The sequence below is a fragment of the Coffea arabica genome, chromosome 4c (genome assembly GCF_036785885.1).
Source record: "Coffea arabica cultivar ET-39 chromosome 4c, Coffea Arabica ET-39 HiFi, whole genome shotgun sequence".
NCBI lineage: Eukaryota > Viridiplantae > Streptophyta > Magnoliopsida > Gentianales > Rubiaceae > Coffea > Coffea arabica.
The window spans coordinates 49,157,894-49,229,982 of record NC_092316.1 but is presented as its reverse complement, the minus strand read 5'-3'; the positions used below and the strand labels follow the sequence as shown (position 1 = coordinate 49,229,982).

At 31.9% G+C, this 72,089-nt stretch overlaps 1 protein-coding gene and 1 long non-coding RNA gene across 3 annotated transcripts; one reads left to right on the top strand and one right to left on the bottom strand.

Annotated features, from left to right (window-relative positions):
• Positions 1-38,205: 38,205 nt before the first annotated feature.
• Positions 38,206-43,520, bottom strand: LOC113740281 (hexosyltransferase GAUT11). 2 transcript variants are annotated; one of them, XM_072046273.1, is made up of 5 exons: positions 43,229-43,519; positions 42,996-43,134; positions 40,951-42,707; positions 39,607-39,689; positions 38,206-38,471 (listed from the first exon to the last, which is right to left on the bottom strand). In XM_072046273.1, the coding sequence occupies exon 3, from the start codon at positions 42,585-42,587 to the stop codon at positions 40,974-40,976; it is 1,614 nt and encodes a 537-aa protein (XP_071902374.1). In that variant the 5' UTR covers positions 42,588-42,707; positions 42,996-43,134; positions 43,229-43,519; the 3' UTR covers positions 38,206-38,471; positions 39,607-39,689; positions 40,951-40,973. The 2 variants fall into 2 exon arrangements, with proteins under 2 accessions (XP_071902374.1, XP_027123645.1); XM_027267844.2 differs by lacking the exons at positions 38,206-38,471; positions 39,607-39,689 and having other exon boundaries at positions 40,972-42,707; positions 43,229-43,520.
• A 15,047-nt stretch (positions 43,521-58,567) lies between these two features.
• Positions 58,568-64,601, top strand: LOC113739468 (uncharacterized). Its single transcript, XR_011813215.1, has 3 exons — positions 58,568-58,792; positions 59,711-59,810; positions 59,916-64,601. It is a non-coding gene; the product is annotated as an uncharacterized lncRNA (long non-coding RNA).
• The last annotated feature ends 7,488 nt before the right edge of the window (positions 64,602-72,089 follow it).

The window sequence follows — 72,089 nt, the reverse complement described above, 5'->3', positions numbered from 1 at the left end:
ATCACATTAGGACAAGTGCGATAAAGTACACCTTTGCCTGTCCAAAAAGTCAAGTATTTCTTTCAAATATCAAATTTAATCATGCACTTAGAAATACTCACCAAAGATTTAATGCTTGTCAAAAATCACGTTCAGGTGTAACTCCTTAATTGGAGTCCAAATTTGTGATACAATATCATTTAAAAACTTGAAATCAACTAGGGTTCGAAACTTAAGAGTTTCGCTTTAAACAGATCAAGTAAATGAAACTCGTTTAGATAGGATTCATGTTACGTATCAAACTCTAGAAAATTCATGCTCGCTCTTAAAAACTTTAAAACTTTGAAGCGATTAAACTTTGAAATCTTCATTTGAGTCGAAGTGATGAGAAAAACGTATTTCTATTAGTCGTTATTTTCATTTTTTCAAGGGTACAAGTTTTGGTCGAATTCTAACTTATATACCTTTATGAAAGAAGACTTAATACCCTAGATGATTCAAGTTAGAATACCCTAGTCAAATTCCCTGGTCGAATACCCTAGTCGAATTCAAGTTAGATTCGTCCTCAAATCCTTACTCAAGTCGCGAGTACATCTACCTAACCCTTGAGTGAAAATTTGGGTAGCACGTCTTTTATATTTACCTATTTTTTAGTCATTGATGGCTTCATTATTTTTCTCAATTCTACCCTGAAACACACACAAGAAATTTTACCAACATAGCCCTTCAATTAGGCTCAAAAATCATCCAGTTACAATACAAGTTTAATAAAACAACCAAAAATCAGTTTTGAAGACAAAAGGCTAAACAACATATTTGACATCTTATAACTTTTTGGTCATAACCGGAGCTACATTTATTGGATTGGGATGAACTTTATACCGTTTCGAAGATAAACCAAAGGGTTACAACTTTCATGAAGACAACTCAACCCAATTCACAATTGATCTAGGTCGAATTTACAAATTACAGAACCAGAATTTCATTGTCAGTATGGTTGTTAGCACTGGATTCAAATGGCAATAACTCAGCCTACACAATTCCAATTGAAGCGTTTTCAGATGCGTTGGAAAGCTGGAACATAGAGATAAAAGTTTAATGTTTTGCCAAAGGCTGATTTGATACGGATCAAGGTGAAAAAATGAAACCAAAAATGTGAAATCTCAAAACTGTCCGCGAAATAAGGCATTTGGCAGTCAGGGTATTTTGGTCATTTCACATGATACAGTACTCCGATTGAGCTGAAATTTTATATGCAGCTATATAACATCATTTACTACAACTTTCATGTTTTGATCTAATCCTAATTCGGCCTCTAACATGAACGAATGAAGCTTGTCAGAAGCAGGGCAGTTCAATCTTTAAAGTTGGAAATTTGATGAATTCAAGGCTTACATTCTCATTCATGCCTTACACCACTATCCCAACTCCTTATCCAAGATTATAGACATCATATGTTATCCTAAACAACAAGAAATACAACTGAACAACTCAAATCTTAACTCAAAAATCTACCATATCCATCAAAACTACTTAAATAACTATCATTAGCCAAGAATATGAGTTGCTATACAAATTTAAACAAGATTAAGGGAGAGAAAATCGAAAAACAGACTTAATACCTTGCCAAAGATGCTTGCAAGAGAAACCTCAACCTTTCCTTCCAAACTTTTAGCACACCAAGCTTCCCAAGTTCCCAAATAAGAGATTAATCGGTTTAGATTTTCAATTTTCACTCAACTAAGCCAGAAATCAAGATTGAATGAAGTGGTTTTTCTCTCTTGTTTTCCTTCCTCAAGTCTCGGCCACAATGAAGCAAATGAGACAGAAATGGAGCTCCAAGAAAGGATAAGAAGCCAAGACTCGCTTTGGGTCAAAGAGGTTTAGATGACTTCCAAGTGTCATCACAAGATTTCATCTTGAATTTTCTTCTTTTTCCTTTCTTTTTAGTCAAGAATTTCGGATCTCTCTCTAGGGTAATTAGGGCTGATATTTGTGCACTAATGACAATGAGATTAAGTTAATAAAGTGGTGGTCAAGTGGTGTGTTCAATCTGTAGTGAACGGTACACGTCGGTTCATACCTTTTTTCCTTAACTCGCACATACTAGAGTTTTCACTTATAATTCACTAACTTATTATTATTACTTCTAATCACACACTTTTTCTTATCTAAAACTCACTCTTAATCACCAAATTTAGTACACATTCCGTACCGATTACTCACACTACGAAAAGACGTAAAAATCCTAATACACCTTAACGATGAACCTAAAGGAAAAACCCTTAATTATATAATTGATTGCAGCTATTGAGGGAGTGAATGAGTAGTAAAGCTAGAGTAAAGTAATAAATTCCAAATTAAAAGGAATTTTTAAGAAAAATATAAGGGATTTTGCAAGTCCTCACAAGTACAAACACACATCCTTGTTTCACAGCTGAACCAATGGGTGGAACAATTGCATGCTTGACTGATATAAGTGATGAGGTTCTGCTTGATCTCATTAATCAAATACCATGTGAACCAGCAAGTAGCCAGGCATCTAATCAACCACCAAGATCCGAGACTAGCCCCTATCCAGTTAACACTCTTTTTCTTTGTACTAATTCAGTTTGTAGATTTATTGGGTTATTAACTAATGTTAGTTACTTTTTCCTTTCTTCTTGATCATGGTTAGGGTAAGAAAGTGAAGTACAGATGTGGGGTATGTTGAAAATTTGGGCACACTCGAAGTAATTGTGACTCTACACTGGCTGCTCTTTATAGAAGGGCCTCTTATGAACCACGTGATTTGGCTATATGTTCTATTTGTTGTCTAACCATTAAACTTCACATTTTTTATTGTATCTGGTGGTCTTTTTCTCATTGTTGATTTTTTTTTTATGTTCAGAGACATCAGAATGCAAAAGCTGCAACTACAACAATGACCACTACTACTACAAAGAAGGCTTGAATGATTCTGCTACAAAGAAAGCTACTGCTGCATAATCAGAGCTTCCATGTCCTTTTGTGTCATTCATTTTTTGGTTTTTGAGAACAATTAGTGTCTTTTGACTAGGATTGATCTCAACAAACTTTGTTCAACTTTTGACTAGTATTTTATGAAAGACATGGACAAATGGGAAGTAATTGTGTAATTATGTGACCTATTTTACTGGTTCACTTTTTGTTATAGCAATGGAATTGATCCAAAAAGTCATTTCTATCCTCATCTAAATATCTATTACTTCTTTTTTAATGTCATATTTAGATTTCCAATGAATTCATGATCAATTTGGACAACACATGCAACATTGCAAACTCTGAAGTAATTTGCAGATTGTTAAACAAAGCATTTCATTCCAATGCTACTTTAACAACACATTCATAACTATACAACTAACAATTATCTAAATCCCTTGCATTATCTTCATACATTATCTAATAGCTACTACACCAGAGGCCCCTAATTCACAACCCAGACAAACATATGCAACCAGTGTCAAATTACTCTTTCCAAAACCATTGATAGTTATGGTAACAATGGCCATAAATAGCATCAGATTCATTCTATGCTCTTTGTGCTTTCTTTCCTCCACACCAGTCTCCAAATCTTTCATCTTCTTTGTTAACCTCCGTGTGTGCCTCACCAGTTTATCACATGTCTCACAGCCGCTTGTTTCATGCCACTTGAAGTACCCACACTCGCCTCTACTATTATTATGCTGGTCATGGAGAACACTTATTGTCTCTTAGGAGCTCAGATTCTCCAAAAAAAAGAAAAGAAAATATTATGAAGCAAAGATTTACTTCATAATAGGCACATCCATAAAATTTCTTTCCTAGGTTCTCAGTTATCCATGAAGTCTTCACTATGGCTGGTATACCACAGCCACATATTGGTGGTTCTTCCATGGCAATTTCAAAGAAATTTAGGGATTCAATGAATAGTTGAAGGAGATTAAAGGAGAAAGCACCTGGTCCTCTACATTTTGGTCAAGATCTGAGTAACTTGCCTATTTTGTTCTTCAAAAGTTGGTCACATGATGTTCCAACGATTGGGTCCGGCAAGAATTTGAACGAAAAAGTTAGTAGGGACTAAAATTGATCGTTTTTTATTTGTAATGGACTGAAAATGCTCGTTTTCGTTCCCAAGAACTAATTTTTCACATCGATAATATGTGAGGGACAATTTGTGCAATTTTCTCAAATTGAATCATTAGGTTCAATTACCATGAACCTATAAGTTTTGCTATTATGTGTATATCCTAAAAATATGCACTCAACACCTTTTTCTCTTAATTTTCTTTTCTTAGATTCTGAGAGTTTCATAATAGCTCTACAACTCTAAACTCTCAAGTAGTTGAGATTAGGCTTCTTTTATTCTAAAGTTTATACGGGGTGACAGAATTCCTTTTATTTGAAACTCTATTTAGAATATGACAAGTTGTTAATAAAGTTTCATCCCAAAAACCTTTACTAAGACCAGAAATTGACAAAAGTGCATTAATCATTTCTGTTAATACACGATTTTTTTTTCTACTACACTATTTTGTTGTGGTGTATAAGGAGTAGTAATTTCATGTTTAATCCCTATTGATTCAAAATAGTTGATATAATAGTATTTTTCACCTCTATCGAACCTTAAACACTTCACAAATGTTTCAAGATGAAGTTCAACTTTACTTTTATATGTTCTAAATTTATGCATGACTTCATCTTTTGAATGTAACAAATAAATATAGCAAATATCTTAAGAAATCATCTATAAATGTGACAAAATACTTATTTCCTCCTAAAGTAGGTGTGCCATATAAGTCACATACATCACTATAAATCAAGTCCAACACTTTGGAAGTTCTTTCAATCTTCAGAAATAGACTTCTTGTGACCTTTGTTAACATACATGTGTTACATTTCTCTTCATTTTTGTCACAACATGACAAAAGATCAAATTTCATCATTTCATGCATTCTTTTACAATTAACATGACTAAGTCTATTATGACATAAACTAAAGAAAGACTCAACCAAATACACAAAAATAACATTATTCTTATTATTAGTGATAGCAAGTACATTCAACTTGAACATATCATTACAAAGATAACCCTTACCTACAAACATACCACTCTTAGATAAAACAAACTTGTCAGCATAAAAAACAAGTCTAAAGCCAAATTTGTTAAATAAACCACACACTAAGTTCTTTCTAATTTTCGGTACATAGAGTACATTAGTTAAATCTACAACATTCCCAGCAGTGAACTTTAATTTTATTTCACCAACTCCTTAAATTGGAATGGTGGTAAAATTTTTCATATATACCATGGTGCTTTCATTTGCCTATTTCATAGATTTGAAGAACTTCTTATTATTGTAAATGTGTAGTAAAGCACCAGAATCAACTCACCAAACAAAATTATCGTCTAACAAGTTGACTTTAGAATCATAGCAACCAGATTTTTGCTTTCATTGTTGGAGGAATCTTGTTTCTCCTTCTTGTTTTGAAGGATTTTACATTCGAACTTGTAGTGTCCTTCTTTTTACAATAGAAGCATTTGTCTTTCTTCCTTTTCTTGTTGTTTTTGGGTTGACTCTTTGATTGTTATTCTCTCTTACTACCTTGAAACTTGCTTAATTGTCCCTCTTGAATCACATGTACTTTTGTAGTAGAATCTTTATACTTTTCAAGGATCTGATAATCCTTCTTTTCCTCCATGCGAATTTTCCTTCTAGACGAAAGGACTTAGCAAGAGTCTTAAGAGAGATTTTCTCTTTCTTATGCTTGAAGTCTCTCTTAAAATCTTTTCAAGAAAGTAGTAATTTATTTATAATAGAACACATAATATTGGCTTTATACATGTGTAAGTTGTGTTGAATATAATGGTTAAGAAATATTTCAAGTTGAGCAAATTATTCCATAACAAGTTTATTATCTACCATCTTATAGTTATTAAAAGATGAAACAAGGAACTTCTTATTTCTTGCGTTCTCATGCATGTATTTTGCCTGTAAAATTCCTTTATGATAGCAATGGTGTGATAAACATCAAATAATCCAACACTCACAACATTGAGAATATGTCCACGATAAATCTCATCATCGTTCTCCCACATTCGAATGTCATCAAGAGTCTCTTCCTCAGGATTGACAATGAGTGACTTTGGAGTGATTAATACATAAACCACTTGCAAGGATGTGAGAAAGAAACAAACTTCTTTTTGCCACCTTATGAAGTTTCCTCCATCAAATCATCAAATTTCACAATATTGATTGCTAATTTCTTCAAGAGAAAAATGCAATTTTGGTACCTAAACTTTGACACGCGAGCGGTTTTAGTCCTCAAATTTTGGACGAAAACAAATTTGGTACCCGAACTTTCAAATTTTGAGCACATTAAGTACCATTGATGATTTTTTCCCAAATTGTTATCGGAAAAAGCCATGTGACAGTCACGTGTCCGGCCGAAATGGAATTAAAAAAGGCCAAAAATACAGTTTTGGTACCTAAACTTTAACGCACGAGCGGTTTTAATCTCCAAATTTTTGACGAAAACAAATTTGGTACCCGAACTTTCAAATTTTGAACACATTACGTACCCTTGACGATTTTTTCCCAAATTATTATCGAAAAAAGCCATATGACAGTCACGTGTCCAGCCACAATTGTATAAAAAAAAAGGCTCAAAAAATGTCAAATGTCATTCTAATACTAAGTATTAAATTTAAGGACTAATAGCATAATAAAGAAAAAATTCAAGGACTAAATAACATCACATGAGTCAACAAAACCCAAGAACCGATACAAATGAGCTCCAATTCCAGACAAATTTTGTGACTTGATTCTTAGATTAATGTACTGGAATTGGAGCTCATTTGTATCGGTTCTTGGGTTTTATTGACTCATGTGATGTTATTTAGTCCTTGAATTTTTTCTTTATTACGCTATTAGTCCTTAAATTTAATGCTTAGTATTATAATGGCATTTGACATTTTTGGCCTTTTTTTTATACAATTATGGTCGGCCACATGACTGTCATATGTTTTTTTCGGTAACAATTTGGAAAAAAATCATCAAGGATACTTAATGTGCTCAAAATTTGAAAGTTCGAGTACCAAATTTGTTTTTGTCCAAAATTTGGGGACTAAAACCGCTCATGCGTCAAAGTTTAGGTACCAAAATTGCATTTTGACCTTTTTTTATTCCATTTTGGCCGGACACGTGTCAGTCACATAGCTGTTTCCGGTAACAATTTGGGAAAAAGTCGTCAAGGGTACTTAATGTGCTCAAAATTTGAAAGTTCGGGTACCAAATTTATTTTCATCCAAAATTTGTGGACTAAAACCGCTCGTGCGTCAAAATTTAGGTACCAAAACTGTATTTTTCTCTTTCTTCAATGAACTTACCATTGTTATGCAGAAAGAATAAAGCCTAAAGATTATTGGGGATAATACAAGGAAAAAATGGCTAAAAGTAATAAAACAAGCGATGCAAAAACACTTCAATTGTGACTCTATCATTTTCCTTTAGATTTTACTTGTCTAGAATTTTGTGTGTATAGATCTTGGACAAATATCCTTTATAATAATTTGAAAGGTGTTTGCCTTAACTCTTGCACAAAATTAGATAAACCTACTTGAACTAAAGAGCCTTTTTGCAGAGAATTGTATTAGTAGGAAAATAATTTTCTGCAGCAAACCACCCCTACTAAACTTTTATAGAGTTGAAATTGAGAATGAAAAAGAGTTACAACTTTTGACCACTAATTTGTGTATTTGTATTGGTCAAAAGGTTTCTCAACATCAATACAAATATTTAGATAGTTTTTGAATGTTTAAACACCATTTAGACAGTAATTAACTGTTAAAAATATGAAAAGGTGTCAAAACAACTTCTGAACATTGCAGGAACTAGACATTGATGGATCTTATGCTGGGTTTTAAGACGGGCCCCCGTCTTGCAACTAATCAAATTTTAAAAATATTTAACAAAACACGCAAATGTTCAACATCATGATCGCCATAATAATAAAAGCGTATAAGGCAGCTAATTAGCCGGTAGGAGGTATGGCTAAGATAGTCACAGAACATGCGACATGACCCATAACAGATTCAATGAAAATGCAACCAAGGATAAAAGGTGCCTGCTACATAAAAAATAGAAAGCATTACTGTGATATCAAACTAAAAATCACCCAAAAAAAACTATTATTCAAATATACATCAAAGTAATAGAGATTATTCCATCAAACAAGAACAAGATCTTAAGATGTGATGGTAAAGGTTCTAGAAGGGTTTGGAGAAGAAATTGGAGGAAAGTTCAGTGGAGGGGTTTCAACCACCACCTCAATTTCTCACTAGATCAGAGGTGATGGTAGTGGTGGTGATGATAAAAATGCAGGATGAATGGAACAAGGAGGAGAAAATGTGATATAAAAGAAGTAAGATGGTGACTGTAGCGGTAGTGAGGTGGTGGGGGAAGAGGAGGAGAGTGGTGGTGTGGCGGAGTTCATGGTGTGGGAGGATGAGGCGGCGGGAGGTGCTGATATTGAATTTATGGAGACGGAGGTTGTTGATGTTGGTAGTGTGCACAATTGGGTAGAAATACCAAAAAGTTTTCTATTTTTGGATCATATGCATGGGTTCTTTTAACGGAAGTCGCTCTGTAATTTTTTGTTCAAATAAAAGAAATGGAGAATGATGGAGGAGGTGAAAGAGATCAAAAGTTGGTTGTCTGAACTGAATGCAACAGAGTATTTGGTGGCGTTGATGGGCAAAAATTGCTATAGAGGCATCATTATGAGATTACCTTCTCTTTAAAAGAGGAAAAAGTCTAATGAATAGTTTATATTGTGTTATTGTATGGTCTATTTTATTGGTTTACTCGTAATTCTTATTGTTGGCATGAAAAATTACGTGCACAGCGGAAGCAATTTTGATACGTAAAAATATGTGAGAAGAGAAGTATAAGAATCGAAGACAACCTAAGAGCGGGGTGAATTAGATAATTTAAAAACTAATCAAATTATGAGCACTTTTTTGTTTGCTCAATATGAAATTACCCTCTTTTTAAGTGATCATATAATAAATCAATCAATGAAAGAACAATATCACTTGAGAGAAATAGAAAAGATATGTAATTTAAGAATCACAAGATAATAATTAATAAATAAAAAGAGAAGAGTTGCAAACCAATTGACTACCAAACTCGTCTTGAACTCGAAGTTCAATTCACAAAATAAATTTCTTCAAATTGACGAAATACAACCAATCTTGTGTACAAAGGAAGGCTCACTTCCTCCTTGCCCTAAGTCTCACTCGGTCAATTTAGGAAGTTTTACTATCCATCAAGACAACCCTCATAGAGCTACACTATTGAAGTATTCACTCACAAATGAAAAACTTACAATGAACTTCACACCACCAAGACTACAAATCTTCCTTGGAGAGTGTTTTCTCACTAAAACTACTCTATATCTTTTGTATCTTCAGTGTACAAAAGTTGTTTGAAGTTTCTAATCATGCACTATTTATATAAGACCGAGAAAGTGCTTCATTAATACTTTCAGGGAATAGAAAGTAGCTAAAGAGTCAACTAGCCGTTAGGAGTATCAGACGTCTGGTACATCCGATACTTGCGCCGACAGCAGGCAGTGAGCTTGAGAAAACTTCTTTAATTATTTCAGACGTCTGGTGTCTCTGATGCTTGCGTCTGAAAGCAGATGATAAACATGAGAAATCTTCTTCAATTCCTTTGGACGTCCGGTACCTCCAATGTTTTGCGTCTGAAGTGCCGCATTATTTATCAGACGTCCGGTGCTCTAATGTTTTGCGTCTGATCAAAGTCAGTGAGTTAGAGAGAATATCTTAATTCCTTCGGATGTCCGGTGGTGGAGTTCTTCATGCGTCCGAAGTTGCGCAATGATTATCGGATGTCCGGTCCTGTCTTCACAAGCGTCCAACAGCTTTCAACAATCTTTGTTTCTCTCAATTGCACTTGATTTTTGAATTTGATTTGCTTCATAGTTGAAAGTATATCTTGAAGAGATATTAGTATCATCCATTTATTTTGTAAACATCAAAAGCTAGGGATTAAAATCAACAAGAAGGAGACTTAACATATCATAAAGACTCAATAATTTATTTAATCCATAACCCAATATTAACAATATCAAGTCGTAGTTTTTTACTTTCGATAACTGATAAATCTCAACCTATTCTTATCACTCCACTCAATTCAACTCTTATTACTCTTCAGTTGTAGAATTAGAAAATAACAAGGTCTCCTGTCTATCACCATTATTTTCAGCCATTTTAGCAGGCACCTCTTTATTATACCAACATTCATTCTCATAATTACCAATTTTATCATAAGTTACGACTTGGTATTGATAGATCTAATTATTTCTAATTGGTCATTATCAGTTAAAGTTATATTAGTTAAAGTTACAACATTTTTAGAAGTGAACTTTAATTTTTCTTTGCCAACTCCTTGATCCGGAATAATGATAAAATTTTTCATGTACATCATGATGCATTTATTTGCTGGTTTCATAAATTTCAAGAACTCCTTATTGTTGTAAATATGTAGTGTAGCACCAGAATCAACCCACTAAACAAAATCATCTTCTAACAAGTTGACTTCAGAAGTCATAACAACTAGATTTTTGGTTGCATTCACACTTGTAGTGTCTTTCCTTTTGCAATAGAAGCATTTGCCTTTTTTTTTCCTTTTTTTGTTATTTTTGGGCTGATTCTTTGATTGTTGGCCTCTCTTGCTACCTTGGAACTTGCTTGATTGTCGCACTTCAATCACATGCACTTTTGTAGTAGAGTTTTTATACTTTTCAAGGATTTGATTATCCTTCATTTCTGGCATGTGAATTTTTCTTTCTAGACGAAAGGACTTAGCAAGAGTCTCAAGAGAGACTTTCTCTTTTTTATACTTGAAGTCTCTCTTAAAATCTTTCCAAGAATGTGGTAATTTATCTATAATGGAACACATAAAAATTGTTTCATCTATGTGTAAGTTGTGTTGATTATAATGGTTAAAAACCTTTCAAATTCAACAAATTGTTCCATAATAAGTTTATTATCTACCATCTTGTAGTTATCAAAAGATGAAACAAGGAATTTTTTACTTGTTGTATCTTCACGCATGTATTTACCTCTAACCGGTCCCAAAGTTTCTTTGCGGTAACAATAGTGTAATACACATCAAACAGTCCATCACTCATAGATGAAAATATGTCGGCGACAAATCTCATCATCGTTCTCCTACTTTCGAATGTCATCAAGAGACTTTTCCTCAATATTGACAATGAGTGGTTTTAAAATGATTAATATATAGACCACTTGTAGGGATGTGAGAAGGAAACGAACTCGTTTTTACCACCTTATGAAGTTTCCTTTATCAAATCGATCAAATTTCACAATGTTGGTTGCTAATTCTTTCAATGAACTTGCCATTATTATGCAGAAAGAATAAAGCCTAAACATTGTTGAGGATGATACAAGGGGAAAATGGCTAAAAGTAATAAAGAAAGTGATGCAAAAAGATTTCAAATCGTGACTCAAGATCACTTTCCTTTTGACTTTATTTGTCCAGAATTTTGTGTGCATAGATCTTGGACAAATATCCCTTAGAATAATTTGAAGAATATTTGCCTTAACTCTTACACAAAATTAGACAAACCTACTTGAATTATGATGTATTGTTACTGAGAATTCCAGTAGTAGGAAAATAATTTTCTGCAGCAAACCACCCCTGCTAGACTTTTATAGAGTTGAGATTAAGCATAATTAAGAGTTGCAACTTTTCATCACTGATTTGTGTATTTATGTTGGTCAAAAGGGTCATCAACATCAATGCAAATATTCAAATAGTTTTTGGATGTTTAAACACCATTTAGACGGTAATTAACTGTTAAAAATATGAAATGCCAAATAGACTTGAACAACTTCTGAACATTGCAGGAACCAGATAGTGATGGGTCTTATGTCGAGTCCTAAGATGAGCCCTATCTTGCAACTGATCAAAATTTAAAAATATCCAACAAAACACACCAATGTTCAAAATCATGATCATCATAATAATAAAAGTGTATAATGCAGCTAATTAGCCGGTGGGAAGTATGGCTAAGATAGTCACAAAACATGCGACATAAGTCATAACTGATATAATGAAAATGCAACCAAGAATACAAGGTACCCGCTGCACAAAAAATGGAAAGCATTAGTGAGATATCAAACTAAAAATAACAAAAAAAATTATTAAAATATACATCAGAGTAATAGAGATTATTCCACCAAACAAGAATAGGATCATAAGGTGTGGTGGCAAAGGTTCTAGGAGAGTTTGGAGGAAAGTTCGGTGGAAGGGTTTCCACTACCACCTCAATTTCTCACTGATCAGAGGTGGTGGTGGTGGTGGTGATGATGATGAAAAAGTAGAATGAATGGAATAGGGAGGAGAAAGGTGATCTAGAAGAAGTAACATAGTGATGTAGTGGTAGTAAGGTGGTGGTGAAGAAGAAGGAGGGTGGTGGTGGTGTGGCGGAATTCATGATGTGGAAGGAGGAGGCGACGGGAGGTCCTGAGACTGAATTCATGAAGACGGAGGTTGTTGATATTGGTAGCATGGACGGTTGGGTAGAAATACCCAAAAGTTTTTCATTTTTGGATCAGACGCATGGGTTCTTTTGACTGAAGTCACTCTATGTTTTTTTGTTCAAATAAAAGAAATAGAGAACGATGAAGAAGGTGGAGGGGATCAAAAGTTGGTTGTTCTGAATTGAAAATAACAGAGTCCTTTGTTGCAACAGAATATTAAGTGGCGTCGATGGGCAAAAATTGCTATGGAAGCATCATTATGAGATTCTCTACTCTTTAAAAGGGGAAAAAGCTTGATGAACAGTTTGTGTTGTATCGTTACCTGGTCTATTCTACTGGTTTACCCGTGTTTCTTATTGTTGGCACGAAAAATTACGCACATAGCGGAAACAATTTCAACACATATAAAAATATGTGGGAAGAGGAGGAAAATTAACATATAACAAAAACTCAATAATTTATTTAAAACCCAATAATAACAATACCAAATTGTAGCTTTTCACTTTTGACAACTCATAAATCTCAACTATGAGACTTTCTCTCAAATCTACTCTTATGACTTGACTCAACTTAACTCTTATGGCTCTTCAGTTGCAGAATTAGAAAATAACAAGGTCTCCTCTCTATCACCACTATTTTCAGCCACTTTAGATGCATCTCTTTATTAGACCAATATTCATTCTGATAATTTTATCATGCCTTTGAAAATTATTTATTTTATTCTGTTGTTGATAATTTTTTGATACATATTACAATTATTTCTAAATTGATAAGAATAATTACCTCTTCCACGACCACGAAAGTTACCTCTACATCCACATCCTCTACCTCTGAAATTCTAATCCTTTTGATTTGTATCCATACAATTCATCTCTTCTTTTCCTTTTGGGCGATCTACCTTAGCTTGTAACACATTCTTTACTATATCTTATGACTGCTAATTCAAGGACATCTCATATGTTAGCAATTTACCTTCCAATTCAGCAAGCGACAATTTATCAAGGTCCTTTGTAATTTCAAGGATCATTTCTTGGTATGAAATTTGCCAGTTAGAGATTGCAAGACTTTTTCAACCACTCTAACTTCTTCTAAATTCTCACCATTGGACTCCATATCATTGAAAATTTTTTTAATTGTGCCTATAAAATCTTTAACTGACTTTGTGGGTTTCATCTGGGTCAACTCAAATTGTCTCCTGAGTTCCTGCAATCTAATTTTTCTCGTGTTAGCAGCACCTCGATTTAAGTTCACCAAAATTGTCCAAGCTTCTTTTGCTGACTTTACATGTATGAATTTTTTGGCAACATGTAACTGGATTTGAGTATTGAGATAGTGCATTGCCTTGCAATTCAACTGTCTATTCCTCTCTAATTCTTTAACTGCATCGCTTGATAATTCCATACCTGCTGCCGGTTTCGTGTATCCTATTTCAACAATATTCCAAATTCCAATAGTTTTGAAAAAATGTTCCATCATCATCCTCCAAGTCTCAAAATCGTTTTTACCATCAAAGATAAAAACATAACAATTTTGCAAATAATTTGATCCATATTTCAATTTCTCAGGATCTCATGCAAAGCTCTGGAACCATTTTGTAGGAATATAACCCACAGGATAAATAAATCAAGGTAAACTTCAAAACCAAAGAAATAATTATGGTAGCGGAAACGATAAAGAAACAAAAGTAAAGGAAACGATATGAGGACAGAAGCCAACAAAGCTTCAGGAGGCAACAACTAATCTTTTACTTCTCAAATCTCGACACTCGACACTTCATCTCAATTCGAAGTAGACTAATACATATTTATAGAGACCACTAAGTTTCCAAATTATATAAGGACTTGAAGTCCGAACTGACTAATGAATCAAGACAACTTCGGAAGTGGACACCAACTATTCTAATTAGACTTGAACTCAGACTAATCAAACACGGACTCAGACTACACTAATTTCCAACCAACTAAACATAATTAAGAAACTAACAAATAACAATCTTGATTTAATTTCTACACTTATGAATACTATGGGTTCTTTCGTTGTCCTCCTGTTGGCTTGCTCTCTTCTCCGATTTGCACCCACACTTTCACCTGCCTTACTTTGCTCTCGTCCGCTTATGATATGCCATTCTTTTTTTTTTAGAAACTAAAATAAACTCACACATACTTAATTAGATTAAGCACGAGAGTTAACGCCGAAAGCAATCTAAGGAGGCCGAAAGCTTATGATATGCCATTCATTCCTACCATTTATTGTCATTATGTCCCTATCCCCGTTGGATTTGGATATAGTGGCCCACCTAATGATACTGAAATATGCATACCATTTAACAAAGAAAAGAGGACACACAGCGGAAGCATGCTCAAGAAGGCCTTTACCAATAATATATATATATAGACATACACACATACATACATGCGTAGGTTACAACGCAGTATACAGTAACAAAATTATGTTTAATGTCTGTTGCCTGATTTTTTACCAGTGTTCAACAACATTAATCCAACATCAAATACCCTCTTCATCAAATTAGACTCGCTATTTTTTGTTAATTTCCCTTTGTTGCTCTTTTTTTTTTTAAGTTAGATTTCCTTTGTTAACTCTTCTTAAACTATTTATCCCTATTCGTATACAAAACCAATATTACACTTAATCCCTCTTGGCTAGTTTATTTGAATAGTATTTTATTTGTCAAAATTTATTTTCTTGCACTATCAACACATTTTCCATCTATCTTTTTACTCACATATATTACATTAAAAAAGTGATATAGTATTAAATACCCTCTCCATCAAATTAAACTTACTATTTTTTGGTTAATTCCCCTTTCTTACTCTTCTTTCTTTAGTTGAATTTCCTTTGTTAACCCTTCTTAAACTCTTTACCCCAATTTTCCTAATCATTGTGACCACTACTTGTGCCAATTAAATTGCGCTATATCGATAAATTACACTAGCTTTATACCAGTTCTCCTTTGTTTCCTATTGCTCAACTATTTACCAAAATCTGTGCAAAAAAAGTTGCATCTAATGTCTATTGGCTGATTTTATTTTCCTAATTCTTGTCACCAATATAGCTTCAATTCAATTATATATATTCTACCAACGTCCTATAAGATTTGACTGCTATTAGGTACGCTCTGGAGAAATTTGTACTTGCCATTTGCTGGTTTGCTTGCTTTTATTAATTCTCCCGAGATCATCTATGGTTACATTTCCTTTGTTAACTCTTCTCAGATTACTCACCCCAATTGGATTCCACCAATTTGTTACAAGATTAGATGGCCATTAAATGTTCTGTGGACAGATTGTTTCTCACTCCCTTTTGCTACCATCCATTTGCTCCAATATCACTTTCGTAGGTAACTTTTTACCCCACTTTCTTTTTTCTTCATTACCACTCAACCTCCAAGCCGTCAAATACATTTTTTCCCGTTGACTTTGTATGGATTCGATCCCACACTTTTCCATTGTTTTTAGCGTTAATTTCAAGTGCACCTCCTAAGATTTAGTATAATTGCAGGAACATCCACTCAAGTTCCAAGAATTACACTTACATCCTCTATTTAACCTTTTATGTAACAAAATAGATCCAATAGTATAATGGCAGCAATTTTTCACGTGCTTTCTAATTTTAGGGTTAATTTCATGTACCTCCCCTTAGATTTAGTATAATTGCAGGAACATCCACTCAGGTTCCCATAATTACACTTACCTCCCCTATTTTAACCTTTTATGTAACAAAATAGACCTAATAGTATAATGGCAGCAATTTTTCCCTTTGATTGTCCTAAAATACCTCCCTGTGATATAATTTATATTTTTTTCAACATCAATTTCTTCGTCACCTTAAAAAAATCCAAGAAAACTATCCCTCACTAACGGTTTTATGTCTTCCAATCTTTAACAATCTTAAATTTACATTATCCCATATTTCTGTTATGCATGTTTGGATTGTCATTATTTTCTAAACAAATTTTATATTTTTTTTAATATATTTTTTAAAAGATTTTTTATCTCACATACATCAAATTATTACAGTATATTTATTTTCAAAACATCCAGAAAATAGCAATCCAAGTGAAAGATGTACGCTGTCCATTGTCGATTGTAAGATGTACTTTTTGAAAGATGGAGTAGAAGAAATCTCCGACTCTCCTAATACATTATTGATTTGGTTGTCGATCCACTATACACTAACAGTACCACAGAAAATGGGCTTTTCTCTTCTTGATACGTTCGAGATAGGACTAATAAAGGAACTGAAGGAGTTGGCGACAGGGGGAAGAATGAAGAAGTGGAAGATTCAAAAAAGCAGAGAATCAACAAGGACCTGTAGGGCTACAAAACCTTTTGTAGGCTGTGGTCTACAGACGTTAAAAGCATTCAGGGGAAGCCACTTCATTTTCTTTTTCTTTTTCTTTTTCTTTTTTCTCTCTTTTTCTTTTTTTTTTTTTTGATTTTGTTTCTTCATAGTAAACTCAAGAAATCCTAATTAACAGGCAAATACTCTAGCCATGCAGATGGTATTTGGAATTTTAGGACTCTCCTCAAATAGATTAGGTTTTCTTCTACTTTCAAATCATGTTTTATAATTCTTTTGGTCAAATTTAAAATAACGCATTTATTTTCCACTTCAAATTTTGCAATAATTGTCACGTGACACGTAACCATGAAACTATCATAATATATTTCTAAATGTTTGGTAAATATGATAGCCCAAATGGGCTAACATCCTATAAATGTTGCAAGTTTTATTCTATTCTTATCAATGTCGAACTAGCAATAAGGTGGTTGTGCATTTTGAAACTAATTATGTAACTAGCAAAGATAAATTCCGATATGTTGTGCATTATGAGGACAGTTATCCATGATAAACTCAAAAATTAAGGACATTTACAAACTTTGAGACCATATTAGATTCATTCGAGCGTGAAAGCATACCAATTTTTTATGTACTTTGTATTTTTTTTGGGTAAGTAATGTACTATATAATACATGTAAACAAGTAGTCTTTTTTTTTTTTTTCTCACAACTGTAACAATTGTAGTAATCTATAGTACTCCTAATCTAACTTACACTATGACTGAGAAGGCAAAGAGTCCAATTGAGCTCGAATGGAGACTTGGGGACGAACTTCTATATTAGATAACTGCATTATTGTACTTTCAAGATTTTCAAGAACGGAGGAAACAAATGCTTTCTTATAATGCATTAGGTTGGTTTTGAACTCTTGATTCTAAGAATAATTATTAATTTTTATATTTCTATCTAAGAATAATTATTACAATTTACTATATATATTGTAGCTTAATTTTAAATTTTAGTATAAACTTTTAAATTTTTATTCATAAATTCACAAGCTTTTCTATTATTAATATTATTAAAGTATCATGTTTTATGTTTTTTTAGTTTGTAATGATCTATATAATAATAAAAATAACATATTAATTAATTATGACATATCTATGACGTCTTAGGTGAATAACTGCTTGATTACAATTGGTCCAATTGTTGAATCATTGACCCTTGACCCTGGACCCCGTAAGATTTTCAATTCACTAAATGGTCTAGGTTTCAACACCTTAATCTTATCCTCTTAGATGATTAAAAAAAATTAAGAAAAGCGCCTTTAACAAATAGAGTGTGTCATTAATATTTTTCTTAGTTTTATTTAATCTCATTATTTGTCTCTTTACTATTGAAATATGATTTGCATACAACTAACATGCATTAGTGATTATTATTACTACTAAAAGTTCAAGTAAATTAAAAATAATATATGAATAATAATTGTGAAAGACAAAAATGGCTAGTCATATGAGAAAAAGAAAATAAGGAAAAAAGGAAGAAGGGACAAGGTCAAGAGGAAAGAAAAAAGGAGGAAAAATATTTAAAACAATTAATATAGAAAGAGCATTTTTCTCCTAAAATATTAGCTAGGGGATAAAATGCCTATGAAGAAAGTTTAGGGGGTAAAGTGACATTACTAACACTCGTGTACTTCAATAACATACGGCAAGTCCAAAATCAAATTCTGCAAAACAAATCCTCCATTTATTATGCAACGATAAATGTTATTATGCCATTGCTTGCCATGTAGATAATTCTGAATAATTTTGTTTTTTATTCAAAAGAATTGTCCTAGAATTCAGGCAAATATTAAAGTAATGATAATATAGTAAAGGGTCACACATATCCCTTTTTGGCTAAAGTTGGATGTTAAGAAGAATAATCGATGAAAATAAGAATAAATTGTTTAAATAATTAATAAGGAGTAGAAGTATTAGTGAATGAATTTCTAAGGAACAAAAGACAGTAAAACTCACTTTGGAGTATTGGAGTTCAGTATGAAGATTGATAGTTTTTTTCTAACTTTCTTTTTTGAGTATGAGTAGGAGATCTCAAATTCAGCACATCTCACTTATACTTTTTCACTCCATACTATCCAATCCATTCTTCCCCCTAGAAGATTGATAGTTGAAAACAAGAAACTCAAAATTTTATTGTTTGTTAAAATAACATTTTGCATTTTGAATGTTACAATGACATTTTTATGTGGACTGCATTTTTCATTTATTATACTTCGATGTTAATTGATATATTACTTTAGTTAGGAGACTAGAGATTAGTAATTTAATTGATATTTACTTTAGTTAGGAGATTAGGGATTGGTCATGAGAAAGTTACATACAGGAGTATAAAAGATTAATATTACCTAACTGCTAATTATCCTAGAATGCAAGATGTATAGGGTTTTATTAAACTCATACAAGTAGAAATATAATATAAATGAATGGGATTTTAAAAAAAAAAATTTTGAGCCATTGACTAGCAGCCACCAACAACTTGAACACCGTAAACTTCTCAAAATCAATCAGGGCAGGTGCAATTTGGATAAATTGCTACAGTGCTTTTGACAAAAATAGCCCTCACTGAGGGTACAAAATAATTTTTTTGTGAGAAGAGGGTGCAAAATAAATCTTTATCGTCCACTAGGCTGTAGACTTTGTAGTGCACACATTTGTAGACGACTAGTATTGGTATGGTCCGAAGTCAATTAAGACATTCTTTGGCACTTAGTCTCAGAGAAGCGACCGAGAAAGGGATTTTTGTCAAAATTTAAATATCAGCAGATAATGTTAATTAAGCTTTTAGATATAAATATGTCTTTAATACTTACAATATTGACACCATAGTTAGAAAGGATGTAATTTATTAAAACGCTATACTTAGAATAGAATTTTTCTTCATTAAATTAGCAATGTTCATTCATATTTGGTTTATTGTTTATTGAATTAAGTAATCTTTGTAAAATAAAAATTGTAATTGCAATCACAACTACTTCAAAGCAATCGCCTGCTTAGATAATTTATATGTATTCTAAAGTTAAATAGTTAAGGTAACTAAATTTGTAAAGTTATTAGTCACACAACTTAGGGGGCCAAAAAATTGCAATTGACTCTAGAATAGTTGACTCTATATATATTTTTTAATTTTCTTTTTGTATGCTGATGGTGATTTTATTCTTTTAATTCCAAATGTTTCACAGAATGATCCTACTTCTTGTACCTATTATATCTAGTAAAAATTCTTTGTCTTCTTTTTTAGTTATAACATTTATATACTTTGAAGAGCTGGAACAATTACAATCTTCTTCATTCTCTGAACTAGATATATCATCATAATAATCATCTTCAGAACTTTGATCTTTTTCATTTATTAATAAATTTATTAATTTATTTTTAATTTCTTCTTCACTAGCACAAATTTCTGTAATTTTTTCTTTTAATTTACATTTGTTTGCTTTATGACCTATTTTTCAACATTTATAACAAACTATTTTTCTTTTTACAAATTTTTTCTTTTTCTCTGGTTTATCTTCTTTAGGTCTTTTATATTTTGTTTTCTTAGTATATTTTTTAATTTTCTTTTTGTATGCTGATGGTGATTTTATTCTTTTAATTCCAAATGCTTCACAGAATGATCATACTTCTCTTGATTTAGAACCATATTTTATTTGTAATCTTAATTCTGAGCATAACATTAATCTTTCCTTTTTTACAAAGGCAAATAATTGTCCAAAAGTTATATTTTCGAATGAAATTACATCTGTTCCCATTTCTTTTTGTAAATTATCCATTATTCTTTGTGAAAATAAACTTGGTAATCCTGTTATGAATCTTTCTTTCCAAAATGAAGCATTGCAATCTGGTCTTCTTAATACATTTGTTAAAAACATATCTTTATACCATCTAAAATTTGATAATGTTGGGCATTTTAAATTTGTTAAAAATGTTTTATTAGAATTTAATTCATCTTTATAATATTGCTGAATTTCTTCACTCCCTTCTGTTCTTCGTAAAACTTGAATTCTAATTGTATTTCTCTGAATCTTTCTTTGGATAAGAAAAGCTCTCTCTACAACTTATACACCAAAAAGATGCATCTGTTTCAACTATCATGAATGCGTTAGGATGTGGTTGGAAATTCTCTGTTACAACTTTCTTTGAATGTGAAGAACGATGAATGATTGAATGGTCTATATAAAAAAGCACGATACCATGCCATTTTATAATCTTGATATGTGAATCCATCTGGAATGAATCTGACTGAGAAGGATTTTTTGGAATAAAGAGAAGTCTATTCGTTTGGTGAAAAACTTTCTTTATTATACATTTGGAATGACTAATTATATTTGGATTCTTTTTGTCTGGAATGGGGAATATTTCTACAGATTGAGTATCTGTAAGAATTAATTCGTAATAATCCAAATTTTTTGAAGAATCATCGGATTGCCAATAACATTTTTGAGGAAAGATTCTTTGAGTAAGCTGATTGAGTGTAGAATATATTGGTACTTCTTGGAATCTGGTTAAAGTAATATGTTGAGTGAATGGTTTTGTGAAATAGGTATTTTCTGTGGATTTTTCTGGGGATTTTGGTATTTGTTGAATTGGTCTGATTTGAGAAGAAATTGGAGTACAAGCAGCTTGGCTATAAGTTAAGGCTGGAAAATCTTGTAATAATTGGAATCTATTTTGAGTTACAGGAGTAATACTCATCTCATAATCTTGAGGAGTCTTTGGTCTGGAATTTCCTGCTTTTGAATCCATAATCCTGCAAGATTAATAAACAACATCTTTAAGCTGATTAGATAATTGTTTATTTTGATCTTTATAATATTGCTGAATTTCTTCACTCCCTTCTGTTCTTCGTAAAACTTGAATTCTAATTGTGTTTCTCTGAATCTCTCTTTGGACAAGCTCTCTCTTTTGGAGTAAGGGTTGCATAATTGCTTCTTTGAATGTATACCATATCATATTTGGGAATTTGATAGGTTGGAATACTTTGTCTTCCATTTCTGGTTTGAACAAAGTATAGATATCCTCTGGATTGAAGGACGGCTTCTTTATTTTTGAGTTTAGGAGAATCTCTTTGGTTTCTCAAATAATTTGTGTATTCTCGATCAGCACTTTGGGCCATCATTTCTCGATCCATGTCCTTGTAAAAATTATCTAGTAAGAAAATCTGGTAAGGAATTATTTTCGCCTTTAATGAATTCTATTTCAAAATCGAAAATAGATAAAATAGCTTGCCATCTAGCAAATATTTGTTTTGAAACTATATTTTGAACATCTTTTTGTAAAATCTCTTTTACAGATTTACAATCTATTCTAATTAAAAAATTTTTATTATATAAATCATCTTGAAATTTTGATATGCATAATACTATGGATAAAATTTCTTTTTTAATAGTTGAGTAATTCTTTTGTGGGTCAGACCATGTTCCCGAATGAAATCTAACTAATTCCTCTTTAGACTCTGCTATTTTTTGTTTTAATATACCCCCATATCCTAATTCTGATGCATCTGTTTCAACTATCATGAATGCGTTAGGATGTGGTAGACATAAACATGGTAATAATTTAATTCTTTCTTTTAAATATTTAATTTTTTGAGTATGTTCGTCTGTCCATGATTTTGGATTTTTCTTTAGCCTGTTATATAATATTGAGCATTCTTGTCTCAATTTAGGAAAGAAATCTACTATATAATTTAAGCATCCTAAAAATCTTTGTAATTGATTTTTATCTTTTATTTCTTCTGGAAATTTACTAGTAAATTCTAAAGCTCTATTGATTGGTTTTATGGTTCCTTGATATATATCATGTCCTAAAAATCTTATTTTTGTTTGAAATAATTTCATTTTTACTGCTGAAATTACTAATCCATTTTTCTTAATTATTTTTAAAAAGGTATTCAAATGTTTAAAATGTTGTTCTAATGATTCAGAAAATATTAAAACATCATCAATATAAACTATACTAAATGAACTATAAGGATTGAAAATATCATTCATTATATTTTGAAATTCTGATGGTGCATTTTTTAATCCAAATGGCATTACATTCCATTCATAATGTCCAAAAGGTGTTGTGAATGCTGTTTTATATCTATCCTTTGGGTTTATTAATATTTGCCAATATCCTGATTTCAAATCAAACTTTGAAAATATCTTTGCTTTAAATAATCTATTTAGCAAATCTTTTTTATTGGGGATTGGATATCTAATCCATTGTAATACTTTATTCAATGGTTTATAATTTATTACTAATCTTGGAACTCCTCTTTCCTTTTCTGTTTGATTCATAACATAAAAAGCAACACAACTCCATGGTGATTTTGAAGGGGTTATTAATTTTTTATCTATTAATGCTTGTATTTCTTTTTTACAAAATTCTAATAACTCAAAATTCATTTGTATTGGTCTAGCCTTAGTTGGAATATTTTTTTTCATTAAATCTTGTTTCATAAGGTAATTCTACCATATGTTGTTTTCTATCCCAAAAAGCGTTAGGAATATCAGCGTATACTTCTGTTTGCAATAATTTTTCTATTTCCATAATTTTTTGCTGTATTTTACTATCTTTTAGTTGTTCTTCAATTTTTAAATAAGATTTCTCTTCTTTAATATAATTTATTTGTTGTTTTACTTTAGTAATACTATTTATTGTTTTGTAAATAGAAGAAGTTTGTAATGTTTGTAATTCTCTTTGTTTTACTGGGGTTAGAAATCTAAAGATAATTGTTTTTTCCATTATATTTATTGAAATTCCTTCATTACTTACAAAGAATGGATATATTTGAATTAAAAATGATGTTCCTAATATTATGTCATGATTTATATTTTTTACAATTATAAAATTATGTCTGATGCAATATTCGTTATTACATATAGATCCTTTGGTAAATTTATATTTGACTTGTAAATTTTCTCCATTTGCTGCCATTAGTGTTTCTTTTGTTCTTTCACAATATTTAGTGGGAATTATCCTTTCTTTTATACAACTTGAATCTGCTCCACTATCTATTAAGGCTATGTATGTTTTTTTGAAATCTTCTACTGTGATCGTTACAAATGCAAATCATTTTTGGAATATTATTTTTTCTATAGTATTTAAGTATTGAACTTCATCTGTTGGTCTTTCAGAAATATTAATTTCTTCTGTTTTAGAATTAGAAGTTGAAGGTTGATCTTCCATTAATTTTAATTTTGCTTCTATTTCTAAATCTTTTGTTTTTAATTCTATAATTTCTCTTTGTAATTGTTTTACCTGTATTTTTAAATCATTAATATCTGTTTGAAGATCTTTAGTGGTTTCTTTTTTTCATTATATTTATATTTGGATATTTATCTATTAATTTCGAAATACTAAAAGGTTCTATTATTTTTGGCATTTTATCTTCTTGAATAATTAGGCTTTTTAATCTTTCTAAATATTCTTTTTTAGCTACTGGATCTTCTATTTTTTCTATTATATCTAGTAAAAATTCTTTGTCTTCGTTTTTAGTTATAACATTTATATACTTTGAAGAGCTAGAACAATTACAATCTTCTTCATTCTCTGAACTAGATATATCATCGTAATAATCATCTTCAGAACTTTGATCTTTTTCATTTATTAATAAATTTATTAATTTATTTTTAATTTCTTCTTCACTAGCACAAATTTCTGTAATTTTTTCTTTTAATTTACATTTGTTTGCTTTATGACCTATTTTTCCACATTTATAACAAACTATTTTTATTTTTACAAATTTTTTCTTTTTCTCTGGTTTATCTTCTTTAGGCCTTTTATATTTTGTTTTTTTAGTATATTTTTTAATTTTCTTTTTGTATGCTGATGGTGATTTTATTCTTTTAATTCCAAATGCTTCACAGAATGATCCTACTTCTCTTGATTTAGAACCATATTTTATTTGTAATTTTAATTCTGAGCATAACATTAATCCTTCCTTTTTTACAAAGGCAAATAATTGTCCAAAAGTTATATTTTCGAATGAAATTACATCTGTTCCCATTTCTTTTTGTAAATTATCCATTATTCTTTGTGAAAATAAACTTGGTAATCCTGTTATGAATCTTTCTTTCCAAAATGAAGCATTGCAATCCGGTCTTGTTAATACATTTGTTAAAAACATATCTTTATACCATCTAAAATCTGATAATGTTGGGCATCTTAAATTTGTTAAAAATGTTTTATTAGAATTTAATTCTTCTTTTGGATTTCCTATGAAATACATTACTATTGTTACTATTAAAAATTCTGCAGCATCTGATTGTATTTGAATATTTCCCTGATCATCTTCAATTTCTTGTGTATGATCTAATATTGATAATTTATCCTGTAATGTTAACGCATTATCCCACCAATTTTTTAATTGTCCAGTAAATCCTGAAACTAATAATGTTGCAATATTTCTTTCTTGAATATTTTTAATCTTATAAGCTAGTCTGGCCATTCCCATTTCTTGTAAATTATTTAATACTTCATATTCAGCTTTGCCATCTATATTCCATTCATAAATTGAATCTCCATTATATTTAGTAGTACGAAATTTAGATCTTTTTTCATATTGAATATCTGGGGGACTAGGTCTAGGGTAATAATTTTTTGTACTTACCATTTTCCAATTTTTATTAGTATTATCGTTTACTTTTCTTCTTCTTATTCTATTCAATTGATTATCTTCTTTTTCTTCCAATTGAGCTGTTATTGGAAGTATTATATTTTCTTCAATATCTGAATCTTCTGATGAATTATTTGTTTTTTCTGAAGAACTTTCTTCTATTATATGTTCTAAGGTATTTATTCTGGGAGTTGGAGGTTTTACTTCTATTAAGTTTTGTAATGCTTGAGATATTTTATTTAATATATTATCTGTGTTATTTATTTTTTGATTATTGATATTTTGTACTAAATCTTGTTCTTTTTCTCTTGTCAAACTTCTAGGTTAAAAATGAGGTGCTGAAATGTCATTAGGGAATTTTGATTCTGGTTTCTTTAATGTTTCTATTTTTGTATTTAATATTTCCATATGTTGAGATATTGTATGAAGGATTTGGTTGGTGTAATTGTTTTGTTGATAAATTTTTTTAATGTCTTCTAGATTTATTGAATTGTTGGTACTTGATTCAGCTTCTCTACCCTTTTTAAATGGTGAGACTATTATTTCTCCTTTTCCTATATTTATTTTTATTTCTTGTAATGGAGGATGTATGGATGTTATAATTTGATCATCTTTTAGCTTCCATTTTTTATATAAATTGGTTTGAACATTTATTTGAGATGTATTATATATATCATTTATTCCTAATTTTGACATATAATATGTTAACCATGTAAAGAAAGGAAAATCAAATTTTTGTTTATCTAATTCATTTTTCCACTCTATAATTAATTTTTTCTTATATTCAGATTCTAATTGGAAGAACCAAATTCTTTTTTCCGTGTTTTCATTATCTTCAAAATCTTCTTGTAAATATTTATGATTTATTTCATAAGGTTTATTTATAACATTTATTTCTCCTTTCATCTGTGAATGTGTTGGAGAATATTCTGATTGATTTTAATTTATTAATTCTGGAACTGGAGTTTTATATTTAAAAGTTGAAGTACTTTCTACAGGAAAATTTATTTCAGTAGATTCATAATTAGAATGTCTAGCTGGTAACCATGAATAACTTGAATTAGGTATTTCCCTTAATGAAGCGAATCTTATTAAAGTATTTCCATCAGGTTTTTCTATAATATCTTCTGCAGTAGTTTGTTCTATATTTCTTGCTATTTGTGGGTTTTTTATTTCAAATTCACTTGGTATTGTTATTTCATTCCATTTTAATCTTTTTGGTGTATAAGTTGTAGGTCTGTCTGCATCTACTTGTAATAAAGTTGTTTCTTCTTTAAGAGTTGGAGTTATTATAAATTTTGGATTTAAATGTGAAGATAAAGGTCGATAATATATTCTATATATTATTGCAAAATTTTTTGTATGTTTTTCAAATTCATTTCCTTGTAGATGAATATCTAATATGACAGAATTCAGGATGTGTGGATTTGTTAAATCTATTGAAAAGTTTGGGGCACAGTTAAAATATATGGGTCCATTACAGACATTTATCTGAATCATAGAAAGTAAAGAAGTTTTATAGCGTTTGAATCTAGTATCTCTTAAAGCTAAATATATGGGCGCATCTACTCCTAAATGGAATAAAGGTTTTACAGCAATTTGTATTAAACCTATATGAATATATCTATATCCTTTACTTAAATATTTTTGAATTGTACTATGATTTAATAATGGAATTGATTGATATTCTTCTTGAATAGATATTGTTTCTTCATGAGTTTTAACTGATAATGCTGTCTTGAAATCTAAGGGACCTATTCTGTAAATATGTTCTATTTTTTCTTCTGGAATTGTCCAATCTGAATTATTTATGGGCATATGATATTCATGATTTTGTACTATATTAGCTTGCTTTGAATTAGATCCTATTTTAAATTGTCTAAGAAATGCAGCCATGTTTGATTTTTATATAAATTTTACTTAATCAGGAACAACTGAGCATTATGCTTGGAACATCCTATCCTGGACTTACCAACGGTCTTACAAAGCTTCTAAGTCTTACCAATGATTTCAGTAAAATTCTATAAAGATATAAACATGTATGCATAAATTAGCAAATTCAAGATAGAAAATAATTCAAATAAAGTAATAATTTCAAAGTCTAAATATGCATTCTTAATGTGGCTTTGATACCACTTCTACCCAGGTTTCTGCAAATAAACATAGACTATTATTTAAACAATGGAACTTACAAAATTTTTAATCTTATAAGCTAGTCTGGCCATTCCCATTTCTTGTAAATTATTTAATACTTCATATTCAGTTTTGCCATCTATATTTCATTCATAAATTGAATCTCCATCATATTTAGTAGTACGAAATTTAGATCTTTCTTCATATTGAATATCTGGGGGACTAGGTCTAGGGTAATAATTTTTTGTACTTACCATTTTCCAATTTTTATTAGTATTATCGTTTACTTTTCTTCTTCTTATTCTATTCAATTGATTATCTTCTTTTTCTTCCAATTGAGCTGTTATTGGAAGTATTATATTTTCTTCAATATCTGAATCTTCTGATGAATTATTTGTTTTTTCTGAAGAACTTTCTTCTATTATATGTTCTAAGGTATTTATTCTGGGAGTTGGAGGTTTTACTTCTGTTAAGTTTTGTAATGCTTGAGATATTTTATTTAATATATTATCTGTGTTATTTATTTTTTGATTATTGATATGTTGTACTAAATCTTGTTCTTTTTCTCTTGTCAAACTTCTAGGTTGAAAATGGGGTGCTGAAATGTCATTAGGGAATTTTGATTCTGGTTTCTTTAATGTTTTTATTTTTGAGTTTAGGAGAATCTCTTTGGTTTCTCAAATAATTTGTGTATTCTCGATCAGCACTTTGGGGTGAATTTCTAAGGAACAAAAGACAGTAAAACTCACTTTGGAGTATTGGAGTTCAGTATGAAGATTGATAGTTTTTTTCTAACTTTCTTTTTTGAGTATGAGTAGGAGATCTCAAATTCAGCACATCTCACTTATACTTTTTCACTCCATACTATCCAATCCATTCTTCCCCCTAGAAGATTGATAGTTGAAAACAAGAAACTCAAAATTTTATTGTTTGTTAAAATAACATTTTGCATTTTGAATGTTACAATGACATTTTTATGTGGACTGCATTTTTCATTTATTATACTTCGATGTTAATTGATATATTACTTTAGTTAGGAGACTAGAGATTAGTAATTTAATTGATATTTACTTTAGTTAGGAGATTAGGGATTGGTCATGAGAAAGTTACATACAGGAGTATAAAAGATTAATATTACCTAACTGCTAATTATCCTAGAATGCAAGATGTATAGGGTTTTATTAAACTCATACAAGTAGAAATATAATATAAATGAATGGGATTTTAAAAAAAAAAATTTTTGAGCCATTGACTAGCAGCCACCAACAACTTGAATACCGTAAACTTCTCAAAATCAATCAGGGCAGGTGCAAATTGGATAAATTGCTACATTGCTTTTGACAAAAATAGCCCTCACTGAGGGTACAAAATAATTTTTTTGTGAGAAGAGGGTGCAAAATAAATCTTTATCGTCCACTAGGCTGTAGACTTTGTAGTGCACACATTTGTATACTACTAGTATTGGTATGGTCCGAAGTCAATTAAGACATTCTTTGGCACTCAGTCTCAGAGAAGCGACCGAGAAAGGGATTTTTGTCAAAATTTAAATATCAGCAGATAATGTTAATTAAGCTTTTAGATATAAATATGTCTTTAATACTTACAATATTGACACCATAGTTAGAAAGGATGTAATTTATTAAAACGCTATACTTAGAATAGAATTTGTCTTCATTAAATTAGCAATGTTCATTCATATTTGGTTTATTGTTTATTGAATTAAGTAATCTTTGTAAAATAAAAATTGTAATTGCAATCACAACTACTTCAAAGCACTCGCCTGCTTAGATAATTTATATGTATTCTAAAGTTAAATAGTTAAGGTAACTAAATTTGTAAAGTTATTAGTCACACAACTTAGGGGGCCAAAAAATTGCAATTGACTCTAGAATAGTTGACTAAATATATCTCATTCGTTTATAAAGAAAGGTGTCATTACAATTATTTTTTCTTTGGGACATTATACTTTTTTTAGAGGAAGGCAATATACTCAAACTTAATGTTTCACCGATCATCAGGAGAAAAAGTATATATTATGTTAGTTCAAGAGGGTAAACTAGAGTTGAGAATGGTCTAGTCAGATCTCAACTGAGTCAAATATTATTAAAAAGAAAGAAAGTCGGAAAAATATGGTTCTACAGTGAGACTATTCTTCTTATATGCCTAAGAAATTGAATTTATTTAATTTTTTTCTTTTAAACATAGTAAACACAGCAGGGAAAAAATTGCATTTAGGTCCCTACACGTGTGGCAAGGACTAAAGCCCAAGTAAGGGACCCTTTTTAATTTGTTATTTTTTGTTTACTATTACAACTTTAATTATTCAACCAATATTATTACACCTAGCATTTGGATTAAAAGTGCTACCTAAGTTTAAGTAGATGTTATAAGAAATTAAAAACAAGTTGTTTAAGAGAAAAATGCAATTTTGGTACCTAAACTTTGACACGCGAGCAGTTTTAGTCCTCAAATTTTGGACGAAAACAAATTTGGTACCCGAACTTTCAAATTTTGAGCACATTAAGTACCATTGATGATTTTTTCCCAAATTGTTATCGGAAAAAGCCATGTGACAGTCACGTGTCCGGCCGAAATGGAATTAAAAAAGGCCAAAAATACAGTTTTGGTACCTAAACTTTAACGCACGAGCGGTTTTAATCTCCAAATTTTTGACGAAAACAAATTTGGTACCCGAACTTTCAAATTTTGAACACATTACGTACCCTTGACGATTTTTTCCCAAATTATTATCGAAAAAAGCCATATGACAGTCACGTGTCCAGCCACAATTGTATAAAAAAAAAGGCTCAAAAAATGTCAAATGTCATTCTAATACTAAGTATTAAATTTAAGGACTAATAGCATAATAAAGAAAAAATTCAAGGACTAAATAACATCACATGAGTCAACAAAACCCAAGAACCGATACAAATGAGCTCCAATTCCAGACAAATTTTGTGACTTGATTCTTAGATTAATGTACTGGAATTGGAGCTCATTTGTATCGGTTCTTGGGTTTTATTGACTCATGTGATGTTATTTAGTCATTGAATTTTTTCTTTATTACGCTATTAGTCCTTAAATTTAATGCTTAGTATTATAATGGCATTTGACATTTTTGGCCTTTTTTTATACAATTATGGTCGGCCACATGACTGTCATATGGTTTTTTTCGGTAACAATTTGGAAAAAAATCATCAAGGATACTTAATGTGCTCAAAATTTGAAAGTTCGAGTATCAAATTTGTTTTTGTCCAAAATTTGGGGACTAAAACCGCTCATGCGTCAAAGTTTAGGTACCAAAATTGCATTTTGACCTTTTTTTCCGGTAACAATTTGGGAAAAAGTCGTCAAGGGTACTTAATGTGCTCAAAATTTGAAAGTTCGGGTACCAAATTTGTTTTCATCCAAAATTTGTGGACTAAAACCGCTCGTGCGTCAAAATTTAGGTACCAAAACTGTATTTTTCTCGTTGTTTAATTGTGAATGAAATTATACTAAATAAAAAAAGGAATTGTATTAATTGAATTAGCTATTAATAAAAGAAAAGTAGTAATTGAAATTATACTAAAATGAGAAACTAATTCATTAAAATAGATATGCAAAAAAGGATAGCAAATTAATTCATTAAAGTAATTAAATAATAAACTAATATCAAATAATTGAAGGATAAAGGATAGTAGGGATAATTTTAGAAACCTTCCCTGAGAATTCTGAAAGTTTCATTTGGCACCTTTGAATTTTGAAAAATCTCACTTACTTCCCCTACTTCAAACTTTTTGTAACATTTTAAACCCATTTCAAAATATAATATTAAAAAACCATTTTAGGAGAGATCATATAATTTCATTCCAAATTTGCCCTTTCTTGCAGTTTCTTACTTGTTATAGCACATCAAATTTATCTCTTAAGTGTTGTAAATTGGTTGATATGGTTTTGTAATTAAAATTTCAAAGTTGATAAAAAGATTAAAAAAAACTCTTTAATAGTTATTGTATCATTCGTTTTGGACAAGAAATGCTAAGTTATTTAAATATTTAGCATACGTGTCTGCTCAATGGAAAGATTTTTACAATGATATTTTTTCTTGCAGTACTTACTTATATTAGTAAAAGTGTTTCATAAATATGTCCATTTTTATTTTCCATATAAAAACAAGAATATACCAACACAAGCACATAAACTCATACATACATATGTACATTTTTAATTTTCCACAAGAAAAATTTTGTATGTATATTCTAGATAAGTAAATGAAATCACTTTTGTTTGTTCCAAAAAAAAAAAGAAAAATCATTACAAATAATATTTCACTTGCATCATAAATACATTTCTCAATTCACCTTTTTATATTTCTAACTACTTTTTATCTCACATGCATCAGATCACAAAAAGTGTTACAGTAATTATTCCAAATAATATTTCAAATAATACTCTATACAAACACACTCATTATTTTTGTGAAAGGAGGGAATTGGGAATTGAGTATAGATTTCTTGTTCTTATTATATCCAATTTTAATTAAATTCTTTGTTAAGATTTAAATTTGTACCTACCCTTTCATTATATGTTTTGCACCAATCGGTAGTTGACATCTGAAATTCGAGAATCTTACTTTCAGCTTTCATATTTATGAGAAAGAGGCCAGGATAATAAATTTGCCTAAAATCTTTCTTCTAATCTAGTTGTATACGTGTACAGGTTTTAAAGTGAATAAAAAAGTAGGTAAAGAGAAATAATATATGAGCTTAGTGCCGATGCATTGGAAGATATGGAATTGCACGAAAAAGAGTCTCATCTCAAGAGAGAGTGCTTAGGGTGCAAATGAATCGAGTCAATCTCGAGTAGTGCTATACTCGAACCCAATCTTAACTTGATACAGCATTGTTGAATATCAAGCTCAACTCGATTGAGTTTGAACTTCTGTAGATTGGGTTCGATTCGTTAAGATTTTTGAAATGTTCGAATTTGACTTGTTTGGGCTCGACCAACCTCAACCCTAATCGAGTTGGAATTCAAGTTCGATTAAAAAAGGAGGTATTATGAAAATTTCCAAGAACTTAGTATTATATATGTAATTCACTATACTGCTTGATAGGACTCGACAAACTATCGATCTTAACTAAAATGATCAATACTCAACTCATTTGATTAAATGAACCGCTCAAGATTGATTTGAAATTGGTCAACGCCAAGTCGAGTAAATCGTTTGATCGATCAGCTCATGATTGCCTCATTATTATGACTCTCTCCTTGTACAAGAGTTCTCGCCGTGTCTCTAACACGGCAATGACCTCAATGCAATTTTTTTGAACCTCAGTGCATTTTTTTTTTTTGGCTGCCGTATGTAATAGACACAGCTGCAGCGATGTTTAAATGAAAAAAAAAATTCAATTCCTTTGCCTGTCATGTCTGAACGGGCATATAAGAAGAAATCCCGTCAAAGAATCATATTTTCTTGGCCCCCGTGGGTAGCTCGGTTGGGACTAGTCGTCTGTAGTTATAGCAAGGTCTCAGGTTCGACCCTCATGTGCTACTGTTATTGGGTATCTTTGGGGTAAAGTTCTACCCAACCTGGGGGATTAGCCTCCCAAGCTGAAAAAAAAAATCATATTTTCCTGACTTTCTTTTCTCTTTTTACACATATTTAAAGAAATTTGCCAGATGGAGGAAAAGAATTTCTATCCAATGTAGTCATTTCAATGTTTTTCTTAATCATGCATAACATTTGTTCCAAATATATAATTCTTAAATATTCCGATCCAACAATTCATTTCATTTCCATGTATGTATGCATCCCTAAGCACAGCTCTTCCTTACACAACTGCCCGTAATCTTGTACTTTGTACCTAGGGTTGCAAACGAGTCGAGTCGAGTCAAGTTTTGGCCTAATCATGCCGAGTCTTGACATAATTTCATTGAACTCGAACTCGAACTCGATCTCGATGAGCTGACAATTTCAAACTCGAGCTCGAAAAAATAAAAAATAATTATTTTATTTTTTTAAAAAAATAAATAAAATAATATTTTTTTCTTAATAAATATTAAAGATATATATGTAATTTTACTATTAAAATTAAAAAAATAAAAAATATATATACTTAAAAAAAATAATATATATATATATACTCGAGCTCGCGAGCCTAACGAGCTTAATATTTTGAGTTCGAGTTCGACTCGAGCCAGCTCGAACTCGACTCGAGCTCGATATTGATCGAGCTCGAGTCTCGCCAGCGATTCGGTTCATTTGCAGCCCTACTTGTACCCGAGCCAATGTTTCATCCTATTTACTTTGGAATTCTTCGTCTACGTTCTTGACAAAAATGCACTTTTACCATTTTAATCCTCGACAATCCATACAAGATTTTCTTTAACAGGCAAACATGATCTTTCTTTTCTTCAATTTCAGATCTCTGAGGATGCTTGATACAAATTTGTTTTTGAAGTTCACCATATAAAAAATATATCATAACATTAAGCTATTCTAATTCCAAATCATCCATGACAACTAAGTAAGCAAAATACAAATATAACTATGCTTAAGAATAAATGAAAACACATTATCAGAACCAACACATTTTTTTTATAGGTTTATTAGAATCAACACATTGAACTTGACTACAGTGCTTTGCAAATACCATGTATTAAGTAAAAGAAATGGTTAAAATATTTATCCGTAAAATCTTTAGAGAAGATTAGCATTTCATATTGAACTGCCAATTCAAAATTTCAATCATTTGTACATTAGACTGTCTAAGAATTAGAAGGTCTTTCATGTGAGCTCAAACCTAGTGAACAATAAGTGAATTTACTCAATTTATCGAGCTTATACGTGTATTTGTCCAATTTGTACAAAAATAATTTATGTTTATACAAATGTCTATACAATACAGTAAAATCACTATAAATTAATATGTGATAAATTAAGAATCTCTATTAAATAATAATTTTTTTATGCTAACTTGGGATAACGAGCTAAATTAATATTTCAATAAAATAATAAGAGAATTTTTTTTTGAAAACCTTACATAACCATTTGGTCTGATTCATATCATAAATTAATAATTTACTAAAATTATATATTATGTTTTCCTAAAATATGAGTCTATTTGCTTTTTTTTTCTTGAAATTTAAATCAACTTATGCATTTGATCAGTCATGGTTGATTTACAAACACCTTTTGGATGGAAAGCTATATTTTAACAATGTAATATGTAAGACAACTTTGTGTTTGTTTATAATAAAGAGACTTCCTTGTCATTTATATACATAATTCTGTTAATTTGAGTCATTGTTTGCATTTTAATAAAATGGAAGTGAACATCTATCATTTAGTAATCCTAAATCTTTTTTTTTTATCACTTGATGGTAGAAATATTATATTAGTAATGTATGTACATTGAAGACATTAAAAGAATTAAATAATACTTGCAAAATCAAGTGGATATGGATTGATTTATGCTCATTAGCCTTTTAACCTCCTTTTATTAATAGTATAATTTATATTTTTTATAAAATAAAATAATGCTTTAGTTGATTAAATGAGTTTTCTTTGAATTGTAAGCACACTTGATGAATTAATAAATTATTAATTTATTAACTACTTAATATCACTTTAAATTAATAGAATTTGTATGGTTCCAAGATTATTAATTTCTAGAGGTTTTACTGTATAAAAGTCAGAGGAGGGGGGATTAGTCCAAACATTTGTTGTCACTTTATAAACTTTTATTTTTAACCCTTATAAAAACTATTTTTACTTTAACTACTTAAATACAAGTTGTCAAGATAACTATTCATAAACATGTTTTACTTTAACTTTTTATTTTTTAACATAACCAACCCTAAGGATTACAACTACCAATGGAAAAATCATGACATTAAAATTCTTTTGAAAAAGATTAAAGTTTGATTTAACAATAAGAAAAGTTTATACAAAATTTATTCACCATAGATATTATGCATATATTTATTGCACACTCGAGTGTGCATTTAGCACTAGTTGAAATAGTTTACCGGCACCCTGGGCATGCCACGAAGAGCAATAGTGACAATTACAAATGCAACTTTACAAAAGATTGTGGTACAAAATTCGCCCAAATTTTTAAATTCCATACACATTTTCCGCTAACCTCCTCTGGGAAATTGCACATTACCCCAAAAAAAATTCGTCCAATCATCTAGGCCTGTCAACGGGTCGGGTCTAGACCCGGATCCGGACCGGATCCGTGAAATTATTGCGGATATGGGTAGGGATTTAATTCCGTTTCCCGGATCCGGATCCGGATCCGTTTTGTCAAACAAAAAAACGGATCGGATACGGAATATAGTATTCCGACCCGTATTAGACCCGGATCCGGATATAAATGAATTAATAATTTAAAAAATATATATTTATCAATATAATTTGATTAGGGTGATGTATTTTAATAAAATTAATTTGATTTCTTTTCTTATTTGGTTTTTTCTTTACATTAGTTAGAAATTAGTTTACAAATATATTTTTTTCTCATTTTTATTAGAAATTATAAATTTTGATAAATTTGTTCGGGTAGACCCGGATCCGGATTCGAGACCCGCCGGATCCGGATCCGGAACATAGAATAAAAGACCCGTCGTGTAAATGGGTCGGATCCAGATCCGGCATAGTAATTCGGATCCAGGTCCGGAATAATGAATTCTGGCCTAGACTCGGCCCGTTGACAGCCCTACAATCACCCCTCTAAAACTCTCAAGAGGGGGCCGCCACAATCGTCCCAAATATTTTTGCTCTGCCACGCGAATTCAGACGTAGAGAATGCTTCCAAGCGGTGCTGTCCAACTGCACGTTCCTACGGTAGGAACTGCCGTAGGTTCCTACCCTAGATGAATCCATGTACTCCGACATAGGCTACCTTGGTTGAGGTTTCGGGTTTCTAACAATATTACCTAGCACCTCTGAAGTATTAAAAACATCAATTACCTCCTTTTTTTTTCAGACTTTTGTAACATTATCAAATTCAAAATATAACACTACAAATAGGGATGTATAGAAAATTTCATGCCAAAGTTGCCCTTTTATTATGTTTCCTTGATTGTCATAACAAACCAATTTGAAATCTCTTAGTATTTGAAAATTTACCAATTTACTTCTTTAATGGAAAATTATAAGTTTTTATTGGGGTTGGCAGAACCTTTAACAAACTTTAGTTCATAAGACAAAAGATATTAAAAACTTATAGCTTATGAATAATTTAGAAAACATGTAAAAATTGTCCGTTATACTATATAAATGAAATAACTTTTTCTTTTGCAGCTTGAGAGCATTTCGAATTGATTTTTTTAGTCATCTCAAATAATTTATAAATGCAATTTTAAACACATTTCCTTTATTTAATTTCCAAGCCATCGATATGCATAAAAAAATGAAAATTCTAAATAATTTATAAAATGTCTTGCATTTTGCAAGCCTATCCTTTCCTGCCCATAAAGCATGCATAATTTTTTTGTTTTTGGTCAACTAAATGGAAAATATCTTTATTGCCTGACATTGATTTAGATGTTGGTCAAAGAGAAAAGAAAAGGATATGTTTGGATGACTTCATTTGCTTGAATTCTACAATTTTTCAGTTGAATTCGGTGATTTCTTTGATTGCGTTTTACATGATTCAATTTGCTTTTTCAAAAGGATTTTCTGCTCTTAGTTTGTCCATCCAAGCAATTTAAAAGTTAGTATGTGTCTGTTTGTATGTGTTGAAATATGTCAGTGTGTGTTTTAGTATGTATGTGACAGTGAAAATGATGTGTTTCCATTCATGGAGCTTAAGAAATGAGTATTTATATGTATGGAAATATTTTAGTATATATATTTATGTATATGAAATCGTGTACATGTGTTAACAAATCATTTTGTATACATAGCTGTGCGTAATAGAGTATTATGCATCAAAATATATGAAATGATATATTGGATCATGGATTTGAGTTAATCCAATATAATCCAATCCAACATCAATTCAATATTTACTTAGACGAGTTAGATATAATCGATTTAAATAAAAACCTAACACCAACCCACGAGAAGCCATCAAACCCGTCCATTTACCAACTAGAGAGCACAGTGACAACATTAAAAGTCGCAAGTGAACTACATTTTAGTGATTTCTTAAGTTCAGCAACCCGGTGTAATTTCCTGAGGATCGGTGGGGTCCGCTCTCCTCGAGGTTGGAGAACTAGTCGGATGTAGACCCGGATACCCCAAACTGAAAAAAAAAAAAAAAAAAAAAAAACTACATTCTAGTGATGCCATTATTCTAAAGTAACTCATATAGCTCTTCCATTGAGGACCTGGGAACATGTCGATGTCTGGAGCAAAGCTGTCACTAAAATTTGTTTGTGGTCATCACTAATATTTATTGATTATTGACAACTTTTGTGGCCGCTGCATGGGTTTTTGTTTAGTTAACTTCATGTTGTCAATGGAGGAATCCTCCTTGTCCCGCATGAAACACTCACCCTGCTAGAATTAATCAATTACATTAAAAAAAAAAATGAAAAGAAAACAGCAAAACTTGCCAATTAACAACCAAAGACGTCCGTTACATTAAAAAAATTACCAAAATATCATATTTAAGTTCTACATCACCCTACAAATACTTTTATTAGTATGTAGCCTAAAGTTCACATATAAGTTCCAGAACAAATGTCAACTGCCGAAACACTTTCTAAGCAATAGATAGCTTCATCTCCCTTGTTCTTTAGTCAAGTAGTAATTGCTACTGCTTATCTCTCAAAAAATTTGCATAAACAACATGTATCTGCAGTAAAGTAGTACAATAATTAGTAGGTGACTAGCAAAATTGGAAGAGGAGGTTGGGGTTTTTTTTTTTTGTGTTGTGGGGGGGGGGGGGGGGGGGGGAAGAGAACTTGAGGATTTGCCAAATAAACCCAACCATTCTTTTAAGATATTCATCTGGATAAGTCATTAGTATCTAGAACTAGATAGACAAAATAAAATCAGAATGAAAGCTTAATAAGCCCATTGAAGGCAAGTCTGGATAGTCAAAGGCAGCTGTCTCAGCTGTATAATTTCTTATGTTGACTTTCCAAGCAAGCAGGCACCTAGTATAAAATTAGTCAGTTCTGATGAAGGCAACGCAGGATTGTTTACCATAAGAGTCTCTTAAACTGGTATCCTACACTTATCCAAGTGATTTAGGTGGATCAAGTTCAATTTTATGTCATACCAGATAGCATAGATAAGTAAGTTTACAACTTTGTTGTATGTAAATCGTAAAAAGGGTATGAAGTTTTTGGCCTTGAAATCAAATATCCTTTGTTTCAATGTTTCAAGAAAGTCTGTTACAGGTCAGGCTGCCTACTATAGTCTGGCAGCGAGAGGGTAGCCAAGGATTATGTTACAGCAGCCAGCAGAGACATAGAACAGCCTCAAAAACAACTGCTAAATGAACAATGGAGATAACAAGCATCAGGTAAATTCTTAACTAGACATATGAAGGTCTGATATTACAAGTTAATTGACCAAGGACAGATGCAATGATGCTCTTTCTAAACAGTAGCAGCCATTATATATATGATAAATGTTTGAAACATGGTGATTCTTTACAATCTCACACATGATTGCTAATTGCAAGAACGTGTCATTGACATCTAGCACAGAGACTCTCCAACCAGAGAAATTATTAGGTTAAGGTGGCGTTTGTCAGATTACAAGGGAACACATGACTCGAATTAGGCTGAATAAAGACAGAAATTCTATTCAAGCATGTTACAATCAGATCCAGATACCAATAAAAGGAGAACAGATATGAAAATCTTAACTATCAAATCAGATTAACCATTGTATGACAGTTTTCTGGATGATTCACAAAGTGCAAAATTCTAGTAAAGTGCATGCTTGATTACCAGAGAGAGAGAGAGAGAGAAAGTTACCCAAAAAATGAAAAGTGCAGCTTGATTGGAAGATCGACAATATCCTAATAGGAATCCTGAGCCTATATCGAGAGTTTCAATTGCTGAAAATGACAATAACTCCATCAATTCCAGGAGAAATAAGTAATTTTGTAATATATACGACTCTGTTTCGCACTACTTTGGTTTATATGCATCTATAGAGCATGCCAACTCTGGCCAGAAAATAAGTTCTATCTTTGGTTCAAATTACCATGTTCGACTTCTCTAATCACAAAAAAAAATTTCATCTAAATTCTGAACCAAAGAAATTTAAAAATTGATGAAATCTTGTTACAAAACGATACCAAGTAGAGCATTCAACTCATGAAAAGTAGATAATCATCCTGCTCATTCTACAACCCTCTAAATTGTAACTTAAGAAAACTGCAATTTAGCCACAGAAATCATGTTACGTGTATTTAAACAAAAATTTTCAAAAGAAGAAAAAGAAAAGTCAAGATAGTCATGAAGGCTTGTGAACATCAGGGGCCTCAGTAATGAATTTGAGCAAGTCCTTTGCCATCCTACAAATTCTGCCAACAATAAAATAATATGATTTCAGATGTTCTACCTCACCTGATGATAAAGAACCAAAAAACTATAACTACTAAAGGAAACCTAAGCGTCTTTGACTAAATGCTAATCTAATTGATGCAGTCCTAATTTTGCTCCAAACTTCTAATGGTTAACACTGAACGACTGAAAAAAACATAAGCTACCGAATAATATCAGACTAATCACAATTAAAAACAATAGGACAGTAGTTCTTAATTTGATATGACAACTTTCCGAATACTTCAGCATGAATTGGGTGGCTCATGTTAAATGTTCTAATTACATCTCTTTTCCTTTCTAGTTTCCTGAAGCCAATCTAGAAGATCCAATATACAACAAACTTCTAAGCTTTTGACTCAAACAAATAATCTGTTGACTGCATCCCCTATTAAAATGTTTGTACAAAAATTAGATAATCCATTAATTTAGATCCCACCAAACCTAACACTATCAGTCTTCATGCTACACAAATTTAACTAAGCACATCCAATTAACAAAAGAATAAACAATGAAAAAAATGTAAAACTACAAAGTGCAATTCTAACTATGCCATTACTAACCTTTTTTTTCAAATGAATCCCAATATACCATATCTCATCTGGTTCACCCTAGTCTATAAATATCATTTTTCCTTTGCGAGACACCAAAATTAAAAGAAGAAATAAAAACAAAAAAAAAATCCTTGGCAGGCCCAAATTTTCTGTATCTTACTGTACACTATTGCATTTCCATTGCTTAGAATTCTAAAATATTAATTGGGTAAATTACCTGTAATGTATAGGTAGTAAATTTCAACTTGAGGCACAATCCTGAAGATAAGCATGAGATTGATCCAAATACCGATCCCATAGAGACCTATACTTGCTAATACCCAACTTTAGCCATGGCTTCATGTTGCCATTGAAATGAATTACAGCTGCACTCTCTATCAGCCTGTTATCAATATTCAGGTCATATCCCAATCCTAACACGTGCCATCTTCTATCAAGTGGCTCTGTTAATCCATAGAAAGATAGGAGGCCAGGAGGAAGAGTGCCAAGCTTCCATAGAGTCCTATCGGTATTTTGATCCTGCCAGTAATGATATCTCGCTGTAACATTTGCTTTTCTCCAGGCAATCAAATCAAAGACATTCATACCAAATGCCCATCCACAGGCCTGGGGATCAAACTTGGAACTGATAAGAGGGTTTGAAAAATTGAGATACTTGTAATAACGGTGAAAGGCTTCAAGACAAGTTTCAACTGCTCCATTTACATTTCCATGTAAATCCAAAGAAAATAGAGGAGTCAAATCTTTCTGAACTACTACATCATCGTCGAGAAAAACTACCTTCTCCAACTGCGGATAAATCTCTGGGATGTAAAACCGAAGGTGATTCAACAGTGATACATACTTTGGATTTCGAAACTTTGGCTCAATATTGCTATCCTCAGACCCTTCAAAGTAGTACTTTCGAGAATCTTTTTCTAGTAGGTTCTTTATGACGGGAGAATATGATGCATTAAACCAAGTGAAGTCTTCGATAGTTTGCACTTCTATTGTAGCACCTTTGAACTCATTGCTTAGGAACCAAGCTTGCATTACCCCATAATGTATACCATTTGTTACGATGTGGAAAACCAGCTGTGTTGGGTGATCAGCATTACAGATAGTAGAGTTGACAACAACCATTACTGCAAGTAGGTTATCCGAGAATATGCAAAAGTGGTACAGATTGTTGTCCACTAGTCGGGGAGAATTCCTCTTCTCATCTGCAAGCTCCTGTAACGACTTGTCCTTAAGCCAATCCAGCATGAGTTTGATGTCCAGACAGTGTAAACTCTTTGGCAGCGATTCCGCAGCAAGTTGACCAAACACTGTACTCTGAGCAGATGCCGCATTTGCTCGCTCTTCAAGCGCCTGAATGTGAGACTTCATTGTCATCATTGTGGTTGCAATATCATAATGGGCATCCTGAGCCTTGAAAATCAAAGATGATAAGCTTTTAATTAATGGTTCCGCTTCATCTAATGAAATAGGTTCGTCCTGCATGGCAGCCTTTGAAAGTAAAAATTGGCAACTTCTAATTTTTGAACTAAGCTCCCAAGCAAGATGAAGGTTATTATGCTCCTTTGCTATAATAACATAAGCCTTGGCAAGTGTCATTTGCTCTGCTAATTGTCTGGCATATGATCTAGCACTTAAAATTTCCTCTGTAAGATTTAAGCTGTTATGAGCAACATGCCCTTTTCCAATCTTTCTCTCCAATAAGGGCTGCTGCTCGGCATGATCCTCATGCTGATAGTTATGATGAAAAACAAACAAAACAAAGCCTGCAATCATAAATGTCCCAAGAAGCACCCAGATCCAACTAGAAAACTTCCTTCTCACCGGGCGCCGATAATCGGCCACCCGCCGCCGCATCTTTTGCCGCCGAAATCTTCCACAATTCACTAACTAATAAAGAGTTCAAGACAGCCAGCTGCCATCGGCTCAGATCAAATCCAAGCCAATAATGAAGTTCAGAAAGTCGGAGTCTTTGACCTGAAAATTCAATAATTCAAGTCAAGACTCAAGAACAATCCATTCCATTCACTGCTTTAAATACACAAACAAAGAAACTTCTTTGTTGCACATCAATAATCCACCACTACAATCATTTGCACCAGCAAGTTCGCAGCCATAATCCATAATTCCACACTCATCAAATTCTAAATTATTCAAAAATACCAGGTTTAGAAATGTTGCAATTCAACTTAGACCGCAACATGAAAACAGAGAAATCGGATACAAATTACTCTAATGACAGATTTGAAAAGCTCTGGAGCTTACCCACTCTCGCCGCTGTCGCGACTAATGCCAAATCACTTGTACCGGGGGCAGAGCTAGCTTGCATTCTTTCTAGCTACTTTCATCTCTTCTCTGACCAATCCAACTGAGCTCTCTCTATTCCAGAAACTCAGATTCAACCCTACAATTAAAATTCCCCAAATTGAACAAATTAAAATTAGGTTTCCACGTTGACAAAATCTAATATGAAAGAAAGCAAACACATATAATTATACACTTTAATATCTGGAATTTGATGAGTAATGATGAACAGCAATCGTGCTCCTCCCGATTGACTCCAAGTTCCACTTCGATAATAATGCCGGCAGCAACGGCTACAAATTTGGTCGAAGAATCAGGAAAATTTCCGATGAAAAAAATTGAGGGGGGTGAGTAGGGGGAAGAAATTTGTTTGTCGGCTGAGAAGGTGGGAACTTGGCCTTCGATCAAATGGAGAATGAAAAAAAATTTAATTTCAAATTTCCATTTTCTGTGTGCTTAAATGACTATAATGGCCCGGCACTATGCTTTGAAGTAAAAAGATATCTCACATCTGTAGTGAATGACACAACAAAAGAGTATCTTAAAGAGGTATTTCGTAATACAGCTACAGCTATTTCAGTTAGAAAATTACAGTTACTCTAAATCAGCTGGTCAGCCTCGACGTATACAATTATAGAGAAAATTTACAACTTTTAGTCCCTAATATTTAGCCCTTATGTTGTTTTAGTTATTAAAGTTTTGATAAAAGCACATCTGGTCCTCAATGTTTTGCACTTGTGCAATTTTGCAGTTTTATGCTACTCTTTGACAATGTTCCATCGTTTTCATGTTAAATAGCTAAATCAAACTTTACAAGAAACTTTCTTCTGGCAAGCAGAGGATTTGTATCTATTACATAAGGCACTACAAAGAAACTATATCTTGAAAGATGATATCAAAAACTACTAAATATATTTCTCAATTAGAGGATCATTTGGAGATGATTTATCTTGGTCTATGCTACTGTAAATGGAAGCATTCTATAAATTGCTAATCGAGTTTTTGCTAAAGGTTCTAATCTAATAATTGAAAAATTGTTTGTTCCCACATCAATCAAATCAAGGAAATGTCATTTCGCCATTTCATGATAATTATAATTGGAAATTTAATTAATAAGCACACCTTATTCGGTTTGATGTTAACTTTTAATTTTCTTGTCATAATGGAGTACAATTGTTATCATTTAGGCAAATCTATTTTCTTTAGCATGATTTTCTTGTTTTCAAACTGAATGGACTGTGATGACTATTGAAAATTGCATGTATCCCTAAATTAGCTTCTACTCTAATAAAAATTTGATCAACTACTGACCATTTTAGTTGGTCAGTAGTTTATGTTTTTCTTTCTTAAAAATTTTAGTTTCTTTCTCTCTTATACATGTAGACAACGGTGTGTTTGGATTGCAAGAATTTCAAATAAAAATCTCAAATTTTGTTTTGCTTGCATCATACACACAATTTCCAATCACCTTTTTATCTCACATACATCACATCACAACAAGTGCTACTGTAATTATTTCAAATAACCTCCTATCCAAACAAACCCGTCTACCTGAATTAATCTCCTATGGTGTACTACTATTTTGCTTGTTTTTATACATTGGTTTAACGCCACAAAAACTTGAACCATGGACAATCTTCACATTTCATGAGAACTTGATCAGTCACCTTTTTCTCGGGCTACAATGCATAGCATCGAATCTGTATTTCTACAGGTTTCAAATGTGTTACTATGCTATGGGTAGTATAAAGAGTTTTCTTCACATTTAGGATTCATGGTTGAAAAACATAGAATCGACAAATTAAGTATATGTCTATAAACCCCATGCTTGGGTATGATCATAATTAGTACTAAACACAGGATGCAAGCATCTGTATCTGAAAAAAAAAACATAGTAGAATATAAACACATAATAGAATATAACATGTCTCCTTACCTTATCCCTCTAGAAACTAATAACCGATAAGCAGATAAAGGAAATGTTCGAATCAAAAAGAAGGGGGGAAAAATAGAAATAGCAACTGTATTGTTGTTATCATTTTGTGACTTGACATTTGCTTTTTATTAGAAGAGTGCATTTGCACATTGCACTGATCTTTGTCATTGATGACTTGATGTTTGTTTTTTTTTTAAAAATTAGCCGTTTGGATTAGCTGTTTTTGGGGTTATTTTTCAAAAACAGTACTGTAGCATTTCATTTTTGAAATAAAATACTGCATCTACATATTGTACTGATCTTTTTCATTTGCCCTAAGTGCTTACTGAAATTTCGTATTATGTTTTCTTTGAGCAAATTATCCAACTAGCCATTAAACTTATTGAATAGTACAATTTTGGCTACTTAACTTTCAAAAGTATATACATACCCACTAAACTATCAAAAGTATAAATTTTGAGTCAATCCATTCATTTCCATCTGGTAAATTTGGTTATGTCTCATGACTAGGGCAATCCTTAGATCTGGCATACTTAATGGTGAAAACAGATGGAATGATCTAAAATTCATACTTCTAATAGTTAAATGGATAAATACATATTTTTAAACTTTGAGTGAATAAAATTCTGCAGTTGGAAAAGTTTAGTGGCTTTCTCGGTAATTTGCTCCGTTTTCTCATCTACGAGCAACCGCTGTGCAAATTTTTCTGACAATTGAAAGGGCATTGATAGATTATTATATTATTGCATGTTACAGTTATCTGTATAGATGGTACGTTTTTATTTTAAAAAAAAGTGCACATTTCTTTCTTGATCTTTCTAGTTACTTTGCTTGATAAACATTGGGATGGTCAAAATTTTTTAAGAAATGGGTAGCATTTTTTTCTATAAAAATTTTATTTATTTAGACACCGGAAAAGTATGCTATACGAAGAGTGTGTTTGAATAGGAAATTATTTAGGATACTTTTTTTAAAAAAAATACTTTGATACTTTTTTGACATAATGTATGTAAGATAAGAATGTAATTGAAAAACGTATTCATGATACAATCAAAATAAAATTGTGCAAATAATAAATCATCTACTTTATTGTGGCTTCTCCTTTTGCACTTTTGTGTTCCTATTCTTGGTCTCTATATTTCTTTTGATTTATTTGGCATCCGTATTGGTCTTTGCATAATTCTGGCCTCTTCCCCTAGCTGCAGCTGTTCCTATTATCTTCATAAGTGAGTTTCATGGTGACTGAATTGGATAGAAGGCCGAGACTTACGAACTTCTAGAATTTCCTTTCATGGGTTTTGACTAAAGTTTCTTGTAACCCATTATTAGTTTTTTTGTGATATCCATTTGAGGACTATTTATCAATGTATAATAGAAATATGAAACAAAATTACTCAAATTTCATAAGTATACACTTGTGACAGACATAGACTTGATATGTGTGAATCAATAAAAATAATAATCTTCAGTTGAACTAATGAATCTCGAATCCTTATTTGATGATAAAATCTAGAAGTGGTAAGATAATACAACAAAATCTGAAGAAAATAAAACGAAATAAATCAAGCAATTATCTGTAGTAATTCATAAATGAATCTCTCAAGAAGGAAATATCAAAGGAAAAAAGTACACTTAATATTGAGATGGACTCTACAAAACATATGTAGAATCAAAGTAATCAAATAGTTGAAAGCATGAAAATCTTGTGACAAGAAATCGAAAAAAGATTTCTTACATAAAAACATTTATACTAATAAACAACAAACCAAACCATCTGCTCCTGCTTTATGATTGTAGAGATAATAAAGGACATGTAAAAGTTGGGAAAATATATAAGATAAAAAATATTTTTCTAGCTATACTAATACAAAGATAACTATACTTTACGAAGACACATAAAAATAGCCATTATAAAACACACGACATAAAATAGTAGGCCAAAATCAATCCCCATGCACCATAAGTAAAATGAAGAAGTTGAAGAAGTCTTATCAGCCTCAAAATCAACTGTCATGTGATCTAGTTGTACTATAATGCTGTCTGATAGGTCCGTATTTGAAGAATTCACCATCATGTCTCTATATTTGATGAAAGTGTGTATACTCTAAAGTCAATCAACTTCTAAAATTTAAAATGCATTTGAACTATTTATGTTATAATAAATGACATCTTTATCATTTTATATAGGTATGACAAAGTTTTTAAAATTAATCTAATCAATGAAATTATAAGATTTATGATGGTGAGATTCATTTGATTATAAATAAGGTTTATTTTTAAATATCTCTAATCGAAGTATTAACAAGAAAATATATTGTTAATACAGTTAGACTAGCATATTTATGTTGCTTCTATATGAGAAATAGTAGATCTCACCCACTATGTGGTGTGAGATATCTAAACTAGTGTATGGGTGCTTGATAAGATGATCAATTTAACTAGATTGATCCATATAGAGATATCCCTTAAGTGCCAAAAGATTAACCTCTAGATGATGTTTGTGTAAGTGATCCTTAGATTTAAAGTTATCATGATATCTTGACTATAGACAGTTATACTTTTTTTGCTATATGATTGTTTTTCGTAATAGAGAATGCTCACATCATTAGTTTATGGGTATACACTTGAAGTATGGAAAATTGGTAAATAACTTTAAAAAATTTACCACCTCTTATGAAAGAGGAGTTATCTCATGTCTGGCCACTGTAGAAGTATAACTCGAAATTCTTAGCATTAAGCGGAAGAGTTTTAGAAAGTGTTTCTAGGTACTTTTCATTGTAGTTATATTTCAATACAAGAAATGAACATTAATCAGATAATGGAATAGGCATAACTTATTCCAAGATTAATGTGCGATAAGATGGTAAAAAGATATTAATTACACGATAAACGCTCACTGAAAATGAAATCATCCACTTGACTTTTTCCATTATTTGGGTGGTCATGATGCATTGTTAGATGCCAATCTTGATCTATAAGTATGAGTTGATTGATTAGTGGAATCAATGATAAATTAAAAGGAGCCTTAATTTATCTAATTCTTATTTATTAAGAATTATAACACATACTTGTTGCCAACGAATATGAGAACCTAATGGATCACACACATTAAAAACTTTTTTAGATGGATTAAATGATTTCAAATATGGTCTTAACATACAAGTTTTTCACAAATTAAACTTGAGGAATTTATAGTTTGAATAAGTTTAAATCTTCCAAATACAAGTGTTGTATTAGAATAAGGAAATTGAATCCTATTCAAAATTGGTTTCATGTTTTCATAAGGATTTAAAAAATTTATTTGTCTATAAATACTAACTGGCCTTTTATAGTACGACTAATCAACCCGTAAATTGTCTTATGAGATTTTGAGAAAAATTTTGAGAGAAAGATACGCAAAATTCGTCTAAGAAAATAAGGAAAGAAAATCACATATCTTATTTCTCTTATTGGGGCAAGTTTTTCATGGTGAAATCGTGTCTTGGTAATAGTTAGCACTAATTTAGTTTAAACTAATTCGACCTAGGAGGCTCTAGTTTAGGAGATTAGTGTGGATTTTCATTAGAGACCGGACGTATGCTTGGTTACTGGGATCACTTTATTCCTCTGCGTCAGATCTTCACCGGTTCGAGAAGATGTCCATGGATTGAGGTAAATCTTCTTGAACGATTCTATGTCACATGAATTTAATCAAAGGTCGATCTACTAAAGGAATTTAAAAAATTTTAAATTTTCTGCTAGGCATGTCTCTATGATTACTTACAGTGGTATCATAGCCAATTTTGATTAACCCATGTGACAGATTTATTTAATTGTCATGGATGGTGATGAGATCACAATTATATGTTGTTCTTGAAGTTGGCATAAGTTTTTTTTATGAAGAAAGTTGGTTGAAAACTTTTCCTAGAATTGTTCTTGAATTTTTTCAATGTTTATAATCTGACGATTTAAAAAAAAAAAAATCGGGATTGTTCTCATGTAATCAAATCACCTGAAAGAAAATGAAATAGAAATGGAAAGGGAGGTTTATGAGCATGACTAGCTAACAATCAAAATTTGCTACGGCTTCTTTGAATAATTAAGACATGGCTGATTTTCTTGTGATAAGATCAAAAAAGAAAAAAAGAAAAAAGGTGCGACAATCCAATGAAGATTGGATCAGCTTGTATACAAGTTTAGCATATATGGCACTTCTGCGTATATAGTGCACGCGTGATTTTCATTAGAAGATCGATTTGTGCTAAATCATGATTGGTCCTGTCAGGACAGTATAATATATATAGATCATGATCATATGATTAGGTCTAATATTATTTGTATTACCATGCAGAATTTTTCTGATAGAAACTAACTTGCATTGAGCATTACTTTCGAAGATAATGTTTAATGAATTAATTACGCAGCTTCTACATGTATCAAGGCAATAATCTGGTCAAGCTTAATTGGAAAGAAATCAGCAATAAAATCTCATTGTTAGGATTGCATGAAACACAGATTTGCAGCAATTTTCAATGCAATTTTGCTATATTTTTATGATCCTCTTTGCTTCAATTTCCAGCCATGAGATGGGGATGAAGTTGAAGGTTTTGATTGCTAATTATTGCTGAAACTTTTCATGGGAAAAGGAAATTAAGAAACAATTAGTTTCCTATGACAAAGTGTTTAGTCATTGATTTTCTTTTTTGTATGGGTTTCTAAAATAACATGAAAAGTTCCTAAATTTCTAATATGATTAGAAATATGTATTATTCTGAAATTTTAGAAATCCAAGCTGAACAAGAAGTTGTTTAATTAAATTTTGGAAACTTACTAAATCTTAGTAAGGCTAAAATTAAGAAAATGTAACCAACTTTAGAAACTTCTAAATTTGATGAGATTAAATTAGGTAAGTGTTCAAATACTTTTAGAATCTTTCTAATTTAATGAGATTAAATTAGGAAAATGCTCTTAAGTTAGTATTTGAAATTCTAAAATGGTTTAAGGGAAAATTTTCAAATCTAAGTGAACTAGGAAATTCTAGTTAGATTAGAAAATCCTAATTTTGACTTGAATTCGTAATTGGATTATGAAAAACTTTTGTTCATGATTTTAAAATATTAAAAATTGTTCTAATATGATTAGAAAGTGTTTTCTATAATTTTAAAAAAAACTTCAAGAATTGAAACTTTAAATGGTTTAAAGTTGAGCATATAATGATTCATGATTAGAATTAAATAAATACTTTATTATGCTTTCATTTAATATTAAATTATGTGAATGCATGATGGATGGTTATGGATTAAGACCAATGTGATTGTGGATGGTTGAATGTATGTGTGGTTTGATTTTGGTATTTTTTGAAATAGAACTACCTTCTATAAATGCTATCAATATAAAAGCTATTTTCATCTCATTTCCCTTGAATATAATTTAAAGTTTATCTTAATATTATGTAATGCACTATATTAGGGATAAGGAGGGGGTGAGGAACTAAAATGTTTAGATTAAATTTACATTTGTAATATACAAAGGACATGGCACCAATTCTACCATGACGAAGATACAAAAGGTGTACGAGGCATGGAGATGTCATTTGTCCCTTAATTTGGCCGTCTAATATCCTTTTGGTTTAAGAAAATTAGTTTAGGCATAAAGTCCATAATCATCCATGTTTAATTGTACTATGTTTTTTGTATTTATATTAATGAATGGATAAGCATGCTATATACTTGATGAGACCAATTTGGATATATTATGTCTAAAATTCCTCTACTCAAATATTAAGTCTAGACACAAGTTGTCTTCTATTGTTTTAGTAAAACGCGAGTTCTTGTTCGATGTTACCTTGTTTGCCTCAATAAAGGGTACTCTACCAAGAACGCATTTTATTATGATGAGATGAGATATCGGAATGATGGGTCAGACTTAACTATAGCGCATAACTTATTCGTCTCAGTGAAAGTTGTACGTTGTAGAGACAAAGGTTGGGATACACATTATATGTGCCTCGTCAAGAATTGACAACTCAATTATCTGGAAGTTACAATTATTGTAATTAATAATAAATACATACTTGTCTTAGTTATTTTGATTTGTTTACCTCAATGAAGGTTAATATAACTAAAATAAGGTTCTAACTAACTAGAAATTCCATATTTGAGGGTTGTAAAATTGTATTAAAATAATGGGATCAAAACTAAACTTATTTTTATGTCATTTTACTTAATTTTATTTTTACATAAATAGCAATTTTCTTTTATCCTCACTGTCTATTGTAGAAATTATGAGTATTGCATATTATTTTCTATATAATTAATATTTTCAATTTCTTGGACTGGTAAAGAGAATTGAGAAAAGTTCTCAAGTATATTTGGCTATATCCTTTAAAATCTTAATATTTTCAATCATGGAAGATAGAATGGAATTAATAGTAAATGCTTATAATAAGTATAAAAGAGATGATGATAGTGTATCATAAATACTTCCTAAATCTCCTATGTTATAAGGATTTGATTTTCTTTCACCATGATTAAATATTTCAAGAGTTGAATAATGGATAATCAAGATTTAAGATACATCAAATCTTTGAAAAATAATTCCATCACTAGATGACAAATTTTTTCTAAATAAATATTGATTTATTAGAGAATGATTGGCTATATTAAAAGAATTTTAGTTCAATTGAGTCCTGTTATAGACTATAAATCAAGTATTGACTAAAAAGATATTACTTATCAAGAGTTGGTAAGGTGAATCAATTATTAAGAGTTGATAAGTTAAAAGATTTTAAAGAATAAATCTTATGGTGCAAACTTTCATTGCATGGTTTTAATTTAAATAAAATGTAACTTTGTGAAAGTTTTATTTTAAGTTAAGTTTATAATTGAGATTAACTAATGTATTTACTTGTAAGTTAAATTTCTTGGGTATGAGATATTGAATATTCGTACGAGGATTTAAAAGAAGTAAATTAAAAAAAAAAGATAATAAGTATCTACTTTTATGAAGGAAAAGTCACTTCATTAAAATGTAGTAACAAATAATTTTTTTTTAATCTAGTGGACTTATTTTAGAGCTTAGTAAGTGCTATTAATTTCTTAAATAAATGAATGTCCATTTCTCAATATGATATTAGATGACTTGAGACCATCTTATCTTTGGCATTTATGAATTTAGTCTCATAAATAAGAAACACATTTTCAAATTATATGATGATTTGAATCAACTAATTATGAATTATTTGAGATATTTGAATCTTATTCACTGACTAGGAGGAGAACACCATGCGATGCGCGGTGAAAATTTTTATGGAATTTTTCAAGTTTGCCCAGTTATTTAGGTATTTCCAGTTATACATAGTTCATAATTGAATTTCAAGTTTGCCCAATTATTTAGGTTTTTCCAGTTATGCATAGTACATAGTTGTTGCAAATTTATATAAAGCTGAATCATATATATTGTATTCATCCATTCAAAAGATAAAGTTGTATTATAAATATTATATTTATCCATAAATTTCCAAAGCAATTAGCAAAAGTAATTTCCGATGATACGGTAATTGTGAAGTGCATCCATGTTAGCAGAAATTAAGTCTCAAGAAAACCGGATTCTAATTTAGAAGAAAAAGAAAAGACAAGTATAATTGCAAGTTAGAGGACTTGCTGGATTTCTTTCTCCACCAGATTTTACCAATAGAAAGCAGCATCAGTATAATATTCTTCATGTTCCAAAAGGTATAAATTATAAAAATACAAAAAAGGCTATGAAATGTACTTTTTCTCTCTACTACTAACACCCATGAAGACTCCTTTTTTTTTTTTTTTAAAGTAAATAGCAAAAGATACAAGACTCAACACAATCAGGAGTGAAGAGCTGCATGTGCGTTCTGTCTGTGATAAGATAAATGAGTCATTATCTCAAGTTTAGAACCTTATTGACATAGCATCTGAGATCTGATGAAGTAAATCAAATAAATATACAATGGAAATATTTTAGGTGCATGATAACAGCAAAGAAAAGGTATTAACACCTTTCAAAATGGCATTTGAGGCCAAAACGTTCATCCACCGACCCAACAAATTTTATCACTTTAATCTCGTTTCCCTACAATAGTTGAAACTTATTCAAAACTATTTTTGAATCTTAGAATTAAAGTCGCCAAAAGATGAAAGAAGTTCAATTTCTTTGGGATTCATAAAAGGTAGAGACATCATGAAAAGAATATAGTAACTTATAGAATAGAAGACTTGCAATATTATTTTTTGAAATAATTTTGACTATTTAAATAACATAAAGTAAGAACTCAACAACGAGGCTTCATACTCTTGTTTATCAAATGGAATAGAACATCCCTCCACAGAGGGAATCGAAATGAGCAAACTTACAAGTTGCCAAGCAGATGTACAACTATTTATTTGGCAAAGTTAGACTCTAAGTATAAAAGTTGTGCATCTCATGTTTAAAGTTTTGAAACCTCGCACTCAAATGGATTTAAACCAAATTTTGCATTCCCATTGGTGAGTTCTTGTCCACTCCTAAAAATGGACAAGATATTAATTAGCAAATATTCTGCATCTTTTTGTCATTATTTATGAGTTGTATACAAGTTCTTATTTGAATTCGAGAAAAGAAGAAAGACTGATAAATTTTTATATAATGCATACTGTATAAAAAAATCAATAAAAAAAGAAAATGACAATTTCTTTAGTGCTACAATTTAAATATGTTTCACCTTTCTGAAAAAGGCATTTTTTAAACCATTTCAGCCATTTAATTAGTTAAATCACTTCCTAAATTGTCAAGTCCTTGTGTTTCAATGAAACAGCAAAAGTGGAATGCTTCAATATGATGCAAAAAATACGAGAAGAGAAAAACATAAAAGATAAAAGTAAAATAGGTAACCTACTAACTTTAAATCTAGAAGAAATAGGATAACCTTCGCAAAAAATCATCCTCACTTTTTTTGAGATCAGTAATTAGGGTAAAGCGAGCAGAAAATTACAATAAACTATTAAGGATGAAACAAAAAAAAAAAACACAATAACATTAAAACACATCATCATGGCTGAATAGAGAAAGCAACCTCCTTTTTCCTTTGTTCCTTTATCTAGCAATAATATAGAAAAATCAAATGCTGAAAAAATCAAATCAATTAGGAAAAATAAAAGACAAAATCAAATTAGATTAACTTTTTCTCAGGGTATAAAAACAAAGAACCTAAATAACATTTGGAACATATTAAAGTATATAAGATAATTATAATTAATATGTTAGACCATCAAATCTAGCACAGGGTATGTGAAACCGCAATATGAAGCAAAACAATGGCAACAAAGCCTAAGGATTAGCAGGAAGTGAAGCATTTATTCTGCCAAACCATAAATGACATTGAACACTAAACACATCAATGCACTTCCAAAGTTTCACATCCAATTCATATCAGTGCAATAGGGCAACTCATAGTCCTTAATGTGAATTTTAAAAGTTACAAAAAAAAAAAGTAATTTGCAATGTCAGGAAGACAACAATGATCTAAAACTCAAAATAGCAAATAGTTAAACAAAAAAAAACTTTTAAAGCTAATTTTATTGCATGCCAGGTGAATCTGTGAAAGGATTTGGGCCACTATATGCTGTCCACAAAAGGAAATATACAATCACATTGAAATAGGTTATATGAAGTCATTCATTGGTATTTTTCTCAAGCATGGAACTATATTTGTAATCACAAAAGATTGAAATAGGTAAGACGATGAATTAAATTGAAATAGGTCAGCGAAGTAAAGATAAGATTTTAATTCACTTTTTAATGGAAGTAAAAGTAAGAAATTATCCAACTAATTAGTACAAAATGACAAGAAAGGGGCAAAAGTATAGCTACGCAGCAATTTGATCGATTTTCTAGTTAATGATATGATTTAAAGTATTTAATCAAATTGTTAATTTACTTTCTACTTCAAACCAATGCCCAGCATATGATAGAGATTTCCTATCCTTGGGCAAACCTTTGATTACCTACAAACACAAAAAATCAATTAAAATTGCTATTATAACAAAAAAAATTTGCAGAAAGAACTTCTAGCGTTTATCAACTTGAGATTCACTATACAAACTATCAACAAATTTTACCAAGAGACTTATAATTTTCTGTACTATAAGAACAATTATTAACAAATATTCATTAAAATATGTATCATCACAAGATGCCTTTGGTAACTCGAAACTTCGGCCAATGATCAATTTCACATATGAGTTCATGATTCTTCAAGAAGACATGCAAATTGTATATAATTAGTATAAGGTATGCAAGTAAAAGATATGCAAACATGCACTACAATAGACATGCATGCATGCACTATTACTCTAGTTTAATCAAGCAAATTGAATAAGAAACCAAAATTAAAGAAAAAGTCAATTGAAAAAAACAGAAAAGGGAAAAGAAAAACAAATTCAGATTTTTTTATCAAAAAAATCATCAAATTCCGCATATGATGAATTCCAACCAGCTAAACCGCTCTTTCTTTTGGATAGTTCTGCCCAACCAATAATGCAAAACATAAAGAAGGGCCGAGATTGGAACATGAAATATTAAAATCTCTCCATTTGGATTAGCTATTTTTGGAGGTATTTTTGAAAAATTTTACTGTAACAGAGTTTTTTAGAGTATATTTTGGGATATTTTTAGAAAATATTTTGAAATATTTAAGAGTAGTAGAGTTTTTAAAATATATTTTAGTATATATTTTAAACATTAAAAAAAATTTAGACTACTTTTTAGAGTACTTTTTAAAAATTTTTATAGTATTTAAAAAATTAGTTTTTGAAAAACTGAAGGATCTAAATGATAGGTTGTCGAAGCCTGTGCAATAATAAAACCTGCTCAAACTAAAAGTAATTTCTGTAGATAGTGGTGAGCAGGGTCGAATCCACAGGGACTGGGAGTAATTGTTTCTTTCCAAACTCACAGTGACAAAGGGGTGTTTTTATCTCAGAGGTGACAATTTAAGCAATCCAACTAAAAGTAAAATAATAAAAATAAAATAGCCAACTAGAAATTAAATAACAATTTGCTAAAATCGAACGAGTGATAATTAAGGATCTAGCCAAGGAATAACTTCAGCAATGGTTCACCTAATTGATCATTGAAGCAAAGGCAATTCCAATTATTCATCAATAAATAGGTTATAACTACCAAACAAGCGATGGCAGTCAACCCCTCCTTACTGTGTCGGTGATCAAGGTACGCCCGTTAATCACTGCTCTAATTGAGAAATAATCCTAGGTACGCCCATAGAATTTAATTCCCCAATTGTCTTACGTATTAGAGGAGCCCTATTCTAACCAAATAACACACTACCAGGATTATTTTAGATTAGCCCGCGTATTTCCCTGACACAAATCTAATCATGTCAGTTGTCACTATTTTAGAGCAATTAAACAATTACGGATTTAATGCCCTAATTGACAATAGATTACCCAATCAACTAATTATCTGGATCCAAGACAATCAATTAATTAAATAACCATAAGCTTAGCAATCAAGAAATGTGCGGATACCAATAAATAAAAGAAAAAGATAAAATTAAATCGATCTCACAATTTTAGATGACCCAAAGCATCCGTTGTCCCTTGACTAGATAAAAGAGTTTAGCTCATTGTTGATGAGAAAAACCCATACAAAACTGACGCAAAAGCTGTGGCCATGGTCTCCGATTTAGTGGACCCAATTCGTTTGAATCATCAAATGAAAAGCTAAACTACAAAAGTGATTGCTTCATTCTAATGGTCCCTGCCATCCGCAGGGAGCCACTACTCAAAAACAGCCATGGAAAAGTCAAAGTGAAAAGCTCAAGCTACAGGACGAAAAGCTAAGGAAGCCAGCCGTCCTCTTTCTCTGCTATTTGTTTGGTTTTTATCCTCTGCCTTTCTCAGATGTGCGGCGGCCCACCGGAGAAAGGAAGACTTCAGCCCAAATTACAAAGGGCTCACGTCTTTTTTGTGTTCCCAAAATGCCCCTGTCAACCTCCTATTTGAATTCTTTCCTGATAACTGTCAAAATAGCAGTGATTGTGATATTTTTGATCTATTCCCTGAAATAAGTGCAAATTACGAAAAGTGAGTAGAATCCAGCAATTAATCCACATCAAGTTAGGTAATAGGAGAAATTAATAATAAAATAAATAGTAAAATTGCAACCTATCACTAAACATATAATGCAAATGCATGTTAAGTACAAATACTAAAGCAAATCATATGATTTTTGTCCTAGACAAAATCTTCTTGTTTGTAGCAAATCTTGTCCACATCATGCCTGTGCTACCATATGCTATGCTATAGGCACAATAAAAATCTCCTCTATATAAGTATAAAGCAAATGACTTCCCAAAAAAATGGTAGAACTAAATTTTGGTGAATATATTGACATAAATAAGTGTTTTTTACACACTACAGTCTTCAAGACAATAAAAAAACACTGATTCCTAAAGTTAAAATATTTACCCAAGCAATAGTAACATGTCGAGATATAAAGACACTAAACCAAGTCAAATAATGACACTCTATCAAAAAAAAAAACACAAGTCAAATAATGATCTAAACATTTTAATGATATTGTAAAAAAAATATCAAATACTTAAAATTCATCCTAACTTCCCTAAATTCATAAACTCTGTATGTCTAGAACAAACTAACCAAAAAAGGAACTGAACTCCTGCTTAAAAGTACCAACAACTAGATATCTTAAAAAAAAAAAGACATCTCTAAAAAAATTACAATAACGATAGATATTTTTGTATGATAAAAAAATTATTGAAGAAAAAAGAAAGACCTAGGAGGGGAGATACTCAAAATAAAAGAAAAAATAGTAGTAAGACAAAATAGAGCGACATACCTTAGCAAGAAGATGAAATTGCTACCATGCGAACCTGCAAATCCAAACAATAGAAAAGAAGACGGTAACAAAAAAAATAGATGGTAAATAGCTACTTTCATAAAAGGAAAAAAAATAAAAAGCTATACAGAGAAAGATTGTAAAAAAAAAAATAAAAATGAAAGTTAAGGTAATTAAGAGAGAAAACCAAAGGGAAATACCCGTTAACTTGTAAGAAGAAGACCAATGTGTGACCTCGGTTTTGTCTTGCACTGTTATTTAATGTTCAATTAAAGAAGAAAGAGAAGAAGTGAAAATGCGAGAAAGGAGAAAGGGAGAAAAATCAGGAGAAGAAAGGAAGAAAACGACGGAATAGAAGCAAACACAATAAGTGGTGCACGCGAAAACTCTCATGAACCCTATCTATTCAATAAGGTGTGAAATCTCGATTTTGTCCTCAATTCAATTCATCAGCTCAATCAGTTGGAGGACTACCATAATTAGCCAACAAAAATGTGCCACGTTAGCAATTGAACTCAATTGAAAACTCTTGCATTCTCCAATAGATTAGATATGCAATGTTTTCAAACCCAGACTAGTCATGTGTCCGGTCCGGTTCATAGCTTGTGTTTACTTGGTCCAAGGACCGTTCAAACCGTTCAACTCGGAGCGAACCATGAACCGCGGTTTTTAAATTTTTGACAAAATTGACTGAATTTTGACCGAAATTATCTAAACCTAGTTTTTAGTCTTCACTCTTCAGTCTTCGACTCTTCGGTCTTCCTCTTCCTGCTTCCTAAAACTGCCTTCTCTATTTCCTTCTCCCCTTAATGGCTTAACCCTAATACCTTCTCCAAAGTCCATAGCCCAAACTCCAATCTTGATCCATAGCAATCAGCAAAAAGGAAGCTTGAAGTCTTTCTACTCACCGCACCGGTTCTAAGCCAAAAAACTCTGGAATTCAAGCTATTACCAGGTCCATTTATCCTTTTTCCTTTTTTTTCCTTTCTTTGTTGATTACTGGATTTCGGTTATGATCTCTCCCGTCCTCTCGGCCCTCTGTGGTTGTCGTTTTTTGGGAAAAAGATTGAATTTTGTTGCTTTGTGGTTTCATGTTTTGCCTTGGAATAGGTAGATCGGAGGCCATATGTGAATTTCTGGATTGATATTCTATGAATTTTTGTGGGTTTTGATTATTAGTTATAATTCTTGCACTGCAGTTACGAGTTTTGTAGCTGTAGATTGGTCCAGTTGCAGGTGGTAGATCTGATTTTGTAATAGCTGATTGAACTGTACTGTTATCTTCTTTTGGTTACTAGTTCAGTTGGAACTTTTGTTGGAAGGGAATTGGAGTAGTGTCATAGTTGAAGAAGAATGATGATGCCGTTAAATTCTGTTTCATTTTTGTAAGTTGTTGCTTGAAAGATAAGATAGTGTGAATAAATTTTTGTATATGTTTGTAATTTTCTTGCTTCAGAGCTGCACAGCTAATTGGTAAATTTTTTGTTGCTTCATTTTGGTTCGAAATTAGCATGACTATTAAGAAACTAAAAGGATCTATCTTCTTTTTTCACTATGAATTGGTTTACGGTAGTAAATCATCATGGAATTAAAGAAGGACGAATAGTCTTAATCATCATTGATTCTACTAAAATTATTGCAATGCATCAAAATCATTTTAAGTTTACAATTGATCCACTATAATGTGTCTCGAATCACTAGTAGCACTAATGTTCATAGCCGTGCATAGTTTGACATATTAGTAAAAGCTGAAATTGTAATTTATTTATGATGTCCAGTTGAAATAATCATTAGTTTGATGCAAAAATAAAGCTAGTATGATATGATATTCAATTGTTGAATATGTATATAATTAAATTTGCTGATTTTTTAGATAATGAAGATGAAGCTGACGATATTGATTTAGAAACATTTCAGTGTCGAAACTTTTTTAATGATGATGAAGATGATGATTGGCATTAAATATTCAAATGGTAATTGGTATAGAATTATGTGTACTCTTTTATTTTTATTTTTAAGATTTGTATCAGTTGATGTGATGAAACTAATATGAATTTTATACTTTTATCACTTGCCAGTGATTCATATAATTGTCTTGGATGATGATGACGACTTGTCAAGACGGTTTTTTTTGAAGCTTTGTTGTCCCAGAATGACGAAGAAGATTATAGAAGCCTTAGAAATTGAACTTGTTTGGACCTTTTGACTGTTTCTAGACTTGTATTGTTTTTTGTTAATTCTAATATTTAGACAATTGGACATGTAAGTTCGATAACTACGATATTGCTCTTATGTTAATTGTGGTTTAGCATTTATACCTTATTCTGTGCATAGGGATGTGTGTGTGTGTGTGTGTGCATATATATATATTTATTTATTAAACCGGGATTGAACCGGTCCGAACCTCGACCTTTTCACTTCACCGGTTCAATTGACAGTCCGGGTTTTAAAAAATTGTAGATATGTTAATAACAAACTAAGTTGGCCTTTTATTTGAAATGATTTAAAGAATTGTTAAGATTCATACATATGATGTATGTGGTAGATTAACAATTCATGCTATAGATAATTATTTCTTACACTTTTTTACTTTCACTAATAACTACTCAAAAATGGATACATGTGCTTTTAAGTACAAATCCAAATTTTTGAGAAGTTAGAAAGTTTAAACATAAAGTAGAGAAATAAATTAGTGAGTATTGGAATGCCTAATTTGATCAAGATTTCAAAATTATCTAAAGGAAAATGAGATTTTCAAATAAAATAATTCTTTTTAGATATCTGGATTATTATTGAGTAATCTAGATAAAGAATTATATCTTATGAGATAAGATGCACGATGCAAGTTTACCAAAAATAGTTTTGGAATTTGTTCAAGATAAATTGCCTCTTATACACTAAATCTTATTCTACATTTGTTCAAAATATACCATATGAGGTATGAAGTGTCAAAGAGTCCAAATCTTTGTAAAAGATTGGGTTACTTTACTTATGAAATGGGTGTAATCGGACCAATTGAAATTAAGATATGATTAAAATCTTTTTAGAGTGTTCTTGAGAAATAAAGGATAAGGAAAATTGGCCAAAAAGAAGAAGAGCAAATTGGTTCTCTGTGCTTCGTTGGTTTGATTTCTTTTAATTTATAAGTTGGAGTTTTCTTATTTTCTCCAAAAATGTTACTTCTATCATTTCCATGAGTAAAAAGTATTTTATCCCTAAAATTATAATTTTATATCTAAAATTCTAATTTTCTAAATAAATGGTTTATTCTAGATAAAGTAGTAAGAGTAAGATAAAACTTAAAATTTGAAAGAGTTTCAAATACTATAAAAAGAAGTTGAACAAATGCATGGAGTTGGAACTTGCATTTCATCATTATGAGGCGTAGCGAAAGTTCATAAAACAAGGATTTTATAAGTCTTAGAAACGTGGATTTCTTATGAAAAATCATGATGTTTGATCATGAAGTCCCAAATGACTTATAAATAATTTTACAACTCATAAAAAGTGGTTTAGAACAACAAATCTAAATTGGATTTCATATTTGATAAAAGGTACGAATTTGAGTCAATCCATCTAAGGGTATAAAATGCCTATTAGGTGCAAGAGAGTCTTTACAGTAAGGACCAATATGAAAGGTAAAATGTTGCCTGTATAGTTTGATTGGTAGAGAGGTTATCAATGAAGATAAGTAATTATCTTTAAAGAGACCTTCTGTCTAGTCAAAAAGTTTAAATTCATTTAGATTTACTTACTTGTTTTAACTGTGAGTTTTAGCATGGTGAATAGATAGTAAAATCACTTTTCTTAAATGAAATTAATAAATGATTATGCATGTGACATGATGTAAAGATTCTACATCTTATATGCCAATAAAAACAAGTTTCTAAAAGTTGTATCATCTATTTTAATGAGATAATCAAAGTGTTTAATTTTATCAAAAATATGGATGGACCTAGTATCAATATGTGATTTAGTGGGAATTATTATAGTTTCCTTGTTATTTATGTGGTTGATATATGATACATGAAAAAAGATATACCTATGCTTTACAACTATAAATATAGCTATCTAAGATTTTCTCCATGATGTTAAGAAGATGCAATCTTCATTTTAGGAGTAAAGATCTATGGTTATAGATTATGATTGCTAATTATATAGACAAGATGTTGAAGACATTTAGTATGAAATGATCTAACAAGGGTTTTATCTATAGAATAATTCTTTCAATGTATTAGACTTATTGACTCCTTTGGTCCATGAAGAGTTAAGATTTGAAGTTCGAAAATATACAAGTAAACAATTTTACAAAGATAATTTGCAAGCAATGTTGGGTTTGGGTTTTATCCCATAGTTAGTGGGATAAACCCAAGCCCAATAGGCAAAATACAACTAAAATTTCTACAATTAAATCTTAACAAGTTGCTACTTGAGAAGTGGCAAAGGAAAGTATTTAGATCTACAAGTTCAACTAGGAATTTGGATTGGTTCTCTCTATTTTAAGTCTTTCATCCCATATTGTGACTATGATGCAAATTTGCCCTAACAAAAGAACCAAAGTCTCATCATAGATCCATGGACTTGTTAAGCTACTGTCATATGATTTGGTGAAATCATTAGTGGAAATAAAAGTGAAGATAGAAAGAGTACTCGTGGATGATGCATTGTTTGATCCGTTTACTAAAGCTTATCTTAAAGAAAACATGATGGTCATGTAAGTTCATTTGATCTTTTGACTTATAATTGATTGGTTTTAGTGCAAGTGGGAAATGGAAAATGTATATGCCCTAAAGTCAATAAACTTCTAGGGTTTAATATATAGTTGAACTATTTATATTATAATAAATGACATCTTTATCATATTGATTGTTTATATATTTATATAAGTATGATAAATCCCTTAAAATAAATCTAATTGATAAAATCATAAGAGTTATGATGATGAGATTCATTTGACTATAAACAAAGTTTATTCTTAAATATTTGTAGTCAAAGTATTAATAAGAAAGGGCATTGTTAATACAATTAAATTAGCATATACTATGTTGCTTCTATATGAGAAAGTAGGTCTCATCTACTATGATGTGTGAGACATCTAAACTAGTATATGGGTGCTTGATAAGATGATCAAATTCACTAAATTGACCTGCATAGAGATATCGTTTAAGTGCCAAAAGATTAATTTCTAAGTGACATTTGTGTAAGTGATTTTTAGATTTAAATTTATCACAGTATCTTGAGTAAGTGATTTTTAGATTTAAATTTATCACAGTATCCTGAGTACGGACAGTTATACTTTGTTTGCTATATGATTGCACCAGTAATAGAGAATGGTCATATCATTAACTTATGGGTATATACTTGGAATATGGAAAGATGATGAATAACGTATAACTATTTATCATCTCTTATGAAAGAGGAATTATCTTGTGTTTGGCTGCTTGGAGAAAAATAATTCAAAATTTTTAGTGCTAAGTAGAAGAGTTTTAGAAAGTATTTCTACTTCTTCATTGGAGTTATATTTTGGTACAAGAAATGACATTAATCATGTCATGAAATAGGCACAACTTTTTCCAAATTTAATGTGAGATAAATATGGTAAAAGGATATTCATCACAAGTAGATCATGTGGTGTAGAACGGTCTTGTCCCGCTAAAAATTTCATTCTTTGTTTGGCGTTTGGTTAGGAACATACTCCCTCTAGAGTTGACACTCAAGAGACTCGGTCTCCCGATCGTATCCCGCTGCCTCTGCTGTGGGCGGCATGAGGAGTCGCGGAGGCATCTGTTTATTATGAGCCCTGTTGCTTTCCAAGTTTGGAGATATTTTAGGAGGCGGTTTGGTATTATCGACTCCGTATTCTCGTCTGTCTTGTCTCTATTACTCTCCTGGTTGTACTCTAGCTCGGTGGGAAAGGTGCGTCACATTCGGGTAGTGGTTCCGCTACTTGTGTTTTGGTGTCTGTGGAAAGCCAGAAATAATGCTAGATTTGGGGGCATGTGGTTCGAGGTCCCTAGCGTGATTTTGATGGTGGAACAGATGATCGAGCAGTTAGGCACAGCGGGTGTGCTCTCGGCCATACATTTTACAGGCGATACCGAAGATCCATGGGCGGCGCTAACGTCCCATCCCACCCGTAGAAGGGATTGTGTCGCGGTCTCGTGGAAACGTCTTCCACCTCTAGCTTTTAAATTGAACACGGATGCCAGTATTTCCTAGGGGCGGATATCCGGAGATGACATCCTCAGAGACTCATGTGGGCGGGTTGTGTTTGCTTTCTACAAGGAATTTGGTGATAGGGAGGTCCTCATCGCAGAAAGTTTGGCATTACTATAGGGTCTATGCTAGGAACGGCACATCCAAAGGCTTCTAGTGGAGGTTGATTCACAAGTTTTGGTCCAATTGATCCATTCAAGGAGGGTGTCAAAGTGGCCGCTATGCAACACGCTGCGTCGGATATGCCATCTTCTTACCTCACTGTCGTCTTCAGTGTCTCACATCTTTCGGGAGGCTAACAGTCCTGCTGATATGCTGGCAAACTTGCGGTGGGAGACTGAATGGTTCTGCACGTCTTCTCAGCAACTATCGAGTTTGGTATAGGCTTCTGTACTACTCGATGCTAGGGAATTCTCGTCTGTACAACTTCAATTTGCCTCACATTAATGCCCTCGGGTTTATGCTCTAGATAGCTGTCTAGTTGGAAGGGATCTGTGTAATCTTGGCTCTTGGTCTGATTTTCAATAAAGTTGGTTTTTCATAGTACAGATCATAGAATTAGTAGGGAAAAAAGCTGCAATTTACAATTATAGAATTAGTACGAAAAAAAAAAGTCATCCACTTAACTTTTCTGATTACTTAGATGGCATGATGTATTATTAGATGCCAATCTTGATTTATAAGTATGAGTTCATTTATTAGTGGAGTTAATGATAAATTAAAAGGAATTTTAATTTATCTAATTCTTATTTATTAAGAATTATGACTCATTCTTATTGCCAATGTACATCAGAGCCTAATGGGTCACACATATTAAGAACTTCTTTAACTGAATTAAATGAATTTCAAGTAGAGCCTTGATAGATAAGTTTTTATAACTTATAATTTAATTTATGAGACAAATTAAATTTGAGGGATTTATAGTGCAAATAAGTTTAAATATTTCCAAATACAAGTGTTATATTTGAATAAGAAAGTTGAATCCTATTAGAAATTGGTTTCAGGCTTCCATAAGAATATGAAAAACTTACTTGTCTATAAATACTCACCAACCTTTTGCTAGCAAGATTGATTGACACACAAATTGTCTTGTGAGATTTTTGAGAAAAATACCGAAAATTCGTCTAAGAAAATAAGGAAAAAATCACATCTTTTATTTTTCTTATTGGGGCAAGTTTTTCATGGTGAAAAATTAGAGTTTTCTCAACTAATTTATGAGAGGTGTCTAGACAATAGTTAGTGTAGACACCAAATTTTTAAATAATTTTTATTTTTTATTTTTAGTGATAATTCTTTTCTATTTTTATTTTTGTTAATTTCATGTTTTTGGTCTTACATTTTTTTTAGCATTTGTATAGCATTTTAGATTATTATTATCTATTATTTTATTTTAGTTTTTATTTTTATTTCGTATTCATTTTGCCCTCTTGGCTGTTTATCTTTATTTTTAAGACTTTTAGCATAAAAATTTGTCAAAAGAGAAAATTATTCATTAAAAAAAAAAGCCAAAACAAATGTCATGCGAGCTTGCCCTTTTTCTTCTTATAAGCAGCCGAAGCAAAGCGGAGATATCAAGAAAAACAAGCGCAATTCCATTTTTTTTCCCATTGTTTTGTCCATCATTTTTCTTTATCATCGGATGACTTTAACTCCATTCCATTTGGCTCTCATCAACACCCTTGATGTGAGGGTTTAGAGAGTTGGGTTCTGATATAAAAGGAAAACAGACCGCAAGAAAAGAGGGGGGGACAGCTGATAAAAAGAAAGAAAGGCTGCTGGAAAAGAAAAAACTAGAGGAGGAACGGCAAGGAAGAAACCGAGAGAGAGTCTTTGAGACGGCTTGAGAGAAGAGGGCTCTGGAGATAGCTAAGGGGCGGTCGAAGGGAAAATGGAGGAGGCTTTTGACGGTGGGTTGAGTGAGGAAATGAGAAAAGAAACCAGAGAGAGGAGATAGCGGCTAAGGAAGAAAGTAGAGAGAGTGGCTACTGAGCATTGGAGAGGGAGATATGAAAATCATAAAGAAGGGAGAGATAGGACGGCTGGGGGTGTTGACGGCTGGATGAGAAGAATGGGCGACGGCCGAGAGAGGAACTGAGCGAGGGGGAGAGTCTACGACGACCACCATCCACACGAATAACCCTGCTGCGACAACCATCACCGGAAGAACCTTGCTGTGACGAAGTTTCCTGGGCCCTCGCTTCAGCAAAAATCCTCACGACTTTCTCGGAACGTTTCACCTTCATTGAAAAATAGCCTCATCAGGCAGAGGGAGGTAACTCTCCAACCCCTCTTTATTCATTCCAATTCATGTAGAAGGTAAATCCTCTAGATAAGGCGCGGGTTATTGTCATGTTTTGGATTTCGGTTTAGCAGGCTGCACTTGTTTGTTGCTGAACTATCGTAGCTATGGTCGTTTACTTTAGGAAGAATCCAGTCCAAGCTTTTAAAAAGATGGATTCTTCCTTAAATCTGTTTTCGAATTTGTGGTTGTCTCGGACTATTTCCTTACAGTTTCGTGCATTTCATAGGACAAAGATGTTTCCTTTTCGTTGTCTACCTGTGTTTCTTTTGGGGATAGTTTGCTTGATGATCTTGTTTCCTGGGACCAGATAGTTTGGGTTGAGAGATGGTGCAGCAACAGTCATTACTTTTTTGTTGAGTTTTTGCTTTGCATCTGTGCTGTTTTCTCGTATGTGTTATTGAATTTTGGTGGGAATAGGTATGTGAATTTGTGTTGCTAACAATGCTATTGAGGAAGTTCCTGGTTAAATGAAATTGCTGCAAGTCCTCACGTTGCTTGCTGCATTATGCCTGCTGCCTTTTGTTATGTTGTCTTCATTCTCCTTTCTCCTGCTTGTTTATTTGCTCAAGTAGTTGCTTTTATTGTGTTTCGGTGCAGTCTTGTTGATTTGCTCAAAAGTTTGTTTGAGGTTGGTTTGGCCTGATTTGGTTGTTGGTCTGTTTTGCTATTGAATGGCGAGTTATGATATATGTTTGCTACCATTTAAGCGCAGAAATGTATGGCATAGTGCCAGGCCAAAAGAATGGCATTATCTTGTAGCTTTAGCTATTCCAACTCTGTTTGAAACTTCGTTTGGCCGCAAGTTTCTCCCTTTGCACATTTGCTGCATTTTTCATAGCTAGCTGCTCCTTTTACTATGTTGAAAGTATGTAAATGTATTCTGGTTAATGGTAACATTGGATTGAGGTTGTTACACCTGAGTTTGGTTGGAGTTTATCTGCATGAATATACTTCGGTTGAAGAAGAAATGTTGCAGAAAAATGATAGTTGGTTTTTGCTTTTCCATCGCTACACATGTCCTCTATTTGGTTCTTCATTTGTCTTCATTTGATCTTTAATGGTTTAGTGCTCATTTTTGGGTTGTGTTAATCAAAGTGTCCAGATGTTAAATGATGTTAAGTGATGGTCTTTGCTGGTTTTTTGAAGTCTTGTATGAAATCTATTTTGGGAAGCTTAAAGTTGCGGAAAACTTTGAATGCATGTTACAGAAGAAAGCTTTCTACGTAACATGCATGCAAGAAGTGTTGGAATTTGCTTTTTTACTCCCCTTAGCTTCTATCTATACTACAAAGGCCCAATCATGCTCCAATTTCTTGCAATGAGGTCCTAAAGTAATTGCAATTTGAACCATCACTTGACCTTTTTTCATTTCTTATGGACCTTGGAAGTTCTCAAAATATTTAATTGGATTTGAGTGATTGGTTAATATTTGCAATTGGGTCCTTGGTATTTTTTCTATTTTAGAAATTTGATCAATAATTTACTTTCTTGGAAATTATGCATTATATGATTACATCTCAAGTTGCAATTGGGAAGGATTCGATGATTTATTGGTAACTTATTTTGTATTTTTGTATATATCTTACCATTTAATTGGTACCTTGACCCTTTTATTGTTTTGAAACTAATGTTCCCTTCATTTGATTACCATTGCAAAGGAGGTACACTCTATCCCTTATTTTCACTTTATTTGACCCTATGTGTCTATGTGATTTACGTGTTTAATTGCATGCCTCTTGAATGTTTATTTATCTATTTCATTTATTTATTCATTTGATTTATTGGATTTGTATATTTATTTTTAGTTCAATTTGATCATTCGAAAGACACTTGAATGCTAAATTTGTAATAGTTAGGTATTTATTATTTTATTTATTTTATTCCGTTTCCCCTCTTAGATTGTAGTAGGCTTCCCCCGAATGTAATAGTTAGGATTTTATTTGCTTTATTTGCCTTATGTGTGTTTTGCATGTTTATGTGCTATGTGTTACCGCTTTCTTAGGGTCTTGCATCTAGATATCATGCCTATGTGCTATGTGTTTTATGTGATTTATGTGTTTATTTGCTTTATTATGCTTTATTTGATTTATTAGACTACAACAAATGCATGTCGTCACCACACTAATCCAACGCTAGTTGTGGCCCTTCATTCCGATTTTTCACTAGTCCAACGCTAGTGAGAACTCATAGACAAGGGCTAGTCCAATGCTAGACCCTTAGGGACTTCCTACGCTAGATCATATTTGTGTGACTACATTACATTTTCATGCATATTTTTTCACATTTTAGGATTCTTACCATGTTGCATGACACTTCCTTATATATGTACATCCTTTATCTCATATTCCCTTCTATTTATATCCCTTATTCCGTATTCCCCCTTATATGTATATTACTTACCCCTTTGTATGAAACATGACATTAGACTTGTATTTCATCTAAGTATTAGACCTAGGGTAGTGCATCTGCTTGATTAGATAGGGAAATAACCCCTTGGGTATGGGATATGGACGAGTTTGGCTCTTTAACCTTAGCACGCTCATATTCCCTCTATTAAAGGGAACATTGGAGTCATAAACATTAGTTCCCCGCACCCGACATGATGCATTCTTTTAGGCCACGTATATTTGTATAATTACTCTTATTTTCCTTTTCTTTCTTCGAGTCTCACGACTTGCATTATTCGTGACTACTTCGAAGAGTCTTTATTGGGCGTCACAATTAATGTGATTGGTACCAAGTAAGATTTGAAAATACATTTTGACCCTCTAATACCCTCCTAGGTCTAGGGTTTGCATTCATATAGAACATCCAAATGTGATAAATTTTTAGATTAAAATAAGAAAATTTTTGATTAAATCGCGCAACTAGCCTTGGCTAGGTTGAAAGGGTGCCTTGGATTCTTATCCTTGCCTTCCCTTTTTTCAAATGTGACTCCCGAATCTTTTTCTCTGACTTTCGTAGACTTGGAGTCGTTTAAAAAGGGTTTGCTACTTTTTTCTTTAAAATTCATTTTTAGGTAACTTGGTACACCTCAACTCAATACCAAGTGGCGACTCCATTTTCCATTCCAAAAACCCTTTTTAAACTATATTTTGGGTTAAATCGTCACATTTTCAAGTCCCATTTGGACCCATATTTTTCATTTTCCTTTTACATCAAAAATTCATTTTTCAATCAAAACTTGAATCAAAAGCCATTTTTCTAAACTCGTCTTTTATTTTTCTTTGTTTTCAAAAAATGGGGCGCGACAGTTTGGCGACTCCACTGGGGATTTAGAGAGTCCAAGCAAATTTGATTTAGTCAATCTTTTTCTTCTTTTAACCTTTTCATATATCACATTTAGGTGTTTAGGGTTGCATTTTTTTCTTTTTTAGAATTTTTGCATTGCGCGCGTATCAACTCACTCCCTTACCTATTTGCTACGATTGATTTGATGGATGAATGATTTATTTATGTGATGTGATCCCGCGCTTTGCATTGCATTTGGGGTGGGGGGATATTACCCTAGAGTCTCGCGTTGGTTCTCAATCCCTCCCCTCCAAACGAGTACTGGCATACGTGCATACGCTTTATTTTTTATCCCTCGTTTATTTTTCTTTTAGTAGCTTGTCACACCACTCCACCCTATTAAGATTTTAGGCGATTCACTTGGACTTGTGATCGCGACACGATGTGTGCGTAGCATGATCCGAGGGGTCACTCAATCTTTCATTTTAAGCTTTGGGTTCATAGCCTTTAGCTTTTAATCGAAGTTGAGAATTTTTTATAGATTCACTTATGACATGTAGCCGTGACACGATGTGTGCGTAGCAATGTTTGGAGAATCGCTCGAGCCACCGACAAAGAATCTTGGGATAGATGACCCTTGGTTTCCAAGTCTGAAGGCTCGGGGACCTAAAACCCATCGAGGCTAGATGCATTAGTGAGCCCCAATCTCATGCATCCATAATAGTTTGCCTAGAGGAGAGTCTGCCTTACCCTATTAGGGACATCATTCACGAGGGGAGGGATCCAACCCCTCTTTTCTTTTTATTGCTTTATCTCTTTATTTGCTTTGCTACAAAGGTGTTATGTATATTTATTTGGTTGAACTAACTTTTTTTTGTTTTTTGTCTCCATTGCATTCATAAGCCCTAGAAAAGAAAGAGTCCTAGCATGGTACTCTCTAGGCGCCTATCCTATTTGATATGACACGTTTAAATTTCAATGCTCCGTATTTATACGCTGAATACATGTCATTTTAGGTTCACCCTGGCATACAAAAGGGGTCCCTTTAGGTCGCGTTTTCATTTGTATACTACGCGTTTTGGTAAAATAGCATCATGCATAAACTCTAAAAAGGGAATGCCGTTTAGGGAATCCCGTTGTTAGGATTAAACCCACCTTAATCTTCCCGTGGGTATATAACCCTTCAAGGGATTGCACGTTTAAAATCTTGCCAACTGGAGAATGGGACTCGTAGGTAAGGTAATTGACAACTCGCCCCTTTCATTTTTAGATGGATTGCTCTCGCCGAATTTATCAGTTGTTGATACCGTCGACTGAGATTCAAAGATGGCCTGCTCTTATGCTTCCCGGTGAATTGCATCAAGTAGCTCAACATTTAGGATCGATTGGAAACCTTAAGGAGATCAAGCCCAATGGTTATCTAGTGGAGGCATTAGTACATCTTTGGGACCCAGAATGTTCAGCTTTTAGAGTAGGCAATAAGCACATGACAGTGACACTTGAGGAAATAGCTGGCCTCTTCAATTTACTTTTGCGTGGAACCGCTTTGATTTTTCCGTCCATATCAGACAAGATGGAATTTTGCAAGATCATAGGATTGAAAGAGTCGGTATTGCGAGGGTTAGACCAGGGCATTTCCGCGAACATTTTGTTTGAGCATTTTGCACTACGAAACGGGTTCGAGAAATATATGGAAGATTTTTCATTCACATCCAAGGATGTATAGGAGCGCAAAAGACCATTGGTGTATGGAATAGTTATGGCTCTATTTCTTCCCAAGAAAAGATCAGAAAATAGCTTTCAAGGTAGCAAAAGTTATACAGGACCTCTTTACAGGAATTCAAAGTAAACAATGCACCATAATCCCGACCATCCTTGCGGACATTTTTCTAGCTTGTACCAATTGCCAGAAAGGGGAAAAGTTCTTTTATAGGGCTAATGTAGTTTTGCATATCTGAGTCCTAGAACATTTTAAGAGATGAGCATTCGTTCTTGAAAGTTTGCCAGTGGTTGGATACAACTGGGTAATCACACATCATAAGCGAGTCACCGGAGAGGGTCTGCCAAGCGATACGTTTGAATGTGTCGAATACTTAGAGATGCTGCCGGATCAAGACATTAGGTGGGTGTTAGACTGGACAATTTGCTTTAGGCCAATACTTCGTACTAAAGTGTCAGAATTTGTTCTCCTACTGGGTACCCAAGAAATCACTGCATACACCCCAAAGAGGTTCCTCAGACAGTTAGGACGTACCCAAGAAGTGCCGCATGTGGTTGATATGAGTAAGCTTACCATCATTTTCAATAGAGGAATGTGCCCAAACGAGCTCCCTATGAAAGACCAGATTATTGAGGCATGGGTGACGCTATCTGATGACGAGTGTTTTAAATACATCCCGGAACTCAAGCAGAAGGGTTTGACGACTCCACAATACGAAAATTGGGTAAGAAGATCCACTGCACAAGGGCAACAAAATGAACCAGTTGAGGAGGTCAAAAAGTT

Bases quoted from the DNA above. Each gene is read 5' to 3' on its own strand.
- LOC113740281 (XM_027267844.2), bottom strand. From the start codon at position 42,587: ATGCGGCGGCGGGTGGCCGATTATCGGCGCCCGGTGAGAAGGAAGTTT.